The following is a 72,089-nucleotide window of genomic DNA, read 5'->3' as shown; positions in this document are numbered from 1 at the left end:
AATATATTAACACTTTTCGCTCTTCCTCATGCTATGTGGCTACCAGACCTCAGTTCATGCATAACCTCAAGGTCCTCGGTCAACTGCAAGGCACCAACTCTGGCTAGTAATTGATTATTCGAAAACCAAAACATTAATTTTAATACTTCTTTCTTGCCGGTTGCTTCAACATAAAAGGCTCCGTATTATTGCTTGTAGTGCCATCAAATACCTCGGCACATGGCGTACGTTTCCGAACGATAAATGTAAACGTTTCTGAGAGAAGGGCGACAATTGTGACGATCAGTCATTATGTCATTGCGAAACAAAAGACGAAACGGGAGATTTTCTTCCGTTTTTACAATATATTAACACTTTTCGCTCTTTCTCATGCTATGTGGCTACCAGACCTCAGTTCATGCAAAACCTAAAGGTCCTCGGTCAACTGCAAGACACCAACCCCGGCTAATAATTGAATATTCGAAAACCAAAACATTAATTTTTTTACTTCTTTCTTGCCGATTGCTTAAACTTAGAAGGCTCCGTTTTGTTGCTTGTAGTGCCATCGAATACCTCAGCACACGGCGTACGTTTCCAAACGATAAATATAAACGTTTCTGAGAGAAGGGCGACAATTGTGACGATCAGTCATTACGTCATTACGAAACAAAAGAAGAAACGAGACATTTTCTTCCATTTTTACAATATATTAACACTTTTCGCTCTTTCTCATGCTATGTGGCTACCAGACCTCAGTTCATGCAAAACCTCAAGGTCCTCGGTCAAGTGCAAGGCACCAACTCCGGCTAAATATTGAATATTCGATAACAAAAACCTTAATTTTACTACTTCTTTCTTGCCGATTGCTTCAACTTAGAAGGCTCTGTTTTGTTGCTTGTAGTGCCATCGTATACCTCAGCACACGGCGTACGGTTCCAAACGATAAATGCAAACGTTTCTGAGAGAAGGGCGACAATTGTGACGATCAGTCATTACATCATTACGAAACAAAAGACGAAACGGGAGATTTTCTTCCGGTTTTACCATATATTAACACTTTCGCCCTTTCTCATGCTATGTGGCTTTCAGACCTCAGTTCATGCAAAACCTCAAGGTCCTCGGTCAACTGCAAGCCAGCAACTCCGGCTAATAATTAAATATTCGAAAACCAAAACATTAATTTTACTACTTCTTTCTTGCCGATTGCTTCAACTTAGAAGGCTCTGTTTTGTTGCTTGTAGTGTCATCGAATACCTCAGCACACGGCGTACGTTTCCAAACGATAAATGTAAACGTTTCGGAGAGAAGGGCGACAATTGTGACAATCAGTCATTACGTCATTACGAAACAAAAGACGAAATGGAAGATTCTTTTACGTTTTTACAATATATTAACACTTTTCGTTTTTCTCATGCTATGTGGCTACTAGACCTCAGTTCATGTAAAACCTCAAGGTCCTCGGTCAACTGCAGGGCACCAACTCCGTCTTTGAATTGAATATTCGAAAACCAAAACATTAATTTTACTACTTCTTTCTTGCCGATTGCTTCAACTTAGAAGGCTCCGTTTCGTTGTTTGTAGTGCCATCGAATACCTCAGCCCCACGGCGTACGTTTCCAAACGATAAATGTAAACGTTTCTGAGAGAAGGGCGACAATTGTGACGATCAGTCATTACGTCATTACGAAACAAAAGAAGAAACGAGAGATTTTCTTCCGTTTTTACAATATATTAACAGTTTTCGCTCTTTCTCATGCTATGTGGCTACCAGACCTCAGTTCCTGTAAAACCTTAAGGTCCTCGGTCAAGTGCAAGGCACCAACTCCGGCTAATAATTGAATATTCGAAAACAAAAACATTAATTTTACTACTTCTTTCTTGCCGATTGCTTCAACTTAGAAGGCTCTGTTTTGTTGCTTGTAGTGCCATCGAATACCTCAGCACACGGCGTACGGTTCCAAACGATAAATGCAAACGTTTCTGAGAGAAGGGCGACAATTGTGACGATCAGTCATTACATCATTACGAAACAAAAGACGAAACGGGAGATTTTCTTCCGGTTTTACCATATATTAACACTTTCGCCCTTTCTCATGCTATGTGGCTTTCAGACCTCAGTTCATGCAAAACCTCAAGGACCTCGGTCAACTGCAAGCCAGCAACTCCGGCTAATAATTGATTATTCGAAAACCAAAACATTAATTTTACTACTTCTTTCTTGCCGATTGCTTCAACTTAGAAGGCTCTGTTTTGTTGCTTGTAGTGCCATCGAATACCTCAGCAGACGGCGTACGTTTCCAAACGATAAATGTAAATGTTTCTGAGAGAAGGGCGACAATTGTGACGATAAGTCATTACGTCATTACGAAACAAAAGACGAAACGGGAGATTTTCTTCCGTTTTTACAATATATTAACACTTTTCGCTCTTTCTCATGCTATGTGGCTACCAGACCTCAGTTCATGCAAAACCTCAAGGTCCTCGGTCAACTGCAAGGCACCAACTCCGGCTAGTAATTGAATATTCGAAAACCAAAACATTAATTTTACTACTTTTTTCTTGCTGATTGCTTCAACTTAGAAGGCTCTGTTTTGTTGCTTGTAGTGCCATCGAATACCTCAGCACACGGCGTACGTTTCCAAACGATAAATGTAAACGTCTCTGAGAGAAGGGCGACAATTGTGACGATCAGTCATTACGTCATTACGAAACAAAAGACGAAACGGGAGATTTTCTTCGGTTGTTACAATATATTTACACTTTTGGCTCTTTCTCATGCTATGTGGCTTATAGTCCTCAGTTCATGCAAAACCTCAAGGTCCTCGGTCTACTCCAACGCACCAACTCCGGCTAATAATTGAATATTCAAAAACCAAAACATTAATTTTACTACTTCTTCCTTGCCGATTCCTTCAACTTAGAAGGCTCTGTTTTGTTGCTTGTAGTGCCATCGAATACGTTAGCGCACGGCGTAAGTTTCCAAACGATAAATATTAACGTTTCTGAGAGAAGGGCGACAATTGTGACGATCAGTCATTACGTCATTGCGAAACAAAAGACGAAACGGAGATTTTCTTCCGTTTTTACAATATATTAACACTTTTCGCTCTTTCTCATGCTATGTGGCTACCAGACCTCAGTTCATGCAAAAGCTCAAGGTCCTCGGTCAAGTGCAAGGCACCAACTCCGGCTAATAATTGAATATTCGAAAACAAAAACATTAATTTTACTACTTCTTTCTTGCCGATTGCTTCAACTTAGAAGGCTCCGTTTCGTTGTTTGTAGTGCCATCGAATACCTCAGCCCCACGGCGTACGTTTCCAAACGATAAATGTGAACGTTTCTGAGAGAAGGGCGACAATTGTGACGATCAGTCATTATGTCATTGCGAAACAAAAGACGAAACGGGAGATTTTCTTCCGGTTTTACCATATATTAACACTTTCGCTCTTTCTCATGCTATGTGGCTTTCAGACCTCAGTTCATGCAAAACCTCAAGGTCCTCGGTCAACTGCAAGCCAGCAACTCCGGCTAATAATTGAATATTCGAAAACCAAAACATTAACTTTACTATTTCTTTCTTGCCGATTCCTTCAACTTAGAAGGCTCTGTTTTGTTGCTTGTAGTGCCATCGAATACCTCAGCACACGGGGTACGTTTCCAAACGATAAATGTAAACGTTTCTGAGAGAGGGGCGACAATTGTGACGATAAGTCATTACGTCATTACGAAACAAAAGACGAAACGGGAGATTTTCTTCCGTTTTTACAATATATTAACACTTTTCGCTCTTCCTCATGCTATGTGGCTACCAGACCTCAGTTCATGCAAAACCTCAAGGTCCTCGGTCAACTGCAAGGCACCAACTCTGGCTAGTAATTGATTATTCGAAAACCAAAACATTAATTTTACTACTTCTTTCTTGCCGATTGCTTCAACATAAAAGGCTCCGTATTATTGCTTGTAGTGCCATCAAATACCTCGGCACACGGCGTACGTTTCCGAACGATAAATGTAAACGTTTCTGAGAGAAGGGCGACAATTGTGACGATCAGTCATTATGTCATTGCGAAACAAAAGACGAAACGGGAGATTTTCTTCCCTTTTTACAATATATTAACACTTTTCGCTCTTTCCCATGCTATGTGGCTAATAGACCTCAGTTCATGCAAAACCTAAAGGTCCTCGGTCAACTGCAATACACCAACACCGGCTAATAATTGAATATTCGAAAACCAAAACATTAATTTTACTACTTCTTTCTTGCCGATTGCTTAAACTTAGAAGGCTCCGTTTTGTTGCTTGTAGTGCCATCGAATACCTCAGCACACGGCGTACGTTTCCAAACGATAAATATAAACGTTTCTGAGAGAAGGGTGACAATTGTGACGATCAGTCATTACGTCATTACGAAACAAAAGAAGAAACGAGAGATTTTCTTCCGTTTTTACAATATATTAACACTTTTCTCTCTTTCTCATGCTATGTGGCTACCAGACCTCAGTTCATGCAAAACCTCAAGGTCCTCGGTCAAGTGCAAGGCACCAACTCCGGCTGATAATTGAATATTCGATAACAAAAACATTAATTTTACTACTTCTTTCTTGCCGATTGCTTCAACTTAGAAGGCTCTGTTTTGTTGCTTGTAGTGCCATCGAATACCTCAGCACACGGCGTACGGTTCCAAACGATAAATGCAAACGTTTCTGAGAGAAGGGCGACAATTGTGACGATCAGTCATTACATCATTACGAAACAAAAGACGAAACGGGAGATTTTCTTCCGGTTTTACCATATATTAACACTTTCGCCCTTTCTCATGCTATGTGGCTTTCAGACCTCAGTTCATGCAAAACCTCAAGGTCCTCGGTCAACTGCAAGCCAGCAACTCCGGCTAATAATTAAATATTCGAAAACCAAAACATTAATTTTACTACTTCTTTCTTGCCGATTGCTTCAACTTAGAAGGCTCTGTTTTGTTGCTTGTAGTGTCATCGAATACCTCAGCACACGGCGTACGTTTCCAAACGATAAATGTAAACGTTTCGGAGAGAAGGGCGACAATTGTGACAATCAGTCATTACGTCATTACGAAATAAAAGACGAAATGGAAGATTTTTTTACGTTTTTACAATATATTAACACTTTTCGTTCTTTCTCATGCTATGTGGCTACCAGACCTCAGTTCATGTAAAACCTCAAGGTCCTCGGTCAACTGCAGGGCACCAACTCCGGCTTTGAATTGAATATTCGAAAACCAAAACATTAATTTTACTACTTCTTTCTTGCCGATTGCTTCAACTTAGAAGGCTCCGTTTTGTTGTTTGTAGTGCCATCGAATACCTCAGCCCCACGGCGTACGTTTCCAAACGATAAATGTAAACGTTTCTGAGAGAAGGGCGACAATTGTGACGATCAGTCATTACGTAATTACGAAACAAAAGAAGAAACGAGAGATTTTCTTCCGTTTTTACAATATATTAACACTTTTCGCTCTTTCTCATGCTATGTGGCTACCAGACCTCAGTTCCTGCAAAACCTCAAGGTCCTCGGTCAAGTGCAAGGCACCAACTCCGGCTAATAATTGAATATTCGAAAACAAAAACATTAATTTTACTACTTCCTTCTTGCCGATTGCTTCAACTTAGAAGGCTCTGTTTTGTTGCTTGTAGTGCCATCGAATACCTCAGCACACGGCGTACGGTTCCAAACGATAATTTCAAACGTTACTGAGAGAAGGGCGACAATTGTGACGATCAGTCATTACATCATTACGAAACAAAAGACGAAACGGGAGATTTTCTTCCGGTTTTACCATATATTAACACTTTCGCCCTTTCTCATGCTATGTGGCTTTCAGACCTCAGTTCATGCAAAACCTCAAGGACCTCGGTCAACTGCAAGCCAGCAACTCCGGCTAATAATTGAATATTCGAAAACCAAAACATTAATTTTACTACTTCTTTCTTGCCGATTGCTTCAACTTAGAAGGCTCTGTTTTGTTGCTTGTAGTGCCATCGAATACCTCAGCACACGGCGTACGTTTCCAAACGATAAATGTAAACGTCTCTGAGAGAAGGGCGACAATTGTGACGATCAGTCATTACGTCATTACGAAACAAAAGACGAAACGGGAGATTTTCTTCGGTTGTTACAATATATTTACACTTTTCGCTCTTTCTCATGCTATGTGGCTACCAGACCTCAGTTCATGCAAAACCTCAAGGTCCTCAGTCAACTGCAGGGCACCAACTCCGTCTAATAATTGAATATTCGAAAACCAAAACATTAATTTTACTACTTCTTTCTTTTTTTTTTTTTTTTTTTTTTATATTTATTGTTCCGTGGGACCACATTTAGGAGAAGTCTCCATGGTCATGGAACGAGTCAATACATGAAATTATAACACGATTGTAGAAACACATAAAATGAAACAAGTCGTTAGTTTAAATAAAGAAAATCAAGAATGTAACACTGGAATTTGCTTAATTTTTTATCTCTTCCAGGAGCTCCTCGACAGAATAGAAGGAGTGAGCCATGAGGAAACTCTTCAGTTTAGACTTAAAAGTGTTTGGGCTACTGCTAAGATTTTTGAGTTCTTGTGGTAGCTTATTGAAAATGGATGCAGCAGAATACTGCACTCCTTTCTGCACAAGAGTCAAGGAAGTGCATTCCACATGCAGATTTGATTTCTGCCTAGTATTAACTGAGTGAAAGCTGCTAACTCTTGGGAATAAGCTAATATTGCTAACAACAAACGACATTAAAGAAAATACATACTGTGAGGGCAATGTCAAAATTCCCAGACTATTGAATAGGGGTCGACAAGAGGTTTTCGAACTTACACCATACATAGCTCGAACAGCCCGTTTTTGAGCCAAAAATACCCTTTTTGAATCAGAAGAATTACCCCAAAAAATAATACCGTATGACATAAGCGTATGAAAGTATGCGAAGTATACTACTTTTCGTGTTGAAATGTCACTTATTTCAGATACTGTTCTAATGGTAAATAAAGCGGCATTTAGTTTCTGAACAAGATCCTGAACATGGGCTTTCCACAACAGCTTACTATCTATCCGTACGCCTAGGAACTTGAACTGTTCCGTCTCGCTTATAACATGCCCATTCTGTCTGATTAAAATGTCAGTTCTTGTTGAATTGTGGGTTAGAAACTGTAAAAACTGAGTCTTACTGTGATTTAGCATCAAATTATTTTCCACAAGCCACGAACTTACTTCATGAACTACATTATTTGATAATGTTTCAATATTACACACAAGATCCTTCACTACCAAGGTGGTGTCATCAGCAAACAGAAATATTTTTGAATCACCTGTAATACTAGAAGGCATATCATTTACATAAATAAGGAACAGCAGTGGCCCCAGCACCGACCCTTGGGGAACGCCCCATTTAACAGTGCCCCATTGGGACTGAACATCATTACCACTCTCAATATTGCGGAGGATTACCTTCTGCTTTCTGTTCTTAAAGTAGGAGGCGAACCAATTGTAAGCTACTCCCCTTACTCCATAATGTTCCAACTTCTGCAGTAATATTTTGTGGTCAACACAGTCAAAAGCCTTCGTTAAATCAAAGAAAACACCTAACGTTCTCAACCTTTTATTTAATCCGTCCAAAACCTCACAGAGAAAAGAGAATATAGCATTTTCAGTTGTTAAGCCATTTCTAAAACCAAACTGTACATTTGACAGCAAATTATGTGAATTTAAATGCTGCAGTAACCTTGTATATACAAGCCTCTCGATAACTTTAGCAAACACCGATGGCATAGAAATAGGTCTATAATTGTCAACATTATCCCTGTCTCCCTTTTTATAAAGTGGCTTCACTACCGAGTACTTTAATCGGTCAGGAAACCGACCACTGCTAAAGGAAAAGTTACAGATATGGCTAAGTACTGAGCTAATATACGTGGAACAATACTTCAGTATTCTGCTAGATACCCCGTCATATCCATGAGAGTTCTTGGTCTTTAGTGATTTAATTATTAACTCAATCTCCCTCTTGTCAGTATCATGGAGGAGCATTTCAGGTAACAGTCTCGGAACACTTTTTTCTAAGAGCGCTATATGATTCCCTGTTGGGACTAGGTTTCTATTTAGTTCACCTGCTATATTCAGAAAGTGATTATTAAGTACTGTACATATATGCGACTTATCAGCAACACGGACATCCCCACTACGCACTGATTCTATATCCTCAACCTGTCTCTGCAGACCAGCCACTTCCTTTACGACTGACCATATGGTTTTAATTTTATCCTGAGACTTAGCTATTCTATCTGCATACCACATACTTTTTGCCTTCCTAATAACTTTTTTAAGCACCCTACAATACTGTTTGTAATGGGCTGCTGCATTTAGATTTTGACTGTTTCTAACGTTTTGATATAATTGCCACTTTGTTCTACAAGATATTCTTATCCCTTTAGTCAGCCACCCAGGCTGCCTGTTTGTGCTGGTACCCTGTTTTAAACGTTCTAACGGAAAGCAACTTTCAAAGAGCACGAGAAAAGTCTTGAGGAAAGCATTATATTTATCGTCTACTGTATCAGCACTATAAACATCTTGCCAATCTTGTTCCTTGATAAGGTTTACAAAAGTCTGTACAGCAACTGGATCAGCTTTCCTAAAAAGTTGGTAACTATATTTGACATGTGTTGAAGCACAAAAATCTTTTAGACTTAAAATTTGTGCATCATGATCTGAAAGGCCATTCACCTTTTTGCTAACAGAATGCCCTTCTAATAATGACGAATGAACAAAAATATTGTCTATGGTTGTTCTACTGTTCCCTTGCACTCTCGTTGGAAAGAATACGGTTTGCATAAGATTATATGAATTAAGGAGGTCTACCAGCATCCTTTTCCTTGCACAATCACTTATACAATTAATATTGAAGTCACCACATATAACTAACTTTCTGTATTTCCTATAAAGTGAACCAAGAACCTCCTCTAGCTTGCCTATTGCTTCAACTTAGAAGGCTTTGTTTTGTTGCTTATAGTGCCATCGAATACGTTAGCGCACGGCGTAAGTTTCCAAACGATAAATGTTAACGTTTCTGAGAGAAGGGCGACAATTGTGACGATCAGTCATTACGTCATTACGAAACAAAAGACGAGACGGGAGATTTTCTTCCGTTTTTACAATATATTAACACTTTTGGCTCTTTCTCATGCTATGTGGCATCCAGTCCTCAGTTCATGCAAAACCTCAAGGTCCTCGGTCTACTCCAACGCACCAACTCCGGCTAATAATTGAATATTCAAAAACCAAAACATTAATTTTACTACTTCTTTCTTGCCGATTGCTTCAACTTAGAAGGCTCTGTTTTGTTGCTTGTAGTGCCATCGAATACGTCAGCGCACGGCGTAAGTTTCCAAACGATAAATGTGAACGTTTCTGAGAGAAGGGCGACAATTGTGACGATCAGTCATTATGTCATTGCGAAACAAAAGACGAAACGGGAGATTTTCTTCCGTTTTTACAACATATTAACACTTTTCGCTCTTTCTCATGCTATGAGGCTACCAGACCTCAGTTCATGCAAAACCTAAAGGTCCTCGGTCAACTGCAAGGCACCAACTCCGGCTAATAATTGAATATTCGAAAACCAAAACATTAATTTTACTCCTTCTTTCGTGCCGATTGCTTAAACTTAGAAGGCTCCGTTTTGTTGCTTGTAGTGCCATCGAATACCTCAGCACACGGCGTACGTTTCCAAACGATAAATGTAAACGTTTCTGAGAGAAGGGCGACAATTGTGACGATCAGTCATTATGTCATTACGAAACAAAAGACGAAACGGGAGATTTTCTTCCGTTTTTACAATATATTAACACTTTTCGCTCTTTCTCATGTTATGTGGCTACCAGACCTCAGTTCATGCAAAACCTCAAGGTCCTCGGTCAACTGCAGGGCACAATCTCCGGGTAATGATTGAATATTCGAAAACTAAAACATTAATTTTACTACTTCTTCCTTGCCGATTGCTTCAACTTAGAAGGCTCTGTTTTGTTGCTTGTAGTGCCATCGAATACGTTAGCGCACGGCGTAAGTTTCCAAACGATAAATATTAACGTTTCTGAGAGAAGGGCGACAATTGTGACGATCAGTCATTACGTCATTACGAAACAAAAGACGAAACGGGAGATTTTCTTCCGTTTTTACAATATATTAACACTTTTCGCTCTTTCTCATGCTATGTGGCTACCAGACCTCAGTTCATGCAAAAGCTCAAGGTCCTTGGTCAACGGCAAGGCACCAACTCCTGCTAGTAATTGAATATTCGAAAACCAAAACATTAATTTTACTACTTCTTTCTTGCTGATTGCTTCAACTTAGAAGGCTCTGTTTTGTTGCTTGTAGTGCCATCGAATACGTCAGCGCACGGCGTAAGTTTCCAAACGATAAATGTAAACGTTTCTGAGAGAAGGGCGACAATTGTGACGATCAGTCATTATGTCATTGCGAAACAAAAGACGAAACGGGAGATTTTCTTCCGTTTTTACAATATATTAACACTTTTGGCTCTTTCTCATGCTATGTGGCTTCCAGACCTCAGTTCATGCAAAACCTCAAGGTCCTCGGTCTACTCCAACGCACCAACTCCGGCTAATAATTGAATATTCAAAAACCAAAACATTAATTTTACTACTTCTTTCTTGCCGATTGCTTCAACATAAAAGGCTCTGTTTTGTTGCTTGTAGTGCCATCGAATACCTCAGCACACGGCGTACGTTTCCAAACGATAAATGTAAACGTTTCTGAGAGAGGGGCGACAATTGTGACGATAAGTCATTACGTCATTACGAAACAAAAGACGAAACGGGAGATTTTCTTCCGTTTTTACAATATATTAACACTTTTCGCTCTTCCTCATGCTATGTGGCTTTCAGACCTCAGTTCATGCAAAACCTCAAGGTCCTCGGTCAACTGCAAGCCAGCAACTCCGGCTAATAATTGAATATTCGAAAACCAAAACATTTACTTTACTACTTCTTTCTTGCCGATTGCTTCAACTTAGAAGGCTCTGTTTTGTTGCTTGTAGTGCCATACCTCAGCACACGGCGTACGTTTCCAAACGATAAATGTAAACGTTTCTGAGAGAGGGGCGAGAATTGTGACGATAAGTCATTACGTCATTACGAAACAAAAGACGAAACGGGAGATTTTCTTCCGTTTTTACAATATATTAACACTTTTCGCTCTTCCTCATGCTATGTGGCTACCAGACCTCAGTTCATGCAAAACCTCAAGGTCCTCGGTCAACTGCAAGGCACCAACTCTGGCTAGTAATTGATTATTCGAAAACCAAAACATTAATTTTACAACTTCTTTCTTGCCGATTGCTTCAACATAAAAGGCTCCGTATTATTGCTTGTAGTGCCATCAAATACCTCGGCACACGGCGTACGTTTCCGAACGATAAATGTAAACGTTTCTGAGAGAAGGGCGACAATTGTGACGATCAGTCATTACGTCATTATGAAACAAAAAACGAAACGGGAAATTTTCTTCCGTTTTTACAATATATTAACACTTTTCGTTCTTTCTCATGCTATGTGGCTGCCAGACCTCAGTTCATGCAAAACCTCAAGGTCCTCAGTCAACTGCAAGGCACCAACTCCGGCTAATAATTGAATATTCGAAAACCGAAACATTAATTTTACTTCTTCTTTCTTGCCGATTGCTTCAACTTAGAAGGCTCTGTTTTGTTGCTTGTAGTGCCATCGAATACGTCAGCGCACGGCGTAAGTTTCCAAACGATAAATGTAAACGTTTCTGAGAGAAGGGCGACAATTGTGACGATCAGTCATTACGTCATTACGAAACAAACAACGAAAAGCGAGATTTTCTTCCGTTTTTACAATATATAAACACTTTTCGCTCTTTCTCATGCTATGTGGCCACCAGACCTCAGTTCATGCAAAACCTCAAGGTCCTCGGTCAACTGCAAGGCACATTTCCGGCTAATAATTGAATATTCGAAAACCAAAACATTAATTTTACTACTTCTTTCTTGCCGATTGCTTCAACTTAGAAGGCTCTGTTTTGTTGCTTGTAGTGCCATCGAAAACCTCAGCACACGGCGTACGTTTCCAAACAATAAATGTAAACGTTTCTAAGAGAAGGGCGACAATTGTGACGATCAGTCATTACGTCATTACGAAACAAAAGACGAAACGGGAGATTTTCTTCCGTTATTACAATATATTAACTCTTTTCGCACTTTCTCATGCTATGTGGCTACCAGACCTCAGTTCATGCAAAACCTCAAGGTCCTCGGTCAAGTGCAAGGCACCAACTCCGGCTAATAATTGAATATTCGATAACAAAAACCTTAATTTTACTACTTCTTTCTTGCCGATTGCTTCAACTTAGAAGGCTCTGTTTTGTTGCTTGTAGTGCCATCGAATACCTCAGCACACGGCGTACGGTTCCAAACGATAAATGCAAACGTTTCTGAGAGAAGGGCGACAATTGTGACGATCAGTCATTACATCATTACGAAACAAAAGACGAAACGGGAGATTTTCTTCCGGTTTTACCATATATTAACACTTTCGCCCTTTCTCATGCTATGTGGCTTTCAGACCTCAGTTCATGCAAAACCTCAAGGTCCTCGGTCAACTGCAAGCCAGCAACTCCGGCTAATAATTAAATATTCGAAAACCAAAACATTAATTTTACTACTTCTTTCTTGCCGATTGCTTCAACTTAGAAGGCTCTGTTTTGTTGCTTGTAGTGTCATCGAATACCTCAGCACACGGCGTACGTTTCCAAACGATAAATGTAAACGTTTCGGAGAGAAGGGCGACAATTGTGACAATCAGTCATTACGTCATTACGAAACAAAAGACGAAATGGAAGATTTTTTTACGTTTTTACAATATATTAACACTTTTCGTTCTTTCTCATGCTATGTTGCTACTAGACCTCAGTTCATGTAAAACCTCAAGGTCCTCGGTCAACTGCAGGGCACCAACTCCGTCTTTGAATTGAATATTCGAAAACCAAAACATTAATTTTACTACTTCTTTCTTGCCGATTGCTTCAACTTAGAAGGCTCCGTTTCGTTGTTTGTAGTGCCATCGAATACCCCAGCCCCACGGCGTACGTTTCCAAACGATAAATGTAAACGTTTCTGAGAGAAGGGCGACAATTGTGACGATCAGTCATTACGTCATTACGAAACAAAAGAAGAAACGAGAGATTTTCTTCCGTTTTTACAATATATTAACAGTTTTCGCTCTTTCTCATGCTATGTGGCTACCAGACCTCAGTTCCTGTAAAACCTTAAGGTCCTCGGTCAAGTGCAAGGCACCAACTCCGGCTAATAATTGAATATTCGAAAACAAAAACATTAATTTTACTACTTCTTTCTTGCCGATTGCTTCAACTTAGAAGGCTCTGTTTTGTTGCTTGTAGTGCCATCGAATACCTCAGCACACGGCGTACGGTTCCAAACGATAAATGCAAACGTTTCTGAGAGAAGGGCGACAATTGTGACGATCAGTCATTACATCATTACGAAACAAAAGACGAAACGGGAGATTTTCTTCCGGTTTTACCATATATTAACACTTTCGCCCTTTCTCATGCTATGTGGCTTTCAGACCTCAGTTCATGCAAAACCTCAAGGACCTCGGTCAACTGCAAGCCAGCAACTCCGGCTAATAATTGATTATTCGAAAACCAAAACATTAATTTTACTACTTCTTTCTTGCCGATTGCTTCAACTTAGAAGGCTCTGTTTTGTTGCTTGTAGTGCCATCGAATACCTCAGCAGACGGCGTACGTTTCCAAACGATAAATGTAAATGTTTCTGAGAGAGGGGCGACAATTGTGACGATAAGTCATTACGTCATTACGAAACAAAAGACGAAACGGGAGATTTTCTTCCGTTTTTACAATATATTAACACTTTTTGCTCTTTCTCATGCTATGTGGCTACCAGACCTCAGTTCATGCAAAACCTCAAGGTCCTCGGTCAACTGCAAGGCACCAACTCCGGCTAGTAATTGAATATTCGAAAACCAAAACATTAATTTTACTACTTCTTTCTTGCTGATTGCTTCAACTTAGAAGGCTCTGTTTTGTTGCTTGTAGTGCCATCGAATACCTCAGCACACGGCGTACGTTTCCAAACGATAAATGTAAACGTCTCTGAGAGAAGGGCGACAATTGTGACGATCAGTCATTACGTCATTACGAAACAAAAGACGAAACGGGAGATTTTCTTCGGTTGTTACAATATATTTACACTTTTCGCTCTTTCTCATGCTATGTGGCTACCAGACCTCAGTTCATGCAAAACCTCAAGGTCCTCGGTCAACTGCAGGGCACCAACTCCGTCTAATAATTGAATATTCGAAAACCAAAACATTAATTTTACTACTTCTTTCTTGCCTATTGCTTCAACTTAGAAGGCTCTGTTTTGTTGCTTATAGTGCCATCGAATACGATAGCGCACGGCGTAAGTTTCCAAACGATAAATGTTAACGTTTCTGAGAGAAGGGCGACAATTGTGACGATCAGTCATTACGTCATTACGAAACAAAAGACGAGACGGGAGATTTTCTTCCGTTTTTACAATATATTAACACTTTTGGCTCTTTCTCATGCTATGTGGCTTATAGTCCTCAGTTCATGCAAAACCTCAAGGTCCTCGGTCTACTCCAACGCACCAACTCCGGCTAATAATTGAATATTCAAAAACCAAAACATTAATTTTACTACTTCTTCCTTGCCGATTCCTTCAACTTAGAAGGCTCTGTTTTGTTGCTTGTAGTGCCATCGAATACGTTAGCGCACGGCGTAAGTTTCCAAACGATAAATGTTAACGTTTCTGAGAGAAGGGCGACAATTGTGACGATCAGTCATTACGTCATTACGAAACAAAAGACGAAACGGGAGATTTTCTTCCGTTTTTACAATATATTAACACTTTTCGCTCTTTCTCATGCTATGTGGCTACCAGACCTCAGTTCATGCAAAAGCTCAAGGTCCTCGGTCAAGTGCAAGGCACCAACTCCGGCTAATAATTGAATATTCGAAAACAAAAACATTAATTTTACTACTTCTTTCTTGCCGATTGCTTCAACTTAGAAGGCTCCGTTTCGTTGTTTGTAGTGCCATCGAATACCTCAGCCCCACGGCGTACGTTTCCAAACGATAAATGTGAACGTTTCTGAGAGAAGGGCGACAATTGTGACGATCAGTCATTATGTCATTGCGAAACAAAAGACGAAACGGGAGATTTTCTTCCGGTTTTACCATATATTAACACTTTCGCTCTTTCTCATGCTATGTGGCTTTCAGACCTCAGTTCATGCAAAACCTCAAGGTCCTCGGTCAACTGCAAGCCAGCAACTCCGGCTAATAATTGAATATTCGAAAACCAAAACATTAACTTTACTATTTCTTTCTTGCCGATTGCTTCAACTTAGAAGGCTCTGTTTTGTTGCTTGTAGTGCCATCGAATACCTCAGCACACGGGGTACGTTTCCAAACGATAAATGTAAACGTTTCTGAGAGAGGGGCGACAATTGTGACGATAAGTCATTACGTCATTACGAAACAAAAGACGAAACGGGAGATTTTCTTCCGTTTTTACAATATATTAACACTTTTCGCTCTTCCTCATGCTATGTGGCTACCAGACCTCAGTTCATGCAAAACCTCAAGGTCCTCGGTCAACTGCAAGGCACCAACTCTGGCTAGTAATTGATTATTCGAAAACCAAAACATTAATTTTACTACTTCTTTCTTGCCGATTGCTTCAACATAAAAGGCTCCGTATTATTGCTTGTAGTGCCATCAAATACCTCGGCACACGGCGTACGTTTCCGAACGATAAATGTAAACGTTTCTGAGAGAAGGGCGACAATTGTGACGATCAGTCATTATGTCATTGCGAAACAAAAGACGAAACGGGAGATTTTCTTCCGTTTTTACAATATATTAACACTTTTCGCTCTTTCCCATGCTATGTGGCTAATAGACCTCAGTTCATGCAAAACCTAAAGGTCCTCGGTCAACTGCAAGACACCAACACCGGCTAATAATTGAATATTCGAAAACCAAAACATTAATTTTACTACTTCTTTCTTGCCGATTGCTTAAACTTAGAAGGCTCCGTTTTGTTGCTTGTAGTGCCATCGAATACCTCAGCACACGGCGTACGTTTCCAAACGATAAATATAAACGTTTCTGAGAGAAGGGTGACAATTGTGACGATCAGTCATTACGTCATTACGAAACAAAAGAAGAAACGAGAGATTTTCTTCCGTTTTTACAATATATTAACACTTTTCTCTCTTTCTCATGCTATGTGGCTACCAGACCTCAGTTCATGCAAAACCTCAAGGTCCTCGGTCAAGTGCAAGGCACCAACTCCGGCTGATAATTGAATATTCGATAACAAAAACATTAATTTTACTACTTCTTTCTTGCCGATTGCTTCAACTTAGAAGGCTCTGTTTTGTTGCTTGTAGTGCCATCGAATACCTCAGCACACGGCGTACGGTTCCAAACGATAAATGCAAACGTTTCTGAGAGAAGGGCGACAATTGTGACGATCAGTCATTACATCATTACGAAACAAAAGACGAAACGGGAGATTTTCTTCCGGTTTTACCATATATTAACACTTTCGCCCTTTCTCATGCTATGTGGCTTTCAGACCTCAGTTCATGCAAAACCTCAAGGTCCTCGGTCAACTGCAAGCCAGCAACTCCGGCTAATAATTAAATATTCGAAAACCAAAACATTAATTTTACTACTTCTCTCTTGCCGATTGCTTCAACTTAGAAGGCTCTGTTTTGTTGCTTGTAGTGTCATCGAATACCTCAGCACACGGCGTACGTTTCCAAACGATAAATGTAAACGTTTCGGAGAGAAGGGCGACAATTGTGACAATCAGTCATTACGTCATTACGAAATAAAAGACGAAATGGAAGATTTTTTTACGTTTTTACAATATATTAACACTTTTCGTTCTTTCTCATGCTATGTGGCTACCAGACCTCAGTTCATGTAAAACCTCAAGGTCCTCGGTCAACTGCAGGGCACCAACTCCGGCTTTGAATTGAATATTCGAAAACCAAAACATTAATTTTACTACTTCTTTCTTGCCGATTGCTTCAACTTAGAAGGCTCCGTTTTGTTGTTTGTAGTGCCATCGAATACCTCAGCCCCACGGCGTACGTTTCCAAACGATAAATGTAAACGTTTCTGAGAGAAGGGCGACAATTGTGACGATCAGTCATTACGTAATTACGAAACAAAAGAAGAAACGAGAGATTTTCTTCCGTTTTTACAATATATTAACACTTTTCGCTCTTTCTCATGCTATGTGGCTACCAGACCTCAGTTCCTGCAAAACCTCAAGGTCCTCGGTCAAGTGCAAGGCACCAACTCCGGCTAATAATTGAATATTCGAAAACAAAAACATTAATTTTACTACTTCCTTCTTGCCGATTGCTTCAACTTAGAAGGCTCTGTTTTGTTGCTTGTAGTGCCATCGAATACCTCAGCACACGGCGTACGGTTCCAAACGATAATTTCAAACGTTACTGAGAGAAGGGCGACAATTGTGACGATCAGTCATTACATCATTACGAAACAAAAGACGAAACGGGAGATTTTCTTCCGGTTTTACCATATATTAACACTTTCGCCCTTTCTCATGCTATGTGGCTTTCAGACCTCAGTTCATGCAAAACCTCAAGGACCTCGGTCAACTGCAAGCCAGCAACTCCGGCTAATAATTGAATATTCGAAAACCAAAACATTAATTTTACTACTTCTTTCTTGCCGATTGCTTCAACTTAGAAGGCTCTGTTTTGTTGCTTGTAGTGCCATCGAATACCTCAGCACACGGCGTACGTTTCCAAACGATAAATGTAAACGTCTCTGAGAGAAGGGCGACAAATGTGACGATCAGTCATTACGTCATTATGAAACAAAAGACGAAACGGGAGATTTTCTTCGGTTGTTACAATATATTTACACTTTTCGCTCTTTCTCATGCTATGTGGCTACCAGACCTCAGTTCATGCAAAACCTCAAGGTCCTCAGTCAACTGCAGGGCACCAACTCCGTCTAATAATTGAATATTCGAAAACCAAAACATTAATTTTACTACTTCTTTCTTGCCTATTGCTTCAACTTAGAAGGCTCTGTTTTGTTGCTTATAGTGCCATCGAATACGTTAGCGCACGGCGTAAGTTTCCAAACGATAAATGTTAACGTTTCTGAGAGAAGGGCGACAATTGTGACGATCAGTCATTACGTCATTACGAAACAAAAGACGAGACGGGAGATTTTCTTCCGTTTTTACAATATATTAACACTTTTGGCTCTTTCTCATGCTATGTGGCATCCAGTCCTCAGTTCATGCAAAACCTCAAGGTCCTCGGTCTACTCCAACGCACCAACTCCGGCTAATAATTGAATATTCAAAAACCAAAACATTAATTTTACTACTTCTTTCTTGCCGATTGCTTCAACTTAGAAGGCTCTGTTTTGTTGTTTGTAGTGCCATCGAATACGTCAGCGCACGGCGTAAGTTTCCAAACGATAAATGTGAACGTTTCTGAGAGAAGGGCGACAATTGTGACGATCAGTCATTATGTCATTGCGAAACAAAAGACGAAACGGGAGATTTTCTTCCGTTTTTACAACAAATTAAACTTTTCGCTCTTTCTCATGCTATGTGGCTACCAGACCTCAGTTCATGCAAAACCTAAAGGTCCTCGGTCAACTGCAAGGCACCAACTCCGGCTAATAATTGAATATTCGAAAACCAAAACATTAATTTTACTCCTTCTTTCGTGCCGATTGCTTAAACTTAGAAGGCTCCGTTTTGTTGCTTGTAGTGCCATCGAATACCTCAGCACACGGCGTACGTTTCCAAACGATAAATGTAAACGTTTCTGAGAGAAGGGCGACAATTGTGACGATCAGTCATTATGTCATTACGAAACAAAAGACGAAACGGGAGATTTTCTTCCGTTTTTACAATATATTAACACTTTTCGCTCTTTCTCATGTTATGTGGCTACCAGACCTCAGTTCATGCAAAACCTCAAGGTCCTCGGTCAACTGCAGGGCACAATCTCCGGGTAATGATTGAATATTCGAAAACTAAAACATTAATTTTACTACTTCTTCCTTGCCGATTGCTTCAACTTAGAAGGCTCTGTTTTGTTGCTTGTAGTGCCATCGAATACGTTAGCGCACGGCGTAAGTTTCCAAACGATAAATATTAACGTTTCTGAGAGAAGGGCGACAATTGTGACGATCAGTCATTACGTCATTACGAAACAAAAGACGAAACGGGAGATTTTCTTCCGTTTTTACAATATATTAACACTTTTCGCTCTTTCTCATGCTATGTGGCTACCAGACCTCAGTTCATGCAAAAGCTCAAGGTCCTTGGTCAACGGCAAGGCACCAACTCCTGCTAGTAATTGAATATTCGAAAACCAAAACATTAATTTTACTACTTCTTTCTTGCTGATTGCTTCAACTTAGAAGGCTCTGTTTTGTTGCTTGTAGTGGCATCGAATACGTCAGCGCACGGCGTAAGTTTCCAAACGATAAATGTAAACGTTTCTGAGAGAGGGGCGACAATTGTGACGATAAGTCATTACGTCATTACGAAACAAAAGACGAAACGGGAGATTTTCTTCCGTTTTTACAATATATTAACACTTTTCGCTCTTCCTCATGCTATGTGGCTTTCAGACCTCAGTTCATGCAAAACCTCAAGGTCCTCGGTCAACTGCAAGCCAGCAACTCCGGCTAATAATTGAATATTCGAAAACCAAAACATTTACTTTACTACTTCTTTCTTGCCGATTGCTTCAACTTAGAAGGCTCTGTTTTGTTGCTTGTAGTGCCATACCTCAGCACACGGCGTACGTTTCCAAACGATAAATGTAAACGTTTCTGAGAGAGGGGCGAGAATTGTGACGATAAGTCATTACGTCATTACGAAACAAAAGACGAAACGGGAGATTTTCTTCCGTTTTTACAATATATTAACACTTTTCGTTCTTTCTCATGCTATGTGGCTGCCAGACCTCAGTTCATGCAAAACCTCAAGGTCCTCAGTCAACTGCAAGGCACCAACTCCGGCTAATAATTGAATATTCGAAAACCGAAACATTAATTTTACTTCTTCTTTCTTGCCGATTGCTTCAACTTAGAAGGCTCTGTTTTGTTGCTTGTAGTGCCATCGAATACGTCAGCGCACGGCGTAAGTTTCCAAACGATAAATGTAAACGTTTCTGAGAGAAGGGCGACAATTGTGACGATCAGTCATTACGTCATTACGAAACAAACAACGAAAAGGGAGATTTTCTTCCGTTTTTACAATATATAAACACTTTTCGCTCTTTCTCATGCTATGTGGCCACCAGACCTCAGTTCATGCAAAACCTCAAGGTCCTCGGTCAACTGCAAGGCACATTTCCGGCTAATAATTGAATATTCGAAAACCAAAACATTAATTTTACTACTTCTTTCTTGCCGATTGCTTCAACTTAGAAGGCTCTGTTTTGTTGCTTGTAGTGCCATCGAAAACCTCAGCACACGGCGTACGTTTCCAAACAATAAATGTAAACGTTTCTAAGAGAAGGGCGACAATTGTGACGATCAGTCATTACGTCATTACGAAACAAAAGACGAAACGGGAGATTTTCTTCCGTTATTACAATATATTAACTCTTTTCGCACTTTCTCCTGCTATGTGGCTACCAGACCTCAGTTCATGCAAAACCTCAAGGTCCTCGGTCAACTGCAAGGCACCAACTCCGGCTAATAATTGAATATTCGAAAACCAAAACATTAATTTTACTACTTCTTTCCTGCTGATTGCTTCAACTTAGAAGGTTCTGTTTTGTTGCTTGTAGAGCCATCGAATACGTCAGCGCACGGCGTAAGATTCCAAACGATAAATGTTAACGTTTCTGAGAGTAGGGCGACAATTGTGACGATCAGTCATTACGTCATTACGAAACAAAAGACGAAACGGGAGATTTTCTTCCGTTTTTACAATATATTAACACTTTTCGCTCTTTCTCATGCTATGTGGCTACCAGACCTCAGTTCATGCAAAACCTCAAGGTCCTCGGTCATCTGCAAGGCACCAACTACGGCTAATAATTGAATATTCGAAAAACAAAACATTAATTTTACTACTTCTTTCTTGCCGATTGCTTCAACTTAGACGGCTGTGTTTTGTTGCTTGTAGTGCCATCGAATACGTCAGCGCACGGCGTAAGTTTCCAAACGATAAATGTAAACGTTTCTGAGAGAAGGGCGACAATTGTGACGATCAGTCTTTACGTCATTACGAAACAAATGACGAAACGGGAGAATTTCTTCCTTATTTACTATATATTAACTCTTTTCGCTCTTTCTCATGCTATGTGGCTACCAGACTTCAGTTCATGCAATACCTCAAGGTCCTCGGTCAACTGCAAGGCACCAACTCCGGCTAATAATTCAATATTCGAAAACCAAAACATTAATTTTTCTACTTCTTTCTTGCCGATCGCTTCAACTTAGACGGCTCTGTTTTGTTGCTTGTAGTGCCATCGAATACGTCAGCGCACGGCGTAAGTTTCCAAATGATAAATTTAAACGTTTCTTAGAGAAGGGCGGCAATTGTGACGATCAGTCATTACGTCATTACGAAACAAAAGACGAAACGGGAGATTTTCTTCCGTTTTTACAATATATTAACACTTTTCGTTCTTTCTTTTGCTATGTGGCAACCAGACCTCTTGTTCATGCAAAACCTCAAGGTCCTCGGTCAACTGCAAGGCACCAACTCCGGCTAAGAATTGAATATTCGAAAACCAAGACATTAATTTTACTACTTCTTTCTTGCCGATTGCTTTAACTTAGAAGGCTCTGTTTTGTTGCTTGTAGTGCCATCGAATAAGTCAGCGCACGGCGTAAGCTTCCAAACGATAAATGTGAACGTTTCTGAGTGAAGGGCGATTATTGTGACGATCAGTCAGTACGTCATTACGAAACAAAAGACGAAGCGGGAGATTTTCTTCCGTTTTTACAATATATTAACACTTTTGGCTCTTTCTAATGCTATGTGGCTACCAGACCTCAGTTCATGCAAAACCTCAAGGTCCTCGGTCAACTGCAAGGCACCAACTCCGGCTAATAATTGAATATTCAAAAACAAAAACATTAATTTTACTACTTCTTTCTTGCCGATTGCTTAAGCTTAGAAGACTCTGTTTTTTTGCTTGTAGTGCCATCGAATACGTCAGCGCACGGCGTAAGTTTCCAAACGATAAATGTAAACGTTTCTGAGAGAAGGGCGACAATTGTGACGATCAGTCATTACGTCATTACGAAACAAAAGACGAAACGGGAGATTTTCTTCCGTTTTTACAATATATTAACACTTTTCGCTCTTTCTCATGCTATGTGGCTACCAGACTTCAGTTCATGCAAAACCTGAAGGTCCTCGGTCAACTGCAAGGCACCAACTCCGGCTAATAATTGAATATTCGAAAACCAAAACATTAATTTTACTACTTCTTTCTTGCCGATTGTTCAACTTAGAAGGCTGTGTTTTGTTGCTTGTAGTGCCATCGAATACGTCAGCGCACGGCGTGAGTTTCCAAACGATAAATGTAAACGTTTCTGAGAGGAGGGCCACAATTGAGACGATCAGTCATTAAGTCATTACGAAACAAAAGGCGAAACAGTAGATTTTCTTCCGTTTTTACAATAAATTAACACTTTTCGCTCTTTCTCATGCTATGTGGCTGCCAGACCACAGTTCATGCAAAACCTCAAGGTCCTCGGTCAACTGCAAGGCACCAACTCCGTCTAATTATTGAATATTCGAAAACCAAAACATTACTTTTACTACTTCTCTCTTGCCGATTGCTTCAACTTAGACGGCTGTGTTTTGTTGCTTGTAGTGCCATCGAATACGTCAGCGCACGGCGTAAGTTTCCAAACGATAAATGTAAACGTTTCTGAGAGAAGGGCGACAATTGTGACGATCAGTCATTACGTCATTACGAAACAAAAGACGAAACGGGAGATTTTCGTCCTTTTTTACTGTATATTAACACTTTTCGCTTTTTCTCATGCTATGTGGCTACCAGACCTCAGTTCATGCAAAACCTCACGATCCTCGGTCAACTGCAAGGCACCAACTCTGGCTAATAATTGAATATTCGAAAACCAAAACATTAATTTTACTACTTCTTTCTTACCGATTGCTTCAACGTAGAAGGCTCTGTTTTGTTGCTTGTAGTGCCATCGAATACCTCAGCACACGGCGTACGTTTCCAAACGATAAATGTAAACGTTTCTGAGAGAAGGGCGACAATAGTGACGATCAGTCATTACGTCATTACGAAACAAAAGACGAAACGGTAGAATTTCTTCCGTTTTTACTATATATTAACTCTTTTGGCTCTTTCTCATGGTATGTGGCTACCAGACTTCAGTTCATACAAAACCCCAAGGTCCTCGGTCAACTGCAAGGCACCAACTCCGGCTAATAATTCAATATTCGAAAACCAAAACATTAATTTTTCTACTTCTTTCTTGCCGATCGCTTCAACTTAGAAGGCTCTGTTTTGTTGCTTGTAGTGCCATCGAATACGTCAGCGCACGGCGTTAGCTTCCAAATGATAAATGTAAACGTTTCTGAGAGAAGGGCGACAATTGTGACGATCAGTCATTACGTCATTACGAAACAAAAGACGAAACGGGAGATTTTCTTCCGTTTTTACAATATATTAACACTTTTCGCTCTTTCTCATGCTATGTGGCTACCAGACCTCAGTTCATGCAAAACCTCAAGGTCCTCGGTCAACTGCAAGGCACCAACTCCGGCTAATAATTGAATATTCGAAAACCGAAACATTAATTTTACTACTTCTTTCTTGCCGATTGCTTCAACTTAGAAGGCTCTGTTTTGTTGCTTGTAGTGTAATAAGAAATGCCAAGAAAGGAAGGAAAATATATTTGCTTAACAAGAGTGATAGGGCACAAATCGCAGAATATCTGAGTGACCACCATCAAACGTTCATTTCTGAGGAAGAGGATGTGGAACAAAAATGGAAAAAATTCAGAAACATCGTCCAGTACGCCTTAGATAAGTTCGTACTGACTAAGGTCCAAAGCGAGGGGAAAGATCCACCGTGGTATAAAAATCATGTACGAAAGGTACTACGGAAACAAAGAAAGCTTCATCATAGGTTTAAGAGTAGTCGAATCATAGCTGATAAGGAAAAGCTGAACGAAGCGAAAAAGAGCGTAAAGAGAGCAATGAGAGAAGCATTCAACGAATTCGAACATAAAACATTGGCAAACAATCTAAACAAGAACCCTAAAAAGTTTTGGTCGTATGTAAAATCGGTAAGCGGATCTAAATCCCCTATTCAGTCACTCGTTGACCACGATGGCACCGAAACAGAGGACGACCGAAGAAAGGCAGAAATACTGAATTCAGTATTCCGAAACTGTTTCACTGCGGAAAATCGTAACACGGTCCCTGACTTCAGCCGTCGCACGGACGCCAAAATGGAAAATATTGAAATAAACGATATCGGAATTGAAAAACAACTGCTATCACTTAGTAGCGGAAAAGCATCCGGACCAGACGAGATACCCTTAAGATTCTACAGTGATTATGCTAAAGAACTTGCCCCCTTTCTATCAGCAATTTATCGTAGATCGCTGGAAGAACGTAAAGTAACTAGCGACTGGAAGAAAGCGCAGGTCGTTCCCATTTTCAAGAAGGGTCATAAATCAGATGCGAATAATTATAGGCCTATTTCGCTTACGTCAATCTGTTGTAGAATAATGGAACATGTTTTGTGTTCTCGTATTATGACGTTCTTAGATAATACAAATCTCCTTCATCATAACCAACATGGATTCCGCAAACAGAGATCATGTGAAACTCAGCTCGCCCTATTTGCCCAAGAAATTCACAGTGCCGTAGACACTGGCGAGCAGATTGATGCCGTATTCCTGGACTTCAGGAAGGCATTTGATACGGTTCCGCACTTACGTTTAGTGAAAAAAATACGAGCTTACGGAATATCGGACCAGGTTTGTGATTGGATTCAGGATTTCCTAGAAGAAAGAACACAACATGTCATTCTTAACGGTTCAAAATCTGCAGATGTAGAGGTAATTTCGGGAGTACCGCAAGGAAGCGTGATAGGACCTTTATTGTTTACAATATACATAAATGACTTAGTTGACAACATCGGTAGCTCCGTGAGGCTATTTGCAGATGACACGGTTGTCTACAAGAAAGTAGCAACATCAGAAGACTCGTACGTACTCCAGGAAGACCTGCAGAGGATTAATGCATGGTGCGACAGCTGGCAGCTTTCCCTAAACGTAGATAAATGTAATATAATGCGCATACATAGGGGCAGAAATCCATTCCAGTACGATTATGCCATAGGTGGTAAATCATTGGAAGCGGTAACGACCGTAAAATACTTAGGAGTTACTATCCGGAGCGATCTGAAGTGGAATGATCACATAAAACAAATAGTGGGAAAAGCAGGCGCCAGGTTGAGATTCATAGGAAGAATTCTAAGAAAATGTGACTCATCGACGAAAGAAGTAGCTTACAAAACGCTTGTTCGTCCGATTCTTGAGTATTGCTCATCAGTATAGGACCCTTACCAGGTTGGATTAATAGAAGAGATAGACATGATCCAGCGAAAAGCAGCGCGATTCGTCATGGGGACATTTAGTCAGCGCGAGAGCGTTACGGAGATGCTGAACAAGCTCCAGTGGCGGACACTTCAAGAAAGGCGTTACGCAATACGGAGAGATTTATTATCGAAATTACGAGAGAGCACATTCCGGGAAGAGATGGGCAACATATTACTACCGCCCACATACATCTCGCGTAATGATCACAACGAAAAGAGCCGAGAAATTAGAGCAAATACGGAGACTTACAAGCAGTCGTTCTTCCCACGCGCAATTCGTGAATGGAACAGGGAAGGGGGGATCAGATAGTGGTACAATAAGTACCCTCCGCCACACACCGTAAGGTGGCTCGCGGAGTATAGATGTAGATGTAGAATACGTCAGCGCACTGCGTAAGTTTCCAAACGATAAATGTAAACGTTTCTGAGAGAAGGGCGACAATTGTGACGATCAGTCATTACGTCATTACGAAACAAAAGACGAAACGGGAGATTTTCTTCCGTTTTTACAATATATTAACACTTTTCGCTCTTTCTCATGCTATGTGGCTACCAGACCTAAGTTCATGCAAAACCTCAAGGTCCTCGGTCAACTGCAAGGCACCAACTCCGGCTAATAATTGATTATTCGAAACCCAAAACATTAATTTTATTACTTCTTTCTTGCCGATTGCTTCAACTTAGAAGGCTCTGTTTTGTTGCTCGTAGTGCCATCGAATACGTCAGCGCACGGCGTAAGTTTCCAAACGATAAATGTAAACGTTTCTGAGAGAAGGGCGACAATTGTGACGATCAGTCATTACGTCATTACGAAACAAAAGACGAAACGGGAGATTTTCTTCCGTTTTTACAATATATTAACACTTTTCGCTCTTTCTCAAGCTATGTGGCTGCCAGACCTCAGTTCATGCAAAACCTCAAGGTCCTCGGTCAACTGGAAGGCACCAACTCCAGCTAATAATTGAATATTCGAAAACCAAAACATTAATTTTACTACTTTTTTCTTGCCGATTGCTTCAACTTAGAAGGCTCCGTTTTGTTGCTTTTAGTGCCATCGAATACGTCAGCGCACGACGTAAGTTTCCAAACGATAAATGTAAACGTTTCTGAGAGAAGGAGGACAATTGTGACGATCAGTCAGTACGTCATTACGAAACAAAAGACGAAACGGGAGATTTTCTTCCGTTTTTACAATATATTAACACTTTTCGCTCTTTCTCATGCTATGTGGCTACCAGACTTCAGTTCATGCAAAACCTGAAGGTCCTCGGTCAACTGCAAGGCACCAACTCCGGCTAATAATTGAATATTCGAAAACCAAAACATTAATTTTACTACTTCTTTCTTGCCGATTGCTTCAACTTAGAAGGCTCTGTTTTGTTGCTTGTAGTGCCATCGAATACGTCAGCGCACGGCGTAAGTTTCCAAACGATAAATGTAAACGTTTCTGAGAGGAGGGCCACAATTGAGACGATCAGTCATTAAGTCATTACGAAACAAAAGGCGAAACAGTAGATTTTCTTCCGTTTTTACAATATATTAACACTTTTCGCTCTTTCTCATGCTATGTGGCTGCCAGACCACAGTTCATGCAAAACCTCAAGGTCGTCGGTCAACTGCAAGGCACCAACTCCGTCTAATTATTGAATATTCGAAAACCAAAACATTAATTTTACTACTTCTCTCTTGCCGATTGCTTCAACTTAGACGGCTGTGTTTTGTTGCTTGTAGTGCCATCGAATACGTCAGCGCACGGCGTAAGTTTCCAAACGATAAATGTAAACGTTTCTGAGAGAAGGGCGACAATTGTGACGATCAGTCATTACGTCATTACGAAACAAAAGACGAAACGGGAGATTTTCTTCCTTTTTTACTGTATATTAACACTTTTCGCTTTTTCTCATGCTATGTGGCTACCAGACCTCAGTTCATGCAAAACCTCACGATCCTCGGTCAACTGCAAGGCACCAACTCTGGCTAATAATTGAATATTCGAAAACCAAAACATTAATTTTACTACTTCTTTCTTACCGATTGCTTCAACGTAGAAGGCTCTGTTTTGTTGCTTGTAGTGCCATCGAATACCTCAGCACACGGCGTACGTTTCCAAACGATAAATGTAAACGTTTCTGAGAGAAGGGCGACAATAGTGACGATCAGTCATTACGTCATTACGAAACAAAAGACGAAACGGTAGAATTTCTTCCGTTTTTACTATATATTAACTCTTTTGGCTCTTTCTCATGGTATGTGGCTACCAGACTTCAGTTCATGCAAAACCTCAAGGTCCTCGGTCAACTGCAAGGCACCAACTCCGGCTAATAATTCAATATTCGAAAACCAAAACATTAATTTTTCTACTTCTTTCTTGCCGATCGCTTCAACTTAGAAGGCTCTGTTTTGTTGCTTGTAGTGCCATCGAATACGTCAGCGCACGGCGTTGGCTTCCAAATGATAAATGTAAACGTTTCTGAGAGAAGGGCGACAATTGTGACGATCAGTCATTACGTCATTACGAAACAAAAGACGAAACGGGAGATTTTCTTCCGTTTTTACAATATATTAACACTTTTCGCTCTTTCTCATGCTATGTGGCTACCAGACCTCAGTTCATGCAAAACCTCAAGGTCCTCGGTCAACTGCAAGGCACCAACTCCGGCTAATAATTGAATATTCGAAAACCGAAACATTAATTTTACTACTTCTTTCTTGCCGATTGCTTCAACTTAGAAGGCTCTGTTTTGTTGCTTGTAGTGTAATAAGAAATGACAAGAAAGGAAGGAAAATATATTTGCTTAACAAGAGTGATAGGGCACAAATCGCAGAATATCTGAGTGACCACCATCAAACGTTCATTTCTGAGTAAGAGGATGTGGAACAAAAATGGAAAAAATTCCGAAACATCGTCCAGTACGCCTTAGATAAGTTCGTACTGACTAAGGTCCAAAGCGAGGGGAAAGATCCACCGTGGTATAAAAATGATGTACGAAAGGTACTACGGAAACAAAGAAAGCTTCATCATAGGTTTAAGAGTAGTCGAATCATAGCTGGTAAGGAAAAGCTGAACGAAGCGAAAAAGAGCGTAAAGAGAGCAATGAGAGAAGCATTCAACGAATTCGAACATAAAACATTGGCAAACAATCTAAACAAGAACCCTAAAAAGTTTTGGTCATATGTAAAATCGGTAAGCGGATCTAAATCCCCTATTCAGTCACTCGTTGACCACGATGGCACCGAAACAGAGGACGACCGAAGAAAGGCAGAAATACTGAATTCAGTATTCCGAAACTATTTCACTGCGGAAAATCGTAACACGGTCTCTGACTTCAGCCGTCGCACGGACGCCAAAATGGAAAATATTGAAATAAACGATATCGGAATTGAAAAACAACTGCTATCACTTAGTAGCGGAAAAGCATCCGGACCAGACGAGATACCCTTAAGATTCTACAGTGATTATGCTAAAGAACTTGCCCCCTTTCTATCAGCAATTTATCGTAGATCGCTGGAAGAACGTAAAGTACCTAGCGACTGGAAGAAAGCGCAGGTCGTTCCCATTTTCAAGAAGGGTCATAAATCAGATGCGAATAATTATAGGCCTATTTCGCTTACGTCAATCTGTTGTAGAATAATGGAACATGTTTTGTGTTCTCGTATTATGACGTTCTTAGATAATACAAATCTCCTTCATCATAACCAACATGGATTCCGCAAACAGAGATCATGTGAAACTCAGCTCGCCCTATTTGCCCAAGAAATTCACAGTGCCGTAGACACTGGCGAGCAGATTGATGCCGTATTCCTGGACTTCAGGAAGGCATTTGATACGGTTCCGCACCTACGTTTAGTGAAAAAAATACGAGCTTACGGAATATCGGACCAGGTTTGTGATTGGATTCAGGATTTCCTAGAAGAAAGAACACAACATGTCATTCTTAACGGTTCAAAATCTGCAGATGTAGAGGTAGTTTCGGGAGAACCGCAAGGAAGCGTGATAGGACCTTTATTGTTTACAATATACATAAATGACTTAGTTGACAGCATCGGTAGCTCCGTGAGGCTATTTGCAGATGACACGGTTGTCTACAAGAAAGTAGCAACATCAGAAGACTCGTACGTACTCCAGGAAGACCTGCAGAGGATTAATGCATGGTGCAACAGCTGGCAGCTTTCCCTAAACGTAGATAAATGTAATATAATGTGCATACATAGGGGCAGAAATCCATTCCAGTACGATTATGCCATAGGTGGTAAATCATTGGAAGCGGTAACGACCGTAAAATACTTAGGAGTTACTATCCGGAGCGATCTGAAGTGGAATGATCACATAAAACAAATAGTGGGAAAAGCAGGCGCCAGGTTGAGATTCATAGGAAGAATTCTAAGAAAATGTGACTCATCGACGAAAGAAGTAGCTTACAAAACGCTTGTTCGTCCGATTCTTGAGTATTGCTCATCAGTATAGGACCCTTACCAGGTTGGATTAATAGAAGAGATAGACATGATCCAGCGAAAAGCAGCGCGATTCGTCATGGGGACATTTAGTCAGCGCGAGAGCGTTACGGAGATGCTGAACAAGCTCCAGTGGCGGACACTTCAAGAAAGGCGTTACGCAATACGGAGGGATTTATTATCGAAATTACGAGAGAGCACATTCCGGGAAGAGATGGGCAACATATTACTACCGCCCACATACATCTCGCGTAATGATCACAACGAAAAGATCCGAGAAATTAGAGCAAATACGGAGACTTACAAGCAGTCGTTCTTCCCACGCGCAATTCGTGAATGGAACAGGGAAGGGGGGATCAGATAGTGGTACAATAAGTACCCTCCGCCACACACCGTAAGGTGGCTCGCGGAGTATAGATGTAGATGTAGAACACGTCAGCGCACTGCGTAAGTTTCCAAACGATAAATGTAAACGTTTCTGAGAGAAGGGCGACAATTGTGACGATCAGTCATTACGTCATTACGAAACAAAAGACGAAACGGGAGATTTTCTTCCGTTTTTACAATATATTAACATTATTCGCTCTTTCTCATGATATGTGGCTACCAGACTTCAGTTCATGCAAAACCTCAAGGTCCTCGGTCAACTGCAAGGCACCAACTCCTGCTAATAATTGAATATTCGAAAACCAAAACATTAATTTTACTACTTCTTTCTTGCCGATTGCTTCAACTTAGAAGGCTCTGTTTTGTAGCTTGTAGTGCCATCGAATACATCAGCGCACGGCGTATGTTTCCAAACGATAAATGAAAAAGTTTCTGAGAGAAGGGCGACAATTGTGTCGATCAGTCATTACGTCATTACGAAACAAAAGACGACACGGGAGATTTTCTTCCGTTTTTACAATATATTAACACTTTTCGCTCTTTCTCATGCTATGTGGCTACCAGACCGCAGTTCATGCAAACCCTCAAGGTCCTCGGTCAACTGCAAGGCACCAACTCCGGCTAATAATTGAATATTCGAAAACCGAAACATTAATTTTACTACTCCTTTCTTGCCGATTGCTTCAACTTAGAAGGCTCTGTTTTGTTGCTTGTAGTGCCATCGAATACGTCAGCGCACGGCGTAAGTTTCCAAACGATAAATGTAAACGTTTCTGAGAGAAGGGCGACAATTGTGACGATGAGTCATTACGTCATTACGAAACAAAAGACGAAACGGGAGATTTTCCTCCGTTTTCACAATATATTAACACTTTTCGCTCTTTCTCATGCTATGTGGCTACCAGACCTCAGTTCATGCAAAACCTCAATGTCCTCGGTCAACTGCAAGGCACCAACTCCGGCTAATAATTGAATATTCGAAAACCAAAACATTAATTTTACTACTTCTTTCTTGCCGATTGCTTCAACTTAGAAGGCTCTGTTTTGTTGCTTGTAGTGCCATCGAATACGTCAGCACACGGCGTAAGTTTACAAACGAGAAATGTAAACGTTTCTAAGAGAAGGGCGACAATTGTGACGATCAGTCATTACGTCATTACGAAACAAAAGACGAAACAGGAGATTTTCTTCCGTTTTTACATTATATTAACACTTTTCGCTCTTTCTCATGCTATGTGGCTACCAGACCTAAGTTCATGCAAAACCTCAAGGTCCTCGGTCAACTGTAAGGCACCAACTCCGGCTAATAATTGAATATTCGAAAACCAAAAACATTAATTTTACTACTTCCTTCTTGCCGATTGCTTCAACTTAGAAGGCCCTGTTTTGTTGCTTGTAGTGCCATCGAATACGTCAGCCCACGGCGTAAGTTTCCAAACGATAAATGTAAACGTTTCTGAGAGAAGGGCGACAAAAGTGACGATCAGTCATTACGTCATTGCGAAACAAAAGACGAAACGGGAGATTTTCTTCCGTTTTTACAATATATTAACACTTTTCGCTCTTTCTCAAGCTATGTGGCTGCCAGACCTCAGTTCATGCAAAACCTCAAGGTCCTCGGTCAACTGGAAGGCACCAACTCCAGCTAATAATTGAATATTCGAAAACCAAAACATTAATTTTACTACTTCTTTCTTGCCGAATGCTACAACTTAGAAGGCTCTGTTTTGTTACTTGTAGTGCAATCGAATACTTCAGCGCACGACGTAAGTTTCCAAACAATAAATGTAAACGTTTCTGAGAGAAGGGCGACAATTGTGACGATCAGTCATTACGTCATTACGAAACAAAAGACGAAACGTGAGATTTTCTTCCGTTTTTACAATATATTAACACTTTTCGCTCTTTCTCATGCTATGTGGCTACCAGACCTCAGTTCATGCAAAACCTCAAGGTCCTCGGTCAACTGCAAGGCACCAACTCCGGCTAATAATTGAATATTCGAAAACCAAAACATTAATTTTACTTCTTCTTTCTTGCCGATTGCTTCAACTTATAAGGCTCTGTTTTGTTTCTTGTAGTGCCATCGAATACGTCAGCGCACGGCGTAAGTTTCCAAACGATAAATGTAAACGTTTCAGAGAGAGGGGCGACAATTGTGACGATCAGTCATTACGTCATTACGAATCAAAAGACGAAACGGGAGATTTTCTTCTGTTTTTACAATATATTAACACTTTTCGCTCTTTCTCATGCTATGTGGCTACCAGACCTAAGTTCATTCATAACCTCAAGCTCCTCGGTCAACTGGAAGGCACCAACTCCGGCTAATAATTGAATATTCGAAAACCAAAAACATTAATTTCACTACTTCTTTCTTGGCGATTGCTTCAACTTAGAAGGCTCTGTTTTGTTGCTTGTTGTGCCATCGAATACGTCAGCGCACGGCGTAAGTTTCCATACGATAAATGTAAACGTTTCTGAGAGAAGGGCGACAATTGTGACGATCAGTCATTACGTCATTACGAAGCAAAAGACGAAACGGGAGATTTTCTTCCGTTTTTATAATATATTAACACTTTTCGCTCTTTCTCATGATATGTGGCTGCCAGACCTCAGTTCATGCAAAACCTCAAGGTCCTCGGTCAACTGCAAGGCACCAGCTCCGGCTAATAATTGAATATTCGAAAACCAAAACATTAATTTTACTACTTTTTTCTTGCCGATTGCTTCAACTTAGAAGGCTCTGTTTTGTTGCTTGTAGTGCCATCGAACACGTCAGCGCATGGCGTAAGCTTCCAAACGATAAATGTAAACGTTTCTGAGAGAAGGGCGACAATTGTGACGATCAGACATTATGTCATTACGAAACAAAAGACGAAACGGGAGACTTTCTTCCGTTTTTACGATATATTAACACTTTTCGCTCTTTCTCATGCTATGTGGCTACCAGACCTCAGTTCATGCAAAACCTCAAGGTCCTCGGTCAACTGCAAGGCACCAACTCCTGCTAATAATTGAATATTCGAAAACCAAAACATTAATTTTACTACTCCTTTCTTGCCGATTGCTTCAACTTAGAAGGCTCTGTTATGTTGCTTGTAGTGCCATCGAATACGTCAATGCACGGCGTAAGTTTCCAAACGATAAATGTAAACGTTTCTGAGAGAAAGGCGACAATTGTGACGATCAGTCATTACGTCATTACGAAACAAAAGAAGAAACGAGAGATTTTCTTCCGTTTTTAAATATATATTAACACTTTTCCCTCTTTCTCATGCTATGTGGCTACCAGACCTCAGTTCATGCAAAACCTCAAGGTCCTCGGTCAACTGGAAGGCACCAACTCCAGCTAATAATTGAATATTCGAAAACCAAAACATTAATTTTACTACTTCTTTCTTGCCGATTGCTACAACTTAGAAGGCTCTGTTTTGTTGCTTGTAGTGCCATCGAATACGTCAGCGCACGACGTAAGTTTCCAAACGATAAATGTAAACGTTTCTGAGAGAAGGGCGACAACTGTGACGATCAGTCATTACGTCATTACGAAACGAAAGACGAAACGTGATATTTTCTTCCGTTTTTACAATATATTAACACTTTTCGCTCTTTCTCATGCTATGTGGCTACCAGAGCTCATTTCATGCAAAACCTCAAGGTCCTCGGTCAACTGGAAGGCACCAACTCTGGCTAATAATTAAATATTCGAAAACCAAAACTTTAATTTTACTACTTCTTTCTTGCCGATTGCTACAACTTAGAAGGCTCTGTTTTGTTGCTTGTAGTGCCATCGAATACGTCAGCGCACGACGTAAGTTTCCAAACGATAAATGTAAACGTTTCTGAGAGAAGGGCGACAAGTGTGACGATCAGTCATTACGTCATTACGAAACAAAAGACGAAACGTGATATTTTCTTCCGTTTTTACAATATATTAACACTTTTCGCTCTTTCTCATGCTATGTGGCTACCAGACCTCAGTTCATGCAAATCCTCAAGGTCCTCGGTCAACTGCAAGGCACCAACTCCGGCTAATAATTGAATATTCGAAAACCAAAACATTAATTTTACTTCTTCTTTCTTGCCGATTGCTTCAACTTAGAAGGCTCTGTTTTGTTGCTTGTAGTGCCATCGAATACGTCAGCGCACGGCGTAAGTTTCCAAGCGATAAATGTAAACGTTTCTGAGAGAGGGGCGACAATTGTGACGATCAGTCATTACGTCATTACGAAACAAAAGACGAGACGGGAGATTTTCTTCTGTTTTTACAATATATTAACACTTTTCGCTCTTTCTCATGCTATGTGGCTACCAGACCTAAGTTCATGCATAACCTCAAGCTCTTCGCTCAACTGGAAGGCACCAACTCCGGCTAATAATTGAATATTCGAAAACCAAAAACATTAACTTTACTACTTCTTTCTTGTCGATTGCTTCAACTTAGAAGGCTCTGTTTTGTTGCTTGTAGTGCCATCGAATACGTCAGCGCACGGCGTAAGTTTCCAAACGATAAATGTAAACGTTTCTGAGAGAAGGGCGACAATTGTGACGATCAGTCATTACGTCATTACAAAGCAAAAGACGAAACCTGAGATTTTCTTCCGTTTTTACAATATATTAACATTTTTCGCTCTTTCTCATGCTATGTGGCTACCAGACCTCAGTTCATGCAAAACCTCAAGGTCCTCGGTCAACTGCAAGGCACCAACTCCGGCTAATAATTGAATATTCGAAAACCAAAACATTAATATTACTACTTCTTTCTTGCCGATTGCTACAACTTAGAAGGCTCTGTTTTGTTGCTTGTAGTGCCATCGAATACGTCAGCGCACGACGTAAGTTTCCAAACGATAAATGTAAACGTTTCTGAGAGAAGGGCGACAACTGTGACGATCAGTCATTACGTCATTACGAAACAAAAGACGAAACGGGAGATTTTCTTCCGTTTTTACAATATATTAACACTTTTCGCTCTTTCTCATGCTATGTGGGTACCAGACCTCAGTTCATGCAAAACCTCAAGGTCCTCGGTCAACTGCAAGGCACCAACTCCGGCTAATAATTGAATATTCGAAAACCAAAACATTAATTGTACTTCTTCTTTCTTGCCGATTGCTAAAACTTAGAAGGCTCTGTTTTGTTGCTTGTAGTGCCATCGAATACGTCAGCGCACGGCGTAAGTTTCCAAACGATAAATGTAAACGTTTCTGAGAGAAGGGCGACAATTGTGACGATCAGTCATTACGTCATTACGAAACAAAAGACGAAACGGGAGATTTTCTTCCGTTTTTACAATATATTAACACTTTTCGCTCTTTCTCATGCTATGTGGCTACCAGACCTCATTTCATGCAAAACCTCAAGGTCATCGGTCAACTGGAAGGCCCCAACTCCTGCTAATAATTGAATATTCGAAAACCAAAACATTAATTTTACTACTTCTTTCTTGCCGATTGCTTCACCCTAGAAGGCTCTGTTTTGTTGCTTGTAGTGCCATCGAATACGTCAGCGCACAGCGTAAGTTTCCAAACGATAAATGTAAACGTTTCTGATAGAAGGGCGACAATTGTGCCGATCAGTCATTACGTCATTACGATACAAAAGACGAAACGGGAGATTTTCTTCCGTTCTTACAATATAAGTAGTGGAGCAATGGGGCTTCAAGCACCAGCGACGTCACAGCCTATCTCTGACGTCACAATAACGTAATGATGACGTCACAATGACGTAATGATGATGTCATAATGATGTAATTATGACATCACATTCTCAACCTATCTATGACGTCATAATGTTGTACCTATGACGTCATAATGACGTCATGCTTATTTCCGCATGTTTTGATACTGACGTTACATAATATGACATCTTTAGCTCACTGCAAAAATTTTTTTATGAAGTTATGATATACTTGGTGGACTTTGGCCAACAGCGTTGACCTTATTTCCACATGTTTTGATACTGACCTTACATAATATGACGTCTTTAGCTCACTGTGATAGTGATGACAGTGCCACAACCTACATAGCTATATTTTGTTAAGTCATGATGATGGCATGGTGATGTACTTGATGGCACTGACCTTACGTAAAATTCATGCACACACACACACACACACACACACACACATACACATACACACACACACACACACAAGGTGTGCAATAAAATCAAGCTTATATGTTTATTCAGATATCATTTAATGTAAAAAAAATAATTTTATTACAAAATGTTATTAATTTATTTTACACTTTTACTTAAATCTACTTCATCATCTGCCAGATCAGATTTATTTTTCAACCATAAATACATGCAACGAGGGAACCAGCGATAGTGTTCACCCCATGGATCATCACCATCAACCCAATCATGCAGTGTGCCACCACAGTAGAAGCAGGTCGTGTGATCAGCAGTACCAGAGTAGAAGAAACCTGCTTCAGCCAGTTCTTCAGCCTTTACTGGGATATACGAGGGCCAATCATGGAAGGACTGTTGATGTACTTGTTGACAGCAATACTGAGGCCATGCTGGTTGTGCTGTATGCGTCAAAGAGTGTTTTTTAACTGTACAACAAGGACAACATGTGTTGATACCAGCAAGATGGTATGATGCAGGACATATATGTCTCAGAAATGGTATGTCATCAAATTGCCAGTTACTCTCTTCAATGTTGCAATACATACATTTTACAGTATCATCGTTACAGTTGTGATTTGGTCTATAGAAGCCCATCTCTGCTAGGTCTTCAGGCTTCAAAAAGTCGATGGGCCAGTTACCATTCTCAAAAGTCTTTAGACGCTCAGCAAATGTAGGGTACATTGTGTGGCCTGCTTACAATTCTTAGTGCACATGTGTTATGTGGTTACTGACTTGTTATTTGCTCTTTATATATTCTAATGATTAGATAACCAACTCTTACATAATTATTCTAGCTTCTCGTAATTCTTCTTCAATAGAAATAATCTCATTGTCATGTGATGAATTACCTGCTGCTTTTGACCCATGCAAAAAGAAAAGACGTTCAACAAGTTCATTTGGGTCATCCCAGTACACATAATCAGGAGGTAAATTGCTGCTATGTGTCTTCCACTGTTTTACTTCTGGAACATTACCTTCTGTTTCTTTCTCATCTACAGTAATTCCTTTACCACTATGAATACTAGGTTCACTTTCCAAAGTTTCCTCACTTAGCTGACGATGTGCTTTTAGTAAATTTGCTCGAGATGATTTTCGAACTTCGCTTACATCAGACCGATTTAAATGAAGTATGCATCGTATGATTGTTTTATATTTTATACTGTTATTAATATTAACTGGTTTATGAGCAGAATAACCTTTCTTATGGGCATTGGTAGCTTCTAAAATTTTTCCATACGTAAGAAGATCAGATTTTGTATAGCTTCTAGCTAAAGGTTTTTTTCTAAGAAGTAGATTATATAATCCTTTTGAACCATTGTATGTTACATCATTAATGATTATATCCGCTCCATCAATTACTGCTTTTTCATTCCCTATCATCCACCCATTACGGAGATCATATCTCATACCATACACTTCATCACGTTCTTTAGGAGGAATTTGCCTTAATATTGATGATACTAATGTCTCATCAGGTGAAGTGAGAATATCTGGTTTCTCATCATCTTCCACTTTTTCCTCTTGATCATATGATATAACATCGGGTGAAATAAGATTTTCTGGTTTCACTTCCTCTTTATAATTAGATGCTGTAAATGTAGGATATGAAAGTTTTTCTCTTTTACTAATAGAAACAAGTTCTCTCAGAGGATCAGAAACTGGCTTCAATTCTTCCTCCAATTGTTTTTTTCTTTTAATCTCTTTTTCCTTAAGGGATAAAAATTTTTTACGTATATTTCTTCTAGCAGACATAATTTGCCTTTTCAATTTTATATTGCGGTTTACAGCCTGTTGAAGCATTTCAAGTTATTTGTATGGTTGGCACTAGATAATGATTGAAACAGGTACTGAGGTTACATCTCATCTGAGAAATATAGTCAAATTACAGCATATTTATATTACCTCATATTCAAATTCCACACGAAGACCATAATTTCCCAATTGAAATGGGTGCGGTTGTTTAAAACTGAATTTATCTCCTTCCTTCACGCTTAAAGGTACATTTAACGCAAGCTCAGTTTCCTTGCCATTGTGTACAAATGTAATCACTTCCAAATCAGGTGATGCTGAGCGTAGTTTCATAGTTCCTGTATAAGGAATATCATATTCATACTTCCCATTATGTAACAAATATTGTATAGAATTAGGATTTGTGGAAGGTATGCTATCTATGCGTAAAATGAATTTCTGACTTACTTTAGAGAGTGTTTTATCTACATATGCTTTGTTAGCTGCGTCTGTTTCTATTATTGGTTCTCACAAATTTACAAGACGCTTATGTCGTATATCAAACACTCGATCTGTTACATCAAAGAGATCTAACATATTTATATTAGGCTGTGACATTTTAACTCGAATATTATTCTCATTTTCTAACATAGATGTTACTTTATGATTGATTTTTTTACAATATTTTCAACATATTTCTTATTAACAGCATCATACATATTAATTGGATCCAAAACATTTTCAATTCTCATATTGTTTATATCAAGAGCACCTTCCCTGACTGATAAATTATCAGTAGTAAATCATTCTGAGGAATCTTATAGGAATCGACAAGTGGTCTGATTTTTACTTCTAACTGATTATATTTTCTATCCACATAACCCTTTGTAGCCACATCACTTGATATTAATGGATCTATGACCCCACTTAGTCGTTTACCTTTAAGTTGCATGACATTGGTTCTATCATCTGACTCTAAGAAGCTCTTGTTTTTCAAGTCCATTTTTTGCTCAAACTGCTTCTTAAGCTGTATAAATGAATCATCCACATATTTCTTTGTGCTAGCATCATTATTTTCCTTAGGAGAAGAAAGGTTGCTAATGCGTTTCGAGTTTAGTCTGATAGAATCACTTAAGACATCGAATGCACTTAAAACAACATTAAGTTTGTTCCAGGTAACTATATTGTCAACAAACCTTCTAAGACTAGTTATGGAACTATCAACATACTTTTTGGTAGATGCATCACTGTTCTCCAGTGGATCTCGCAAACCTGAAACACGTTTGTTTCCAAAGTTGACTGCATCATGTGAAAGATGTAGTATACTGAAAAATGATTTTTAGCTGTGGAATCCATTTACTGATTGAAGCTAAGAAATTGTCAACATATTGCTTTGTAGCTACATCATTCACTGCTTGTGGTTCAGAGAGAACAAGCTGAACATTTCCAGAGGACTGCATTGTGCAAACTAAAATAAAAGTAATGCGAAGTCTTCTTAAATGCAAAAGTACTCATCAAACTTCTTGCGATAACGTCCATTGTGAATTTTATCATCTTTGCTGATTACTAAGAAACTGTGTGGTTCACTATCCCAAACTTGTTTACACAAGTTTAGAAATTGAGCATAATCCATATCTGTATTAACATGATCATTGTATACATGCCTTAAATTACACTCATCTTGTTTGAATAGTATAATCATGTTAGCATTATCTCTAATCAGTTGCTTTGGGATCCGGCTGTATGTCTGACATAGGTAAAGGCAGTCAATATCATAATGTCGCCCCATGCAAAAATAAGCCGATATGTTGTCCTGTTTGTCGCATATAACATCATCAAAAACAAAAACTGAAGATGGTAAGGCTTTATCAGGTAAAATAACATCTTCATTGTTTGAAAATGTAAAGAATTTGATCCCTTCAAGCCCAGATAATATGTGTGTGAGAAATTTATACTTCGCTTGATGCAACGATTTTGAATATATATAAATATTCTGAAATTTTAGACCATTTTCATGAATCAGAAGATTCACTACAACGTTAGTTTTTCCACAATTTGAGGTTCCGCAAATAATGCATCGCACAGTATCTGGTAACAAATCACCATGTTTCTTCCTCTTACCATCTACATTATCAAATGAAATATTTGTAACTGGTAGTTGGAGTACATGTTTCTTCAAGCGCATGTTTTTTAAAAGTGTTACAGATGCTTGGTGTAATGTATATAAAAGTAGATTTTTCCTACCAATCTAATCATTTAATGGCTAGACACGCTCAGAGGAAGGTTGGCAGAGGTATTTTAAACACAGCTATTAACAAACTCCCTATAGAATTGCACCTACCAGGATACAATTATTGTGGTCCAGGTACCAAACTACAGAAGAGATTACAACGTGGTGATCGTGGTATCAATCCACTAGATGATGCATGTAAAGAGCATGACATAGCATACGCCACATTTCCAGATAATCTTTCACAAAGACATAAAGCTGATGAAATGTTAGCAAAGAAAGCTTGGGAACGTGTTAAAGCAAAATCCGCAAAGCTTGGTGAGAAACTGGCGGCATTAGGAGTTGCAGGAACAATGAAAGCAAAAGTTAAATTGGGGATGGGCGCAAAATATACTTCAAGGAGGAAGAAAGACACATTGAAGAAGGTTATTACAAAGGTAGGTAGAGCTATGAAGGGATTAAACAAGAATGGGACTCTTCTTAGTACAGCTAAGATTGCTCATAAAATAGCGGTAGACAGTGTTCGAAAGACAGGAGTCGAAAATTTGCAAAAGAATAAGACTCGTTTCATACCTATTCCAAAAACAGGTGGTGCTTTACCTCTTATACCTATTTTTGCAGCTCTTTCTGCTATTGGAAGTCTTGCAGGTGGAGCCTCTGGTATAGCTAAAGCAGTTAATGATGCAAAAAGTGCCCGTAAGCAGTTGGCAGAGATGCAACAACATAATAGAAAGATTGAAGCTACAGCTTTGCAAAAGGGTAATGGCCTTTATTTAACCCCATACAAAAAGAATGGTATGGGACTTTATCTAAATAAAGGAACTAAAAAAAAAATTCAGTTGATCTTACCAGATCGATCTCTTACAAATATCGATTTGAGACTCTATGCAAAAAAGTTGGAAATATCTAATTTCCGAGGTGTTTTCATGAGAGACACATTACCTAAAACAGCAAAAAAATTTGAAAGTGCAATTGTGAACTTGAACACTTCAAAAGAGCCTGGATCACACTGGGTTGCATACAAAAAGAAGAATGATACTGTCTACTACTTTGATAGCTTTGGTAATCTACCACCACCTTATGAAATCTTAAAATATTTGAATCATTGCACTTCTAAATATAATTACAATACCTTTCAAGCAATTAGTAGTTACAATTGTGGTCACCTGTGTTTGAAATTTCTTTGTAAAGAATAAAAGGAGCTACAAGTGTACATACATATGCATTCACACAATGGATATTGGACAAGGTAAAACATTAATTGTTAGTGGAAAAAAATCAGTGCTGGTAACAAAATTTAATCCAGCATTGGACGTATCAAATGGTGTCTATGAAATAGCGCTCCTGAACTATTTTTCATACAATTCGATACCTAATGTTACTCCACAGAATTGCAATTTCTATTTTTCTAAACATAATGAAATATTCCAGAAGTTTGTCATTCCCACTGGTTCATACGAATTGCGAGATATTTTCTCTGAACTGTTAAAACAAACACATGAATATAATGCAAAATTAGCAAGCTCATCTCTCAAAATTTTTCTTGACTTTGATTATGATAAACATCTTAATCGATGCAAAATAAAGCACAATGTTACACTAAACTTTGATTTAAATAACAATCTTGGATCCCTTCTAGCATTTACAAAAGGAGTGTTTAAAGGCAATAAAGATGATCACATTATATCAATAGCTAACCATTCTGTGAATGTTCAGAACATAAATGTTTTAAATATAGAATGTAATATATCGGGTGGTTCCTATATTAATGGTGAACCTTCTCATGTTATTCACCAGTTTTGGCCAACAGTAGCTCCAGGATATAAGATTGTGGAAACACCAAATTCACCCATTTATATGCCAGTCATTACAAGATACATAACAGATTTGATAATATCTATTTGTGACCAAGACGGGCAAGTTGTACCACTAGATGAAGACGAAATAACTGTTAGGCTTCACTTGAGACGAATTACGTAATGGGAATTGTGTATAAGGAGAACTGTAATTTTAGTAATGGAAGTGGTGTCACTATCAAAAAAGTAAGAAAAACTAAAAAAAAAGTTTTTAACTATATACAGTAAACAGCTATTGAAGTCATTAGGGTACAAATTAGTATAAATACTATAACACCATAGATGGTAACAACACTTCTGCATGGATTGCTAAACAGTGAAAAAGGAACGATGAGCAGTATTTTGAATGTTCATGAAACCATTACTTTCGATGATTCAATTCATCGAATTGAGAACCATGCATACAAACCGTATGGACAATCAGTATTTGGGTATAATGATTCAGTATCAATTGTCATTCAAAATGATAACAGTTACTTATTACCTTCAGAAAGTAGATTATTCATTGAAGGAAAAATAGTAAATACGGCTAAAACTAAGGCAACTGATGCTAATTTAGGCAAAAACTGTGCACTTTTCTTATTTTCAGAACTTCAATATCGTCTTAATAATGAAGTTGTTGACCATGTTCGTAATCCTGGAATTACTACACTTCTGAAGGGAACTGCATCTTTTACACCTGATCATTCCAATATACTGTTAAATGCAGGATGGGGCTCAGTTGCAAACATCAAAGAACTTGTAGATAGTAAAGGACATTTCAACTTCTGTATTCCTTTGAAAATGATATTTGGCTTTTGTGAAGATTATAAAAAAATTATACTCAATGCACAACATGAATTAGTTTTAATTCGTAACAGGAATGATACATCGTCCGTATTAGCAACTAAATCAGATCCAGATGTGCAAATAATACTGGAAAAAGTGTGGTGGGAAATGCCTCATGTGCATGTAGCAGATAAAAATCAAATTCCATTGTGGAATATTTTGAAAAATGATAGAAGTTTAAGACTTGCCTTTCGTCATTGGGATTTAATAGAAAGCATAGCACCAGAGATTAATTTTTGGTCCTGGCAAATTAAGTTCACAACACATCTGGAAACTGCTAGATATGTAATTTTGGGTTTTCAAGTTGATAGGGAAGCCTATGACAAAGATTCTAGTATATTTGATAGTGTAGATATAACAAATTTGAAAGTGTATTTAAATTCTGTGCGATATCCAGAAGAAAACTTTCTATGTGATTTTGAAACCAAAACATTGGCTCATGCATATGATTTATATTCAAGATTTCAGCCTTCATATTATATTTATAATGGATTAAGTAATCCACTTTTCAGTCCAATTGAATTCCATAACAACCCCATATTTGTTATTGATTGTTCACATCAAAATGAATCAATAAAATCCTCCATAATAGATGTGAAGATTGAGATAGAAACAAAGAATCCGTTTAAAAGAAACACAATGGCATACTGTCTTGTAATACATGATGTTATTATTGATATGAACCCCACTACCAACCGTGTGATAAAACGTGTGCAGATATAAGCTTATAAAGTTATATTCTACTGTTAGTACTGCTCTTGTAACAGACTGTATCAAAATGAATAAGGTAATAATCATTGAATCAAGACACAATATTGTGACTTGTTTAATGGTGAACTTGATTGAGGATGCAGAAAAAATATTAAGTGTTCATACTGTACCTTATTCAGCAAGTACACTGAAAAGTCTTATAAGAACCTTGCCTCTAGCGCACAGAGAGTGTAAAACAATTGCATACTCTAGAAATCATCTGCAAATGGAAATTCTACGGTGCTTGAAGAATGTTATTCCGGATGACTTAAATCTCATACAACTTGAAGATTATGGTTTCCAAGAAGATGAGTGCGACGTTTTTATGGTGTTTCAATGGTTAAAGTCAATAAATGTTTGTAAAACTATATTTAGAATATATCATAAACTGGGACAACCTCAGAATCTAATTGGTTTAGATTATTATCTATTTCCTGTCAAGCTCTTACCTAAGTTAATGTCAGTTCCACAAATCTTTAAACTGTTACCACAATGTATGCAAGATGATGAATATTTAAAATGTTACCAATATTGTTATCGACTTCATGCCAATGATGTTAGAGATAATTGTTAAATGTGAATGTAAGTGATAAGGTTTATTTTTTTGATAAAATACTGAACAACTTATATAGACTTACTATTTTTATTTACTTTATAAGTATACATTTTACATATTACAAGTTTTGATAATGACATAGTGTGCTATACATCCGAAAGTTTTTCTATCCTATAATGTCCCCATGGTAATGTACATACACCATTTTTTTCCACATACCTTTTATCATCATCATATGTTAATGCTAATTTTCTTTGCTTTATAGTGTGTACTATATGAGAATTAGATTGAATAGTGTATTGTGTAGTCATTTTTGGTACATTATCCAATATGCAACTACGATAGTCATCAATACTTATTTCCTTCAGAGATGCACGTTTCACACCTTTCGCCTTCTTTATAGTAGAATGAGAATCAGTATCTATTAGATACATTTTTGCTCTGAGACCAATAAATTCAGTTACAATCTCTCCATTAAATTCATCTTTCATTAAACAAATTACACGTTTGTTACATATTGGAATATTATATCTATTTTCAGATGAATATCCAGAGGTATCAGACATACAATTAATGTCGGGTCTGATATCACTATACAAATCACTTGTAGATATAAGATATACAAAGCTGTCAGTATCAGTGTAACACATTTTCACTTTTTGTAGAGGATACTTTTTCAACATATAATTATAATGGAAGTTAAACATACTTGTTTTAGAAATGTCAAGGTTTGTCATTCCTACTGCAATCGGTTTATCAAATACTACTGATGTTTTTGCCATTTCTATAGCAACTAAAGATTCATCGAAAATAACCCTCTTCTTAAAATTTGGTCGGGCAATATATGCTGCTGCACCATACCTACCATTCCATGAGGTTACCAATCGAACATCTCGCATTTTTCTTACATTTTGCATAGTCTTACCAAAGGTACTATTATTCATTAACTTAAAAAAGTTTTTTTCAAAATCGTTTTTAGCTTGAATCCTTTTTCTTGTGTTGATTTCAATATATGGTTTCATCCATGCCTTCTGAGAAAATGATAGAATTCTGTGAATCTTTTCTAATTCAAGACCTAAAGAGAGGCTTTGTTTAAGATTTCTGTAATGTAAAACATATTTCGTTTTATCATAAAGTGTACACATTAATCTAGGTGGGGCTTTACTATTACTCTTAGGAGATTTCATTTTCTCAGGGCACAAAGGAAAATCTTGATGTTGGTCATGACATTTTTTGGGATACTTCAGATCAACTTCTAATATGTATCCAACATCAGCTTCATCCAATACATTCATTACATTGAATGTTTGTTCCTCATCTGCTGTTAACCACTTAAAATTACCAACAGGTAAGTATTGCATCATTGCCCACCCATACAGATTATTTACATCAAAATATCCAATGAATGATTCTTCCTTAGAAGAATCATAACTCTTCATATACTTGTTATTAGCTACAGCATGTCTGTGTGAGCAATGAACAATACCTCCTCTGATTCCACTTTCAACAAATTGTAATTGGGTTACATCTGTAATTAACTCCAATATTACATTTGTAGATTTAAGAAGAGCATCCCAAGCTAAACCTGGTGATGTTACATAATGAGCAGGATCTAATTTATATGTATCAAGACATAATTTTCTGAAATTTTCAAATACATCTGCAAGCAATAGAACATCAGATTTTAAGTATATATCTGAATAATCTCCAATAGTTTTACATTTAAAAAGAGCCCATACATCATATGCACGTTTATACTCTAAGTGTGATACAGTTTCACCAGTTAGAAGACTTTGGAAATGTTCTCTCTGTGGTAGTTTTGTTTCTTGCAATTTCATTTCATCAGTGATATACTCATATGGGAATATTCCTTTCTGATATACTAAACTGAACTGATTTTCATCATTAAAATATTTTCTTGTTAATTATAAAGAGCATTTATCCATATATGAGACACATTTTTCTAATGAACAAGCTAAAAAATTTAGAGAGTCTATAAATCGGTATTTAATGAAGCCAAATTATTTATCACCTATTACTTTTTTCACATATTTTGTAAATGACTTGTATTTTTCAGTATTTGTAGGTATTAAGGTGACACGGCTTTCATTCTTTTTTGAAATTTCTTTCTCCTCATCAGATACCTTGCATTCACATAAATCTTTTATAAGAAAGTGAGCATCATAGTTCGTTAAGTTATGGAATATTACTGGTATTATAACACTAGGCTTATAATTTAAATTACAAGATTGATGTGCTGCTCCACGAAATTTTCCAGTAAAATGACAATGATCCTTGACTCTTACATCAGTTGTAAGGAAGTGTTTTTTACACATATGGCATGTTTTAGCGTTTTCAAAGAACTCTTTGTCCTGATCATTCATCTGTAATTGCTTTTTATTCTTAAAGTACTGTAATATATTGTCCGAAATTGCATTTAGATTATCAGTGAACCACTTCATACAATCTAACCCTCTATACAAGTAAAAATTGGAATATTTTTCATCATGAGTACAATGTACATACATTGCAACACTGTATGGAACATGAACATGAACAGGTTCTGAATGAGATCTCTCACTACTTTGAGAACATGTTGTGAGAGGTTGTAACATACATTCAATATCACCATAAATAACAAATGGTACCTTTTTCTTATTGCAGTAGTTTTGAAATTGTATAGTTTTAGTTTCTTTACTTGGCATTACTGTTCTCACAGCCTGAAATTTAATACAATCTTCCAAATGCACCTTCAGTTTATCCTCTGTGTAAAAGTAACACAAACATCTTTCACAGAAGTGAATCGATTGTTTATGGCTTGTTAGTGAAGATCTCATCAAACGAGATAGATTGGTTATGCAGTAGAAGTGATAAATATTAGAAAAATCAGTTTGAAGTACTAATAGATTTGCATGCCTATTATATCTTTGTTTGCTTATATGTATAGGTACAAAATTAAACTCTTTATTTTGAGTAATATTTTTCCTTGCAACCATCCAATCACCATTATCATACTGAATTCCATAGACATTAACTGATATACCTGGATTCTGCCTCTCGAATTGAGTAAGATATTTAAACTCCATTGGAAATGGAATTCCAGTAAAATTAAGTTCATTTTCAAATTTTTTATAATTAGACAACTTATATTTATTCTGTTTCACTGGATACAAAGCACATAACACTGCCCATTTAAAACATTCATTATCACTGCTATGTATGCTAACTACTGCTCTTTTGTCTCTAATTACATCAGGCAATTCATGATTCCTCCCAACTCGAAAGCCTTTATTTACATTAAGATTTCCACAAAGCTTTACAATTTCCTTTAATGCTAAACCTGAATCTCTCTCTTGAAATGAATCAAATTTTTTCATGATTGCCTCCACAACATGTTCTGTGTACCATGCATATATATCATCAGAAATAAAAAACTCTTTATTTTTAGAAGAAATATAAATTTCCTTTTCCTCAGCAGATATTGGTGAGAGGAATATGCACAAAAGAGAACAATTGATTTTCAAAGCCTGATGTTTTGTTTCAACATTTGTTTTAAACAATGGAAAACACCTTTCCAAAAAAAGTCGTGGGTCTTGAATGTTGTGATTATATATTTCACCAGTACAAATACGTTTTCGGAATGCTGATTGTCTATCAGTCCATTCTAATTCTACATCTGCTTGCTCACTTCTTCGCTTTTGCGGTAGAGCACTAGTAGCCATGCCCCCACAGTTTGTACAGTCTATCTGTACCGAGAAGTAATTGCTTACAATTTGAATATACACACTTGATTTCTCTGTTTGAGAAATCTGTTTTCAAATGATACTCTGCTTCACATTGGTCATATCTACAGAACACAGAATCTGATATCGAAGATGTCTGTAATATATATAACAATTCTTTGAAGTAGTGTACTCCAAGTTCTTTTGGATTGAATACGAAAAGTTCAGTCTCATAAGTACACTGGAGTTTGCTGTATCTCAGATAAGCTAAGTAATGCTCACCTTTACAGAACTTGTCATTTATTTCTTTCAAAATTACTTCTTCCAGATGCCTTTTATATTCTAAAAAATTGTTACTGACACTGTGTAATCTAAATCTGAAGTTGAGTGTATCCTCATCTTTAAGTTTTCTATCACACCCATCATCCACAAAACTGTTGACATCTACAACCTTCACATTCCCATGTGCACATACTTTATTAAATTCTAAAGACATTTTTCTTCTTTCTAAACGCAAAGTAATTAGTCACACTATAAAACACTCTACAAGACACGCTATAAAACACACTATAAACACTCTTCTTAGTCTACACAAAAACTAACTGTGTCCATATTATTTTCCTCAACTCTTCCAGTATATGTTAAATGAACTTTTCCACTGTTGAGGTACTCCAAACCTTCATCGCTCATCTTAGAAAACCGAGTAGGAAGAAAGACTTTTGTGCTTTCTAATTCCACAAGCACCGCTGGACCAAAGGGTGTAGTAACCCTTTTTGCTCGTAGTATTATGAACTTCTCATTTATAGGTAATGTTGACAACCTCGTTGTTGCCTTCTGTATGCTAGCCCCACTGCCAAGAGCATTAAGGTTCTGCAATGAAGGATTCCTATCTTAAGATATAATATAAACTATTTCATGTTTATGTTGATGCTTAACTATGCCTAAAGCAATACATATACTTACATTTTGGTAGGTCTTTGAAGCAAGATCAATAACACAGCTATTGACTTGTAGAACTCTAACTTCTCTGATCTGTGAATGAGCTTATATACACACTCCACCAGGATATCTCTAAAGTTCCACTTTTTTGACTTAAAAGGTTATCCAGAAGGTTAGAAGATGTAATGCTTTGCAGCTTCTACAAAACTAAAAGGTTATCCATTAGGTCAATGTGCTGAAATGTGACATCAGCATGCAGACTGATGAAATTTGTGTCCCATGCAGAGGTTTATCCATAGGTCAACAATCTAGCAGTCTTAATTATAACTGAAAGCCAGCTAATTAATCGATGTGATACCAACCAGTTGGCAAACGAAATGTTTACAGATTATCCATCAGGTCAACAGCTTGAATTGTGATGTAAGCTTGCTGGCTGATGAAATTTTACCCTATGCAAAGGGTTATCCATAGGTCAGCGAGCTAGTAGTCTTAATTACTCCCAGCGTCTGCTAATTAAACGATATGCGATTCTGGTCTGTCTGATAAAATTTTACCACATGCACAGGTTTATCCATAGGTCAACAGTCTAGCAGCCTTAATTATAACAGAAAGCCTGCTAATTAATCGATTTGATACTGGCCAGTTGGCTAACGAAATGTTTACAGATTATCCATCAGGTCAGCATCTTGAACTGTGACCTCAGCCTGCTGGCTGATGAAATTTTACCACATGCAAAGGGTTATCCATAGGTCAGCGAGTTAGTAGTCTTAATTACACCCAGTATCTGCTAAATAAATGATATGCAATACTGGTCTCTTGGCTGACGAAATGTTTACCACAAGCAAAGGGTTATCTACATAGGTCAATAAAAGTAATGATTTGTTAACTCCATGGAGAAACACCCTTTGAAAAAGGTTATTCATAGGTCAGCGAGCTGGTGGTCTTAGTTCCAACCAGAAACTCATAATTAATCGATAAGTGGTATCAGTCTGTTGCCTAACGAAATGTTTAGCGTATGCAAAAGGTTGACAATAGGGTCAACACACTGCTTAAAAATACTCAGCTCTTTATTATATAGCCAGCCCTTGGAAGAGGGAATAAAGTGGAAGCTATTTACGACATTGCAATGAGCTAAAGGCGTTATATTTATTTATCTGTAAATTATCTCCTCAACCAAACTAAAATGGTATTTATACCACAAATTTGTGAAGCATATTAGTCAGTTCACTCTTCACCATTCTGGTGTGTGTGTGTGTGTGTGTGTGTGTGTGTGTGTGTGTGTGTGTGTGTGTAAACTTCTTTCAAGATGTATACTGTAATCTTCGACTGTCAAGGCTTCAAGACATGTGCGAATGAATTTGTTCCTAAGGACTTAGCATTCCAAATGCTGTGCGATGATGGAACAGTGTTTGCCTCTGGAAGCTACATTCTTCAATGTACAACACCGTATTATGAACTTGATATCGAATCAGCAAAATGGTTGGCAGAGAACCATCACCACTACAACATTAATTCAGTTGGAGTCTCGCTAGATAGTGCATTAAACTCCATCAAATCAGTGGTACCAACAAACTGCATTGTACTTGTTAAAGGTACTGAAAAAGTGAAATGGGTAAGAAAGTTCTTACCTGACTGCCTAATAACTAATGCGGAGGAGAAAGGCTGCCCTTCACTACATGCTCTACGTATGCTGAATGGTATTGGCAGGTACCAACCAGTAACTGCGAAATTGAACACAAATCTGCTGGTGAAGTGGTACAAAGAGTACTACTTAAAAAATGATGCCAAACAGTGTGGTGTAAAGAGTGTGATGGACTCATACGTAAAACAGGCAAGTGTGAACTGTTAGACAATTGTGAATCCTGTGAAAACTGTGAAGCTTATTTTCATTTCCTAGTATTCAGACCTTTTTTGTAAATGCTTTAAAAATTCCTGATGTGTTGTTTGATGGTGTGCTTCTGTGGTATAACTATTAAGAACTTGAAGAAGCAGTTGTTCGTTTAGTATATCTTTAAAACATAACTGTAATTTTATATAATTCTTTAAAAAAACTGTAATTTTATATAATAAAATTACATGTTATGTTACTGTAATCCAACTGTTATGTTTTCTATCAAAACCTAACCATTTCACAAATGCTTTATTTCCTTTCCGTTACAATACTTCCTCTACTAGATAAGTATTGGGGTATTTTGTTTTTTGTAATTCATGACCATAAAACGCACCAGCAATATTATTTAGTTCAAAATCTTGCAGAGTGTATGTCCTAGGATTTGTTTCTTGGACTCCAATTATCTTAAATATTTCTGTAGACCAATTTGGTGTGTATCCTTTATCAAAAATGGCTTTGTTTTTACTGATTCTTACGAACTCTCCTACTTTAAATTTCTGCTTTGATTTGTCTATGGTACGTATTTTATTATATACTGTGGATAAAAGGTGATTATCATTAACATCGCAAGGTCACATCTTAATTGTGGAATGCTTTGTTCTATTATATTTATCAATTAAATGTGGTAGAATGTTAATCCACCTGTAAGAGCCTGTAGCTGTAAATTCTTTAAACATTAGTCCTTTTAATGTTCTGTTGAAACGTTCAACAACTGAAGCCTTCAGATTGGAATAAGTAGAATAATGATGGACATTAAGTCGCAGCATTAACATTTTAAATTTTGAATTATAGAATTCCTTTCCAAAATCTGTTTGAAAAAATGCGGGTACTCTCTCACTGTGTTTGTACAATTTCTTAATAGCTTTTGTAACTTCATCTCCAGACTTGGTCTTTAAAGCAACTGCCCAAGCATATTTAGAGTACACATCAATCAGTGTTAGTATATACTTGTAACCTGAATTGTATTTAGAATATGCACTCATTTCCACTAAATCAGCTTGATGCAAGTCATCAAGTCCTCTGGTAATAACTGCCCGCCTAGGATACACTTTTCGCGCACTACGATGGAGCTCATTAGCAATGGCACGTTGTGTCATATTGAGTTGTGTAACTAGAGAAGTCATTTACACATGTCTGATGTTCTTTATACGTGCAGAATATATGAAAAAATTCAATGTCACTTCAGTGTGTGTGTGTGTGTGTGTGTGTGTGTGTGTGTGTGTGTGTCTGTGTGTGTGTGTGTGTGAATATTACGTAAGGTCAGTGCAACCAAGTACATCACCATGACATCATCATGACTTAACAAAATATAGCTATGTAGGTTGTGACACTGTCAACACTATCGCAGTGAGCTAGAGACGTCATATTATGAAAGGTCAGTATCAAAACATGTGGAAATAAGGTCAACACTGTTGGCAAAAGTCCACAACGTATATCATAACTTTGTGACACTGTCAACACTATCGCAGTGAGCTAAAGACGTCATATTATGAAAGGTCAGTATCAAAACATGTGGAAATAAGGTCAACACTGTTGGCAAAAGTCCACCACGTATATCATAACTTCATAAAAAATGATGTTGCAGTGAGCTAAAGACATCATATTATGTAAGGTCAGTATCAAAACATGTGGAAATAAGGTCAACGCTGTTGGCAAACGACCACCAAGTATGTCATCATAAAAATATTACACTATCATGATGCCATTATGACGTAATTCATCATTACGCCATCATGACGTCATTATGACGTCATAGTTACGTCATTATGATGTCATAGATAGGTTGTGAATGTGATGTCATAATTACATCATTATCACATCATCATTACGTCATTGTGACGTCATCATTATGTTGTTGTGACGTCAGAGATAGGCTGTGACGTCGCTGGTGCTTGAAGCCCCATTGCTCCACTACTAATATATTAACACTTTTCGCACTTTCTCATGCTATGTGGCTACCAGACCTCAGTTCATGCAAAACCTCAAGGTCCTCGGTCAACCGCAAGGCACCAACTCCGGCTAATAATTGAATATTCGAAAACCAAAACATTAATTTTACTAATTTTTTTCTTGCCGATTGCTTCAAATTAGAAGGCTCTGTTTTGTTGCTTGTAGTGCCATCGAATACGTCAGCACACGGCGTAAGTTTTCCAAACGATAAATGTAAACGTTTCTGAGAGAAGGGTGACAATTGTGACGATCAGTCATTACGTCATTACGAAACAAAAGACGAAATGGGAGATTTTCTTCCGTTTTTTTCTATATATTAACACTTTTCGCTCTTTCTCATACTATGTGGCTACCAGACCTCAGTTAGTGCAAAACCTCAAGGTCCTCGGTCAACTGCAAGGCACCAACTCCAGCGAATAATTGAATATGCGAAAACCAAAACATTAATTTTACTACTTCTTTCTTGCCGATTGCTTCAACTTAGAAGGCTCTGTTTTGTTGCTTGTAGTGCCATCGAATACGTCAGCGCACAGCGTGAGTTGTTTCCAAACGATAAATGTAAACGTTTCTGAGAGAAGGGCGACAATTGTGACGATCAGTCATTACGTCATTAAGTAACAAAAGACGAAACGGGAGATTTTCTTCCGTTTTTACTATGTATTAACACTTTTCGCTCTTTCTCATGCTATGTGGCTACCAGACCTTAGTTCATGCAAAACCTCAAGGTCCTCGGTCAACTGCAAGGCACCAACTCCGGCTAATAATTGAATATTCGAAAACCAAAACATTAATTTTACTACTCCTTTCTTGAGGATTGCTTCAACTTAGAAGGCTCTGTTTTGTTGCTTATAGTGCCATCGAATACGTCAGCGCACGGCGTAAGTTTCCAAACGATAAATGTAAACGATTCTGAGAGAAGGGCGACAATTGTGACGATCAGTCATTACGTCATTACGAAACAAAAGAAAAAACGGGAGATTTTCTTCCGTTTTTACAATATATTAACACTTTTCGCTCTTTCTCATGCTATGTAGCTACCAGACCTCAGTTCATGCAAAACCTCAAGGTCCTCGGTCAGCTGCAAGGCACCAACTCCGCCTAATAATTGAATATTCGAAAACCAAAACATTAATTTTACTACTTCTTTCTTGCCGATTGCTTCAACTTAGAAGGCTCCGTTTTGTTGCTTGTATTGCCATCGAATACGTCAGCGCACGGCGTAAGTTTCCAAACAATAAATGTAAACGTTTCTGAGAGAAGGGCGACAATTGTGACGAACAGTCATTACGTCATTACGAAACAAAAGACGAAACGGGAGATTTTCTTCCGTTTTTACTAGATATTAACACTTTTCACACATTCTCAAGCTCTGTGGCGGCGAAACCTCTGTTAATGCAAAACCTCAAGGTCCTCAGTCAACTGCGAGGCACTAACTCCGGCTAATAATTGAATATTCGAAAACCAAAACGTTAATTTTACTACTTCTTTCTTGCCGATTGCTTCAACTTAGAAGGCTCTGTTTTGTTGCTTGTAGTGCCATCGAATACCTCAGCACCCGCCGTAAGTTTCCAAACGATAAATGTAAACGTTTCTGAGAGAAGGGCGACAATTGTGACGATCAGTCATTACGTCATTACGAAACAAAAGACGAAACGGGAGATTTTCCTTCGTTTTTACAATATATTAACACTTTTCGCTCTTTCTCATGCTATGTGGCTACCAGACCTCAGTTCATGCAAAACCTCAAGGTCCTCGGTCAACTGCAAGGCACCAACTCCGGCTAATAATTGAATATTCGAAAACCAAAACATTAATTTTACTACTTCTTTCTGGCCGATTGCTTCAACTTAGAAGGCGCTGTTTTGTTGCTTGATGTGCCACCGAAAACGTAAGCGCATGGCGTAAGTTTCGAAATGATAAATGTAAACGTTTCTGAGAGAAGGGCGACAATTGTGATGATCAGTCATTACGTCATTACGAAACAAAAGACGAAACGGGAGATTTCCTTCCGTTTTTACAATATATTAATACTTTTCGCTCTTTCTCATGCTATGTGGCTACCAGACCTCAGTTCATGCAAAACCTCAAGGTCCTTGGTCAACTGCTAGGCACCAACTCCGGCTAATAATTGAATATTGGAAAACCAAAACATTAACTTTACTACTTCTTTCTTGCCGATTGCTTCAACTTAGAAGGCTCTGTTTTGTTGCTTGTAGTGCCATCGAATACGTCAGCACATGGCGTAAGTTTCCAAACGATAAATGTAAACGTTTCTGAGAGAAGGGCGACAATTGTGACGATCAGTCATTACGTCATTACAAAACAGAAGAAGAAACGGGAGATTTTCTTCCATTTTTGCAATATATTAACACTTTTCACTCTTTCTCATGCTATGTGGCTACCAGACCTCAGTTCATGCAAAACCTCAAGGTCCTCGGTCAACTGCAAGGCACCAGCTCCGGCTAATAATTGAATATTCGAAAACCAAAACATTAATTTTACTACTTCTTTCTTGCCGATTGCTTCAACTTAGAAGGCTCGGTTTTGTTGCTTGTAGTGCCATCGAATACGTCAGCGCACGGCGTAAGTTTCCAAACGATAAATGTAAAAGTTTCTGAGAGAAGGGCGACAATTGTGAAGATCAGTCATTACGTCATTACGAAACAAAAGACGAAACGGGAGATTTTCTTCCGTTTTTACAATATATTAACACTTTTCGCTCTTTCTCATGCTATGTGGCTACCAGACCTCAGTTCATGCAAAACCTCAAGGTCCTCGGTCAATTGCAAGGCTCCAACCCCGGCTAATTATTGAATATTCGAAAACCAAAACATTAATATTACTACTTCTTTCTTGCCGATTGCTTCAACTTACAAGGCTCTGTTTTGTTGCTTGTAGTGTCATCGAATACGTCAGCACACAGCGTAAGTTTCCAAACGATAAATGTAAACGTTTCTGAGAGAAGGGCGACAATTGTGACGATCAGTCATTACGAAACAAAAGACGAAACGGGAGATTTTCTTCCGTTTTTACAATATATTAACACTTTTCGCTATTTCTCATGCTATGTGGCTACCAGACCTCAGTTCATGCAAAACCTCAAGGTCCTCGGTCAACTGCAAGGCACCAACTCCGATTAATAATTGAATGTTCGAAAACCAAAACATTAATTTTGCTACTTCTTTCTTGCCGATTGCTTCAACTTAGAAGGCGCTGTTTTGTTGCTTGATGTGCCATCGAAAACGTCAGCGCATGGCGTAAGTTTCCAAACGATAAATGTAAACGTTTCTGAGAGAAGGGCGACAATTGTGACGATCAGTCATTACGTCATTACGAAACAAAAGACGAAACGGGAGATTTTCTTCCGTTTTTACAATATATTAACACTTTTCGCTCTTTCTCATGCTATGTGGCTACCAGTCCTCAGTTCATGCAAAACCTCAAGGTCCACGGTCAACTGCAAGGCACCAACTCCGGCTAATAATTGAATATTCGAAAACCAAAACATTAATTTTACTACTTCTTTCTTGCCGATTGCTTCAACTTAGAAGGCTCTGTTTTGTTGCTTGTAGTGCCATCGAATACGTCAGCACACGGCGTAAGTTTCCAAACGATAAATGTAAACGTTTCTGAGAGAAGGGCGACAATTGTGACGATCAGTCATTACGTCACTACAAAACAAAAGAAGAAACGGGAGATTTTCTTCCAATTTTACAATATATAAACACTTTTCGCTCTTTCTCATGCTATGTGGCTACAAGACCTCAGTTCATGCAAAACCTCAAGGTCCTCGGTCAACTGCAAGGCATGAACTCCGGCTAATATTTGAATATTCGAAAACCAAAACATTAATTTTACTACTTTTTTCTTGCCGATTGCTTCAACTTGAAGGCTCTGTTTTGTTGCTTGTAGTGCCATCGAATACGTCAGCGCACGGCGTAAGTTTCCAAACGATACATGTAAACGTTTCTGTGGGAAGGGCGACAATTGTGACGATCAGTCATTACGTCATTACGAAACAAAAGACGAAACGGGAGATTTTCTTCCGTTTTTACTATATATTAACACTTTTCGCTCTTACTCATACTATGTGGCTACCAGACCTCAGTTAGTGCAAAACCCCAAGGTCCTCGGTCAACTGCAAGGCACCAACTCCAGCTAATAATTGAATATTCGAAAACCAAAACATTAATTTTACTACTTCTTTCTTGCCGATTGCTTCAACTTAGAAGGCTCTGTTTTGTTGCTTGTAGTGCCATCGAATACGTCAGCGCACGGCGTAAGTTTCCAAACGATAAATGTAAACGTTTCTGAGAGAAGGGCGACAATTGTGACGATCAGTCATTACGTCATTAAGTAACAAAAGACGAAACGGGAGATTTTCTTCCGTTTTTACCATATATTGACACTTTTCGCTCTTTCTCATGCTATGTGGCTACCAGACCTTAGTTCATGCAAAACCTCAAGGTCCTCGGTCAACTGCAAGGCACCAACTCCAGCTAATAATTGAATATTCGAAAACCAAAACATTAATTTTACTACACCTTTCTTGAGGATTGCTTCAACTTAGAAGGCTCTGTTTTGTTGCTTGTAGTGCCATCGAATACGTCAGCGCACGGCGTAAGTTTCCAAACGAGAAATGTAAACGTTTCTGAGAGAAGGCTGACAATTGTGACGATCAGTCATTACGTCATTACGAAACAAAAGACGAAACGGGAGATTTTCTTCCGTTTTTACAATATATTAACACTTTCGCTCTCTCTCATGCTATGTGGCTACCAGACCTCAGTTCATGCATAACCTCAAGGTCCTCGGTCAATTGCAAGGCTCCAACCCCGGCTAATTACTGAATATTCGAAAACCAAAACATTAATATTACTACTTCTTTCTTGCCGATTGCTTCAACTTACAAGGCTCTGTTTTGTTGCTTGTAGTGCCATCGAATACGTCAGCACACAGCGTAAGTTTCCAAACGATAAATGTAAACGTTTCTGAGAGAAGGGCGACAAATGTGACGATCAGTCATTACGTCATTACGAAACAAAAGACGAAACGGGAGATTTTCTTCCGTTTTTACAATATATTAACACTTTTCGCTCTTTCTCATGCTGTGTGGCTACCAGACCTCAGTTCATGCAAAACCTCAAGGTCCTCGGTCAACTGCAAGGCACCAACTCCGGCTAATAATTGAATATTCGAAAACCAAAACATTAATTTTCACTACTTCTTTCTTGCCGATTGCTTCGACTTAGATGGCTCTGTTTTGTTGCTTGCAGTGCCATCGAATACGTCACCGCACGGCGTAAGGTTCGAAACGATAAATGTAAACGTTTCTGAGAGAAGGGCGATAATTGTGACGATCAGTCATTACGTCATTACGGAACAAAGGACGAAACGGGAGATTTTCTTCCGATTTTACAATATATTAACACATTTCGCTCTTTCTCATGCTATGTGGCTACCAGTCCTCAGTTAATGCAAAACCTCAAGGTCCACGGTCAACTGCAAGGCACCAACTCCGGCTAATAATTGAATATTCGAAAACCAAAGCATTAATTTTACTACTCCTTTCTTGCCGATTGCTTCAACTTAGAAGGCTCTGTTTTGTTGCTTGTAGTGCCATCGAATACGTCAGCACACGGCGTAAGTTTCCAAACGATAAATGTAAACGTTTCTGAGAGAAGGGCGACAATTGTGACGATCAGTCATTACGTCATTACAAAACAAAAGAAGAAACGGGAAATTTTCTTCCATTTTTACAATATATTAACACTTTTCGCTCTTTCTCATGTTATGTGGCTACAAGACCTCAGTTCATGCAAAATCTCAAGGTCCTCGGTCAACTGCAAGGCACCAACTCCGGCTAATAATTGAATATTCGAAAACCAAAGCATTAATTTTACTACTCCTTTCTTGCCGATTGCTTCAACTTAGAAGGCTCTGTTTTGTTGCTTGTAGTGCCATCGAATACGTCAGCACACGGCGTAAGGTTCCAAACGATAAATGTAAACGTTTCTGAGAGAAGGGCGACAATTGTGACGATCAGTCATTACGTCATTACAAAACAAAAGAAGAAACGGGAGATTTTCTTCCATTTTTACAATATATTAACACTTTTCGCTCTTTCTCATGCTATGTGGCTACAAGACCTCAGTTCATGCAAAACCTCAAGGTCCTCGGTCAACTGCAAGGCACCAACTCCGGATAATATTTGAATATTCGAAAACCAAAACATTAATTTTACTACTTTTTTCTTGCCGATTGCTTCAACTTAGAAGGCTCTGTTTTGTTGCTTGTAGTGCCATCGAATACCTCAGCACCCGCCATAAGTTTCCAAACGATAAATGTAAACGTTTCTGAGAGAAGGGCGACAATTGTGACGATCAGTCATTACGTCATTACGAAACAAAAGACGAAACGGGAGATTTTCCTTCGTTCTTACAATATATTAACAATTTTCGCTCTTTCTCATGCTATGTGGCTACCAGACCTCAGTTCATGCAAAACCTCAAGGTCCTCGGTCAACTGCAAGGCACCAACTCCGGCTAATAATTGAATATTCGAAAACCAAAACATTAATTTTACTACTTCTTTCTGGCCGATTGCTTCAACTTAGAAGGCGCTGTTTTGTTGCTTGATGTGCCATCGAAAACGTAAGCGCATGGCGTAAGTTTCCAAATGATAAATGTAAACGTTTCTGAGAGAAGGGCGACAATTGTGATGATCAGTCGTTACGTCATTACGAAACAAAAGACGAAACGGGAGATTTTCTTCCGTTTTTACAATATATTAATACTTTTCGCTCTTTCTCATGCTATGTGGCTACCAGACCTCAGTTCATGCAAAACCTCAAGGTCCTCGGTCAATTGCAAGGCTCCAACCCCGGCTAATTATTGAATATTCGAAAACCAAAACATTAATATTACTACTTCTTTCTTGCCGATTGCTTCAACTTAGAAGGCGCTGTTTTGTTGCTTGATGTGCCATCGAAAACGTCAGCGCATAGCGTAAGTTTCCAAAAGATAAATGTAAACGTTTCTGAGAGAAGGGCGACAATTGTGACGATCAGTCATTACGTCATTACGAAACAAAAGACGAAACGGGAGATTTTCTTCCGTTTTTACTAGATATTAACACTTTTCACACATTCTCAACCTCTGTGGCGGCGAGACATCAGTTCATGCAAAACCTCAAGGTCCTCGGTCAACTGCAAGGCACTAAGACCGGCTAATAATTGAATTTTCAATAAAGAAACATTAATTTTACTACTCCTTTTTTGCCGATTGCTTCATCGTAGAAGGATCTGTTTTGTTGCTTGTACTGCCATCGAATACGTCAGCACATGGCGTACGTTTCCAAAAGGTAAATGTAAACGTTTCTGAGACAAGGGCGACAATTGTGACGATCAACCATTGCGTCATTACGAAACAAAAGACGAAACGGGAGATTTCTTCCGTTTTTACTACGTATTATCACTTTTCTTACTTTCTCAAGCTCTGTGGCGGCGAAACCTCTGTTAATGCAAAACCTCAAGGTCCTCAGTCAACTGCGAGGCACTAACTCCGGCTAATAATTGAATATTCGAAAACCAAAACGTTAATTTTACTACTTCTTTCTTGCCGATTGCTTCAACTTAGAAGGCTCTGTTTTGTTGCTTGTAGTGCCATCGAATACCTCAGCACCCGCCGTAAGTTTCCAAACGATAAATGTAAACGTTTCTGAGAGAAGGGCGACAATTGTGACGATCAGTCATTACGTCATTACGAAACAAAAGACGAAACGGGAGATTTTCCTTCGTTTTTACAATATATTAACACTTTTCGCTCTTTCTCATGCTATGTGGCTACCAGACCTCAGTTCATGCAAAACCTCAAGGTCCTCGGTCAACTGCAAGGCACCAACTCCGGCTAATAATTGAATATTCGAAAACCAAAACATTAATTTTACTACTTCTTTCTGGCCGATTGCTTCAACTTAGAAGGCGCTGTTTTGTTGCTTGATGTGCCATCGAAAACGTAAGCGCATGGCGTAAGTTTCCAAATGATAAATGTAAACGTTTCTGAGAGAAGGGCGACAATTGTGATGATCACTCATAACGTCATTACGAAACAAAAGACGAAACGGGAGATTTTCTTCCGTTTTTACAATATATTAATACTTTTCGCTCTTTCTCATGCTATGTGGCTACCAGACCTCAGTTCATGCAAAACCTCAAGGTCCTTGGTCAACTGCTAGGCACCAACTCCGGCTAATAATTGAATATTCGAAAACCAAAACATTAACTTTACTACTTCTTTCTTGCCGATTGCTTCAACTTAGAAGGCTCTGTTTTGTTGCTTGTAGTGCCATCGAATACGTCAGCACACGGCGTAAGTTTCCAAACGATAAATGTAAACGTTTCTGAGAGAAGGGCGACAATTGTGACGATCAGTCATTACGTCATTACAAAACAGAAGAAGAAACGGGAGATTTTCTTCCATTTTTGCAATATATTAACACTTTTCACTCTTTCTCATGCTATGTGGCTACCAGCCCTCAGTTCATGCAAAACCTCAAGGTCCTCGGTCAACTGCAAGGCACCAGCTCCGGCTAATAATTGAATATTCGAAAACCAAAACATTAATTTTACTACTTCTTTCTTGCCGATTGCTTCAACTTAGAAGGCTCGGTTTTGTTGCTTGTAGTGCCATCGAATACGTCAGCGCACGGCGTAAGTTTCCAAACGATAAATGTAAAAGTTTCTGAGAGAAGGGCGACAATTGTGAAGATCAGTCATTACGTCATTACGAAACAAAAGACGAAACGGGAGATTTTCTTCCGTTTTTACAATATATTAACACTTTTCGCTCTTTCTCATGCTATGTGGCTACCAGACCTCAGTTCATGCAAAACCTCAAGGTCCTCGGTCAATTGCAAGGCTCCAACCCCCGCTAATTATTGAATATTCGAAAACCAAAACATTAATATTACTACTTCTTTCTTGCCGATTGCTTCAACTTAGAAGGCTCTGTTTTGTTGCTTGTAGTGTCATCGAATACGTCAGCACACAGCGTAAGTTTCCAAACGATAAATTTAAACGTTTCTGAGAGAAGGGCGACAATTGTGACGATCAGTCATTACGAAACAAAAGACGAAACGGGAGTTTTTCTTCCGTTTTTACTATATATTAACACTTTTCGCTATTTCTCATGCTATGTGGCTACCAGACCTCAGTTCATGCAAAACCTCAAGGTCCTCGGTCAACTGCAAGGCATGAACTCCGGCTAATATTTGAATATTCGAAAACCAAAACATTAATTTTACTACTTTTTTCTTGCCGATTGCTTCAACATAGAAGGCTCTGTTTTGTTGCTTGTAGTGCCATCGAATACGTCAGCGCACGGCGTAAGTTTCCAAACGATACATGTAAACGTTTCTGTGGGAAGGGCGACAATTGTGACGATCAGTCATTACGTCATTACGAAACAAAAGACGAAACGGGAGATTTTCTTCCGTTTTTACTATATATTAACACTTTTCGCTCTTTCTCATACTATGTGGCTACCAGACCTCAGTTAGTGCAAAACCCCAAGGTCCTCGGTCAACTGCAAGGCACCAACTCCAGCTAATAATTGAATATTCGAAAACCAAAACATTAATTTTACTACTTCTTTCTTGCCGATTGCTTCAACTTAGAAGGCTCTGTTTTGTTGCTTGTAGTGCCATCGAATACGTCAGCGCACGGCGTAAGTTTCCAAACGATAAACGTAAACGTTTCTGAGAGAAGGGCGACAATTGTGACGATCAGTCATTACGTCATTAAGTAACAAAAGACGAAACGGGAGATTTTCTTCCGTTTTTACCATATATTGACACTTTTCGCTCTTTCTCATGCTATGTGGCTACCAGACCTTAGTTCATGCAAAACCTCAAGGTCCTCGGTCAACTGCAAGGCTCCAACTCCAGCTAATAATTGAATATTCGAAAACCAAAACATTAATTTTACTACACCTTTCTTGAGGATTGCTTCAACTTAGAAGGCTCTGTTTTGTTGCTTGTAGTGCCATCGAATACGTCAGCGCACGGCGTAAGTTTCCAAACGAGAAATGTAAACGTTTCTGAGAGAAGGGCGACAATTGTGACGATCAGTCATTACGTCATTACGAAACAAAAGACGAAACGGGAGATTTTCTTCCGTTTTTACAATATATTAACACTTTCGCTCTTTCTCATGCTATGTGGCTACCAGACCTCAGTTCATGCATAACCTCAAGGTCCTCGGTCAATTGCAAGGCTCCAACCCCGGCTAATTACTGAATATTCGAAAACCAAAACATTAATATTACTACTTCTTTCTTGCCGATTGCTTCAACTTACAAGGCTCTGTTTTGTTGCTTGTAGTGCCATCGAATACGTCAGCACACAGCGTAAGTTTCCAAACGATAAATGTAAACGTTTCTGAGAGAAGGGCGACAATTGTGACGATCAGTCATTACGTCATTACGAAACAAAAGACGAAACGGAGATTTTCTTCCGTTTTTACAATATATTAACACTTTTCGCTCTTTCTCATGCTATGTGGCTACCAGACCTCAGTTCATGCAAAACCTCAAGGTCCTCGGTCAACTGCAAGGCACCAACTCCGGCTAATAATTGAATATTCGAAAACCAAAACATTAATTTTGCTACTTCTTTCTTGCCGATTGCTTCAACTTAGAAGGCGCTGTTTTGTTGCTTGATGTGCCAACGAAAACGTCAGCGCATGGCGTAAGTTTCCAAACGATAAATGTAAACGTTTCTGAGAGAAGGGCGACAATTGTGACGATCAGTCATTACGTCATTACGAAACAAAAGACGAAACGGGAGATTTTCTTCAGTTTTTACAATATATTAACACTTTTCGCTCTTTCTCATGCTATGTGGCTACCAGACCTCAGTTCATGCAAATTCTCAAGGTCCTTGGTCAACTGCAAGGCACCAACTCCGGCTAATAATTGAATATTCGAAAACCTAAACATTAATTTTACTACTTCTTTCATGCCGATTGCTTCAACTTAGAAGGCTCTGTTTTGTTGCTTGTAGTGCCATCGAATACGTCAGCGCACGGCGTAAGTTTCCAAACGATAAATGTAAACGTTTCTGAGGGAAGGGCGACAAATGTGACGATCAGTCATTACGTCATTACGAAACAAAAGACGAAACGGGAGATTTTCTTCCGTTTTTACAATATATTAACACTTTTCGCTCTTTCTCATGCTGTGTGGCTACCAGACCTCAGTTCATGCAAAACCTCAAGGTCCTCGGTCAACTGCAAGGCACCAACTCCGGCTAATAATTGAATATTCGAAAACCAAAACATTAATTTTCACTACTTCTTTCTTGCCGATTGCTTCGACTTAGATGGCTCTGTTTTGTTGCTTGCAGTGCCATCGAATACGTCACCGCACGGCGTAAGGTTCGAAACGATAAATGTAAACGTTTCTGAGAGAAGGGCGATAATTGTGACGATCAGTCATTACGTCATTACGGAACAAAGGACGAAACGGGAGATTTTCTTCCGATTTTACAATATATTAACACATTTCGCTCTTTCTCATGCTATGTGGCTACCAGTCCTCAGTTAATGCAAAACCTCAAGGTCCACGGTCAACTGCAAGGCACCAACTCCGGCTAATAATTGAATATTCGAAAACCAAAGCATTAATTTTACTACTCCTTTCTTGCCGATTGCTTCAACTTAGAAGGCTCTGTTTTGTTGCTTGTAGTGTCATCGAATACGTCAGCACACAGCGTAAGTTTCCAAACGATAAATGTAAACGTTTCTGAGAGAAGGGCGACAATTGTGACGATCAGTCATTACGAAACAAAAGACGAAACGGGAGATTTTCTTCCGTTTTTACAATATATTAACACTTTTCGCTATTTCTCATGCTATGTGGCTACCAGACCTCAGTTCATGCAAAACCTCAAGGTCCTCGGTCAACTGCAAGGCACCAACTCCGATTAATAATTGAATGTTCGAAAACCAAAACATTAATTTTGCTACTTCTTTCTTGCCGATTGCTTCAACTTAGAAGGCGCTGTTTTGTTGCTTGATGTGCCATCGAAAACGTCAGCGCATGGCGTAAGTTTCCAAACGATAAATGTAAACGTTTCTGAGAGAAGGGCGACAATTGTGACGATCAGTCATTACGTCATTACGAAACAAAAGACGAAACGGGAGATTTTCTTCCGTTTTTACAATATATTAACACTTTTCGCTCTTTCTCATGCTATGTGGCTACCAGTCCTCAGTTCATGCAAAACCTCAAGGTCCACGGTTAACTGCAAGGCACCAACTCCGGCTAATAATTGAATATTCGAAAACCAAAACATTAATTTTACTACTTCTTTCTTGCCGATTGCTTCAACTTAGAAGGCTCTGTTTTGTTGCTTGTAGTGCCATCGAATACGTCAGCACACGGCGTAAGTTTCCAAACGATAAATGTAAACGTTTCTGAGAGAAGGGCGACAATTGTGACGATCAGTCATTACGTCACTACAAAACAAAAGAAGAAACGGGAGATTTTCTTCCATTTTTACAATATATAAACACTTTTCGCTCTTTCTCATGCTATGTGGCTACAAGACCTCAGTTCATGCAAAACCTCAAGGTCCTCGGTCAACTGCAAGGCATGAACTCCGGCTAATATTTGAATATTCGAAAACCAAAACATTAATTTTACTACTTTTTTCTTGCCGATTGCTTCAACTTAGAAGGCTCTGTTTTGTTGCTTGTAGTGCCATCGAATACGTCAGCGCACGGCGTAAGTTTCCAAACGATTCATGTAAACGTTTCTGTGGGAAGGGCGACAATTGTGACGATCAGTCATTACGTCATTACGAAACAAAAGACGAAACGGGAGATTTTCTTCCGTTTTTACTATATATTAACACATTTCACTCTTTCTCATACTATGTGGCTACCAGACCTCAGTTAGTGCAAAACCCCAAGGTCCTCGGTCAACTGCAAGGCACCAACTCCAGCTAATAATTGAATATTCGAAAACCAAAACATTAATTTTACTACTTCTTTCTTGCCGATTGCTTCAACTTAGAAGGCTCTGTTTTGTTGCTTGTAGTGCCATCAAATACGTCAGCGCACGGCGTAAGTTTCCAAACGATAAATGTAAACGTTTCTGAGAGAAGGGCGACAATTGTGACGATCAGTCATTACGTCATTAAGTAACAAAAGACGAAACGGGAGATTTTCTTCCGTTTTTACCATATATTAACACTTTTCGCTCTTTCTCATGCTATGTGGCTACCAGACCTTAGTTCATGCAAAACCTCAAGGTCCTCGGTCAACTGCAAGGCACCAACTCCAGCTAATAATTGAATATTCGAAAACCAAAACATTAATTTTACTACACCTTTCTTGAGGATTGCTTCAAATTAGAAGGCTCTGTTTTGTTGCTTGTAGTGCCATCGAATACGTCAGCGCACGGCGTAAGTTTCCAAACGAGAAATGTAAACGTTTCTGAGAGAAGGGCGACAATTGTGACGATCAGTCATTACGTCATTACGAAACAAAAGACGAAACGGGAGATTTTCTTCCGTTTTTACAATATATTAACACTTACGCTCTTTCTCATGCTATGTGGCTACCAGACCTCAGTTCATGCATAACCTCAAGGTCCTCGGTCAATTGCAAGGCTCCAACCCCAGCTAATTACTGAATATTCGAAAACCAAAACATTAATATTACTACTTCTTTCTTGCCGATTGCTTCAACTTACACGGCTCTGTTTTGTTGCTTGTAGTGCCATCGAATACGTCACCGCATGGCGTAAGGTTCGAAACGATAAATGTAAACGTTTCTGAGAGAAGGGCGATAATTGTGACGATCAGTCATTACGTCATTACGGAACAAAGGACGAAACGGGAGATTTTCTTCCGATTTTACAATATATTAACACTTTTCGCTCTTTCTCATGCTATGTGGCTACCAGTCCTCAGTTAATGCAAAACCTCAAGGTCCACGGTCAACTGCAAGGCACCAACTCCGGCTAATAATTGAATATTCGAAAACCAAAGCATTAATTTTACTACTCCTTTCTTGCCGATTGCTTCAACTTAGAAGGCTCTGTTTTGTTGCTTGTAGTGCCATCGAATACGTCAGCACACGGCGTAAGTTTCCAAACGATAAATGTAAACGTTTCTGAGAGAAGGGCGACAATTGTGACGATCAGTCATTACGTCATTACAAAACAAAAGAAGAAACGGGAGATTTTCTTCCATTTTTACAATATATTAACACTTTTCGCTCTTTCTCATGCTATGTGGCTACAAGACCTCAGTTCATGCAAAACCTCAAGGTCCTCGGTCAACTGCAAGGCACCAACTCCGGCTAATAATTGAATATTCGAAAACCAAAGCATTAATTTTACTACTCCTTTCTTGCCGATTGCTTCAACTTAGAAGGCTCTGTTTTGTTGCTTGTAGTGCCATCGAATACGTCAGCACACGGCGTAAGTTTCCAAACGATAAATGTAAACGTTTCTGAGAGAAGGGCGACAATTGTGACGATCAGTCATTACGTCATTACGAAACAAAAGACGAAACGGGAGATTTTCCTTCGTTTTTACAATATATTAACACTTTTCGCTCTTTCTCATGCTATGTGGCTACCAGACCTCAGTTCATGCAAAACCTCAAGGTCCTCGGTCAACTGCAAGGCACCAACTCCGGCTAATAATTGAATATTCGAAAACCAAAACATTAATTTTACTACTTCTTTCTGGCCGATTGCTTCAACTTAGAAGGCGCTGTTTTGTTGCTTGATGTGCCATCGAAAACGTAAGCGCATGGCGTAAGTTTCCAAATGATAAATGTAAACGTTTCTGAGAGGAGGGCGACAATTGTGATGATCAGTCGTTACGTCATTACGAAACAAAAGACGAAACGGGAGATTTTCTTCCGTTTTTACAATATATTAATACTTTTCGCTCTTTCTCATGCTATGTGGCTACCAGACCTCAGTTCATGCAAAACCTCAAGGTCCTTGGTCAACTGCTAGGCACCAACTCCGGCTAATAATTGAATATTCGAAAACCAAAACATTAACTTTACTACTTCTTTCTTGCCGATTGCTTCAACTTAGAAGGCTTTGTTTTGTTGCTTGTAGTGCCATCGAATACGTCAGCACACGGCGTAAGTTTCCAAACGATAAATGTAAACGTTTCTGAGAGAAGGGCGACAATTGTGACGATCAGTCATTACGTCATTACAAAACTGAAGAAGAAACGGGAGATTTTCTTCCATTTTTGCAATATATTAACACTTTTCACTCTTTCTCATGCTATGTGGCTACCAGACCTCAGTTCATGCAAAACCTCAAGGTCCTTGGTGAACTGCAAGGCACCAGCTCCGGCTAATAATTGAATATTCGAAAACCAAAACATTAATTTTACTACTTCTTTCTTGCCGATTGCTTCAACTTAGAAGGCTCTGTTTTGTTGCTTGTAGTGCCATCGAATACGTCAGCGCACGGCGTAAGTTTCCAAACGATAAATGTAAAAGTTTCTGAGAGAAGGGCGACAATTGTGAAGATCAGTCATTACGTCATTACGAAACAAAAGACGAAACGGGAGATTTTCTTCCGTTTTTACAATATATTAACACTTTTCGCTCTTTCTCATGCTATGTGGCTACCAGACCTCAGTTCATGCAAAACCTCAAGGTCCTCGGTCAATTGCAAGGCTCCAACCCCGGCTAATTATTAAATATTCGAAAACCAAAACATTAATATTACTACTTCTTTCTTGCCGATTGCTTCAACTTACAAGGCTCTGTTTTGTTGCTTGTAGTGTCATCGAATACGTCAGCACACAGCGTAAGTTTCCAAACGATAAATGTAAACGTTTCTGAGAGAAGGGCGACAATTGTGACGATCAGTCATTACGAAACAAAAGACGAAACGGGAGATTTTCTTCCGTTTTTACAATATATTAACACTTTTCGCTATTTCTCATGCTATGTGGCTACCAGACCTCAGTTCATGCAAAACCTCAAGGTCCTCGGTCAACTGCAAGGCACCAACTCCGATTAATAATTGAATGTTCGAAAACCAAAACATTAATTTTGCTACTTCTTTCTTGCCAATTGCTTCAACTTAGAAGGCGCTGTTTTGTTGCTTGATGTGCCATCGAAAACGTCAGCGCATGGCGTAAGTTTCCAAACGATAAATGCAAACGTTTCTGAGAGAAGGGCGACAATTGTGACGATAAGTCATTACGTCATTACGAAACAAAAGACGAAACGGGAGATTTTCTTCCGTTTTTACAATATATTAACACTTTTCGCTCTTTTCATGCTATGTGGCTACCAGTCCTCAGTTCATGCAAAACCTCAAGGTCCACAGTTAACTGCAAGGCACCAACTCCGGCTAATAATTGAATATTCGAAAACCAAAACATTAATTTTACTACTTCTTTCTTGCCGATTAGTTCAACTTAGAAGGCTCTGTTTTGTTGCTTGTAGTGCCATCGAATACGTCAGCACACGGCGTAAGTTTCCAAACGATAAATGTAAACGTTTCTGAGAGAAGGGCGACAATTGTGACGATCAGTCATTACGTCACTACAAAACAAAAGAAGAAACGGGAGATTTTCTTCCATTTTTACAATATATAAACACTTTTCGCTCTTTCTCATGCTATGTGGCTACAAGACCTCAGTTCATGCAAAACCTCAAGGTCCTCGGTCAACTGCAAGTCATGAACTCCGGCTAATATTTGAATATTCGAAAACCAAAACATTAATTTTACTACTTTTTTCTTGCCGATTGCTTCAACTTAGAAGGCTCTGTTTTGTTGCTTGTAGTGCCATCGAATACGTCAGCGCACGGCGTAAGTTTCCAAACGATACATGTAAACGTTTCTGTGGGAAGGGCGACAATTGTGACGATCAGTCATTACGTCATTACGAAACAAAAGACGAAACGGGAGATTTTCTTCCGTTTTTACTATATATTAACACTTTTCGCTCTTTCTCATACTATGTGGCTACCAGACCTCAGTTAGTGCAAAACCCCAAGGTCCTCGGTCAACTGCAAGGCACCAACTCCAGCTAATAATTGAATATTCGAAAACCAAAACATTAATTTTACTACTTCTTTCTTGCCGATTGCTTCAACTTAGAAGGCTCTGTTTTGTTGCTTGTAGTGCCATCGAATACGTCAGCGCACGGCGTAAGTTTCCAAACGATAAATGTAAACGTTTCTGAGAGAAGGGCGACAATTGTGACGATCAGTCATTACGTCATTAAGTAACAAAAGACGAAACGGGAGATTTTCTTCCGTTTTTACCATATATTAACACTTTTCGCTCTTTCTCATGCTATGTGGCTACCAGACCATAGTTCATGCAAAACCTCAAGGTCCTCGGTCAACTGCAAGGCACCAACTCCAGCTAATAATTGAATATTCGAAAACCAAAACATTAATTTTACTACACCTTTCTTGAGGATTGCTTCAACTTAGAAGGCTCTGTTTTGTTGCTTGTAGTGCCATCGAATACGTCAGCGCACGGCGTAAGTTTCCAAACGAGAAATGTAAACGCTTCTGAGAGAAGGGCGACAATTGTGACGATCAGTCATTACGTCATTACGAAACAAAAGACGAAACGGGAGATTTTCTTCCGTTTTTACAATATATTAACACTTTCGCTCTTTCTCATGCTATGTGGCTACCAGACCTCAGTTCATGCATAACCTCAAGGTCCTCGGTCAATTGCAAGGCCCCAACCCCGGCTAATTACTGAATATTCGAAAACCAAAACATTAATATTACTACTTCTTTCTTGCCGATTGCTTCAACTTACACGGCTCTGTTTTGTTGCTTGTAGTGCCATCGAATACGTCAGCACACAGCGTAAGTTTCCAAACGATAAATGTAAACGTTTCTGAGAGAAGGGCGACAATTGTGACGATCAGTCATTACGTCATTACGAAACAAAAGACGAAACGGAGATTTTCTTCCGTTTTTACAATATATTAACACTTTTCGCTCTTTCTCATGCTATGTGGCTACCAGACCTCAGTTCATGCAAAACCTCAAGGTCCTCGGTCAACTGCAAGGCACCAACTCCGGCTAATAATTGAATATTCGAAAACCTAAACATTAATTTCGCTACTTCTTTCATGCCGATTGCTTCAACTTAGAAGGCGCTGTTTTGTTGCTTGATGTGCCATCGAAAACGTCAGCGCATGGCGTAAGTTTCCAAACGATAAATGTAAACGTTTCTGAGAGAAGGGCGACAATTGTGACGATCAGTCATTACGTCATCACGAAACAAAAGACGAAACGGGAGATTTTCGTCAGTTTTTACAATATATTAACACTTTTCGCTCTTTCTCATGCTATGTGGCTACCAGACCTCAGTTCATGCAAATTCTCATGGTCCTTGGTCAACTGCAAGGCACCAACTCCGGCTAATAATTGAATATTCGAAAACCTAAACATTAATTTTACTACTTCTTTCATGCCGATTGCTTCAACTTAGAAGGCTCTATTTTGTTGCTTGTAGTGCCATCGAATACGTCAGCGCACGGCGTAAGTTTCCAAACGATAAATGTAAACGTTTCTGAGGGAAGGGCGACAAATGTGACGATCAGTCATTACGTCATTACGAAACAAAAGACGAAACGGGAGATTTTCTTCCGTTTTTACAATATATTAACACTTTTCGCTCTTTCTCATGCTGTGTGGCTACCAGACCTCAGTTCATGCAAAACCTCAAGGTCCTCGGTCAACTGCAAGGCACCAACTCCGGCTAATAATTGAATATTCGAAAACCAAAACATTAATTTTCACTACTTCTTTCTTGCCGATTGCTTCGACTTAGATGGCTCTGTTTTGTTGCTTGCAGTGCCATCGAATACGTCACCG

The 72,089-nt window shown here is 38.9% G+C and overlaps 2 protein-coding genes across 2 annotated transcripts; one reads left to right on the top strand and one right to left on the bottom strand.

The window, feature by feature from the left end:
* Positions 1-36,835: 36,835 nt before the first annotated feature.
* Positions 36,836-37,414, bottom strand: LOC124716845 (death-associated inhibitor of apoptosis 1-like). The gene has a single exon (XM_047243397.1). It carries the CDS (start codon positions 37,412-37,414, stop codon positions 36,836-36,838), a length of 579 nt encoding a protein of 192 aa, XP_047099353.1.
* A 5,415-nt stretch (positions 37,415-42,829) lies between these two features.
* On the top strand, positions 42,830-44,098 carry LOC124716844. Its single transcript, XM_047243396.1, has one exon. The coding sequence runs from the start codon at positions 42,830-42,832 to the stop codon at positions 44,096-44,098; it is 1,269 nt and encodes a 422-aa protein (XP_047099352.1).
* Positions 44,099-72,089: the final 27,991 nt, after the last annotated feature.

Source organism: Schistocerca piceifrons, chromosome 9 (assembly GCF_021461385.2).
Source record: "Schistocerca piceifrons isolate TAMUIC-IGC-003096 chromosome 9, iqSchPice1.1, whole genome shotgun sequence".
Lineage (NCBI taxonomy): Eukaryota > Metazoa > Arthropoda > Insecta > Orthoptera > Acrididae > Schistocerca > Schistocerca piceifrons.
This window is presented reverse-complemented; position numbering and strand designations above follow the sequence as displayed.

Excerpts from the sequence above, each read along its gene's own strand:
- LOC124716845 (XM_047243397.1), bottom strand. The coding sequence starts at position 37,414 with ATGTACCCTACATTTGCTGAGCGTCTAAAGACTTTTGAGAATGGTAAC.
- LOC124716844 (XM_047243396.1), top strand. The coding sequence starts at position 42,830 with ATGGTAACAACACTTCTGCATGGATTGCTAAACAGTGAAAAAGGAACG.